The sequence below is a fragment of the Ylistrum balloti genome, unplaced genomic scaffold, assembly GCF_031769215.1.
Source record: "Ylistrum balloti isolate Yb309-2 unplaced genomic scaffold, AGI_CSIRO_Ybal_v1 Utg369682, whole genome shotgun sequence".
NCBI lineage: Eukaryota > Metazoa > Mollusca > Bivalvia > Pectinida > Pectinidae > Ylistrum > Ylistrum balloti.
Genome location: NW_026781922.1, coordinates 64,995 through 137,083, shown reverse-complemented (window position 1 = coordinate 137,083; position 72,089 = coordinate 64,995). Strand labels below are relative to the sequence as shown.

At 38.5% G+C, this 72,089-nt stretch overlaps 3 protein-coding genes and 3 non-coding genes across 6 annotated transcripts; all 6 read left to right on the top strand.

Annotated features, from left to right (window-relative positions):
• The first annotated feature begins 19,809 nt into the window (after positions 1 to 19,809).
• On the top strand, positions 19,810 to 22,531 carry LOC132564860 (uncharacterized protein K02A2.6-like). The gene is made up of 2 exons (XM_060229480.1): positions 19,810 to 20,118; positions 20,237 to 22,531. The coding sequence occupies exons 1-2, from the start codon at positions 19,810 to 19,812 to the stop codon at positions 22,529 to 22,531; spliced, it is 2,604 nt and encodes an 867-aa protein (XP_060085463.1).
• Positions 22,532 to 24,487: 1,956 nt separating this feature from the next.
• Positions 24,488 to 24,559, top strand: Trnah-gug (transfer RNA histidin (anticodon GUG)). Its single transcript has one exon. It is a non-coding gene; the product is annotated as a tRNA-His (tRNA).
• A 676-nt stretch (positions 24,560 to 25,235) lies between these two features.
• Positions 25,236 to 25,307, top strand: Trnah-gug (transfer RNA histidin (anticodon GUG)). Its single transcript has one exon. It is a non-coding gene; the product is annotated as a tRNA-His (tRNA).
• A 14,398-nt stretch (positions 25,308 to 39,705) lies between these two features.
• On the top strand, positions 39,706 to 42,823 carry LOC132564824 (uncharacterized). Its single transcript, XM_060229452.1, has 3 exons — positions 39,706 to 40,007; positions 40,687 to 40,850; positions 42,399 to 42,823. Exons 1-3 carry the CDS (start codon positions 39,706 to 39,708, stop codon positions 42,821 to 42,823), a joined length of 891 nt encoding a protein of 296 aa, XP_060085435.1.
• Positions 42,824 to 47,341: 4,518 nt separating this feature from the next.
• On the top strand, positions 47,342 to 47,413 carry Trnap-ugg (transfer RNA proline (anticodon UGG)). The gene has a single exon. It is a non-coding gene; the product is annotated as a tRNA-Pro (tRNA).
• Positions 47,414 to 63,175: 15,762 nt separating this feature from the next.
• On the top strand, positions 63,176 to 64,165 carry LOC132564851 (serine/threonine-protein phosphatase 6 regulatory ankyrin repeat subunit B-like). Its single transcript, XM_060229475.1, has one exon. The coding sequence runs from the start codon at positions 63,176 to 63,178 to the stop codon at positions 64,163 to 64,165; it is 990 nt and encodes a 329-aa protein (XP_060085458.1).
• Positions 64,166 to 72,089: the final 7,924 nt, after the last annotated feature.

Here is a 72,089-nt window from a genome sequence, read left to right as displayed (position 1 = left end):
AATTCATAGAATACAAGTTCTTATAACACAACCAGTAGAAGATTTGAGTTTGACGTTTCCATGACTACACGGTCATCTTATAGTTCTTAAAACACAACCAGTAGAAGATTAGAGTGTGACGTTTTGATGACTACATGGTCACCTTATAGATCCTATAACACATCCAGTAGAAGATTAGAGTGTGACGTTTCGGTGACTACACGGTCACCTTCATCAGACAAATGGCCAGTATTGAGCGTACCAGCAATGACGTACGTAGTGTACAAGATGGTAAGGAATCGACCAAATTTTCCCGCTGTACTGTAATCCTATGTACACTATGTTCGAAAATCAGATTACAGACAAAAATTTACTGAGAGGAAAAAGAAATGCAATTAGGAATTCCCAGGTCAACTACGGGAAATAGAAAAGGGTTTTAGAATGTAATTATGGTGTAACTGGAAGATATGTGACCACTCTGTCATCTACGCGGTCGGGCAGGTGACCCCTTACCTTTTCACGTCCGTTCCGGGAATCGAACCCCGGTCGGCTAGGTGAAAGGCGAGTGCGTTAACACTGCGCCACCCGACCACTTGTTCATTGGTAAATTAAGTAAACTGTTAAGTGGTAAATAATTGATTTGACCAATTAATTAGGTAACGGGCTCGGCGGTACTACTGTTACCTGGTAAATAATTGATTTGACCAATTAATTAGGTGACGGGCTCGGCGGTACTACTGTTACCTGGTAAATAATTGATTTGACCAATTAATTAGGTAACGGGCTCGGCGGTAATACTGTTACCTGGTAAATAATTGATTTGACCAATTAATTAGGTAACAGGCTCGGCGGTAATACTGTTACTTGGTAAATAATTGATTTGACCAATTAATTAGGTAACAGGCTCGGCGGTAATACTGTTACTTGGTAAATTGTTGATTTGACCAATTAATTAGGTAACAGGCTCGGTGGTACTACTGTTACTTGGTAAATAATTAATTTGACCAATTAATTAGGTAACAGACTCGGCGGTACTACTGTTACCTGGTAAATAATTGATTTGATCAATTAATTAGGTAACAGGCTCGGTGGTAATACTGTTACCTGGTAAATAATTGATTTGACCAATTAATTAGGTAAAAGGCTCGGTGGTAATACTGTTACTGGGTAAAGAATTGGTTTGACCAATTAATTAGGTAACGGGCTCGGCGGTAATACTATTACTTGGTAAATAATTGATTTGACCAATTAATTAGGTAACAGGCTGCTCGGTGGTAATACAGTTACCTGGTAAATAATTGATTTGACCAATTAATTAGGTAACAGGCTCGGCGGTAAAACTGTTACCTGGTAAATAATTGATTTGACCAATTAATTAGGTAACAGGCTCGGCGGTAATACTGTTACCTGGTAAATACTTGATTTGACCAATTAATTAGGTAACAGGCTCGGTGGTAATACTGTTACCTGGTAAATACTTGATTTGACCAATTAATTAGGTAACAGGCTCGGTGGTACTACTGTTACCTGGTAAATACTTGATTTGACCAATTAATTAGGTAACAGGCTTGGTGGTAATACTGATATTTGATAAATAATTGATTGGTAACATGTTGGATTTACAGGGCAGTATAGAGTCAGAATTAATTGTCAGATATTACACTAGTGAGACATGTAACAGAATAACCAATGTTTAATGGGAACTTACCTTGAACCTCGCGTCAGCGCCCATGTAGACAAGTGAATCTTGTATCTATGTAGGAAAGTATCGAGCATCGGACAGTCCAAACCCATTGGTCAATCAGCCGAGACGAAAGTATCCTCACAAAATGGACAGGTTCACATAATGTTATATCTTCTCGTCGTGATGTCATTCATAATGACGTAACAACGTTTCAAAGTGATGTTTTTTTTCCTTTATCAATGGCGGTTTCATTTAAATTTTCATTACAGGTATTCATGTTGGAACGGGCTTGTAGTGAAATTTACAGGAAACGGAAACTGTCGACTTATCTCCACATTGCGGACGCGGTGTGGTGCGCCAATTAAACGGTACCACACTGGAGGTTGTAGACGGTTCACATAATTTAAAGTAAAACGCAAATAGTTAACATAGAAACAAGACAGGTATTCATGACCTTTCAACTTTGAAACAAATTTACAGATCCGGCGGAAGACGGTATTTTATACAAAGATACTGTTGAAATCTGAAACACGAATCCATCTAGAGAACAATCTCTCCTGGATCTACTTCACGGCTACTCCGGACCGACACCGACTGGCGATGAAAGCTAACGCAGCAGAATATAATAACATTTTGTCGCACAAAGAAGATTTATTAAGCATTGAGCTCCAAAACAAGTCCATATTGTTTCGTTTATACTTTTAATTTGTGCCCACGTGAATAACGGTTCTGAAAAACCATTATATAGTTGTGTTTGTGCGGATTGTATAACGAGAAAGGCGGCTTAACCTATTGAATTTGATAAACACAGTAGAAGATCTTTATAGAACAAATTTTCATTAAATATGAAAAGGTTTTTCGAACATGAAAGCAACACAATTGTGCTCACTTACAATGCGGCTCCCACTGTACATACATATAGCGACTAGGTTTATACAGCACACTGGTAAGTCCGCGTAATCAACATAGATTAATCATTTCGAAATCCATAAACTACTCATAGAAAGTAGTGAACCGTTCTAAGGTTCATTCTGTTTGCTACAATACACTCGGAATTTTATCTTGTGTCCGTAAAGAAATGCATTGCTTGGTATAGAATCTCTGCTAAATGTCAGAGACAATACCTTAAACAAAAGCGGTCTTTGTGATAATGTTTAAATGGTTCATACAGAGAATTAGATGCAGTCGACAATTATTACCCAGTAAACCCCTCTTCACCAAAGATTGTAGTAACAACTGGCGATTTATAAAATGATGTTACACTATCAATGGACACACAAAGCTTTAAATAAATCAACTATACCCTTATTGAACTAAGTGCTGAATTTTAGAGCCTAGAACAATATCGTGCTTTAGAAAAATCAATTTTAGGCATAATTAGGTTATGTATACAAAACTGGGCAACAAAACAACACCAAAAGTGATTATCTCAATTCATCTCCAATTCTGTTTTCAGTTTCCTCATTCATATGAATTATATGGAGAGATATTGTAAAAATTAATCCATAACCAATACGTTAATTATTTCGAAAAGAATATAGTTCCTTAATAGCATCCCTGGTAGTTAGACAGTACCTGGACTATATCCCTGGTAGGTAGACAGTTCCTTAATAGCATCCCTGGTAGTTAGACAGTACCTGGACCATATATCCCTGGTAGGTAGACAGTTCCTGGACTATATATCATGTAGGTAGACAGTTCCTGGACTATATCCCTAGTAGGTAGACAGTTCCTGGACTGTATCCCTGGAAGATAGACAGTTCCTGGACTATATCCCTGGTAGGTAAACAGTACCTGGACTATATCCCTGGTAGGTAGACAGTTCCTGGACTATATCCCTGGTAGGTAGACATTTCCTAGACTATATCCGTGGTAGGTAGACAGTTCCTGGACTATATCCGTGGTAGGTAGACAGTTCCTGGACTATATCCGTGGTAGGTAGACAGTTCCTGGACTATATCCCTGGTAGGTAGACAGTTCCTGGACTATATCCCTGGTAGGTAGACAGTTCCTGGACTATATCCCTGGTAGGTAGACAGTTCCTGGACTATGTCCCTAGTAGGTAGACAGTTCCTGGACTATATCCCTAGTAGGTAGACAGTTCCTGGACTGTATCCCTGGAAGATAGACAGTTCCTGGACTATATCCCTGGTAGGTAAACAGTACCTGGACTATATCCCTGGTAGGTAGACAGTTCCTGGACTATATCCCTGGTAGGTAGACATTTCCTAGACTATATCCGTGGTAGGTAGACAGTTCCTGGACTATATCCGTGGTAGGTAGACAGTTCCTGGACTATATCCCTGGTAGGTAGACAGTTCCTGGACTATATCCCTGGTAGGTAGACAGTTCCTGGACTATATCCCTGGTAGGTAGACAGTTCCTGGACTATATCCCTGGTAGGTAGACAGTACCTGGACTATATCCCTGGTAGGTAGACAGTTCCTGGACTATATCCCTGGTAGGTAGACAGTTCCTGGACTATATCCCTGGTAGGTAGACAGTTGCTGGACTATATCCCTGGTCTGTAGACAGTTCCTGGACTATATCCCTGGTAGGTAGACAGTTCCTGGACTATATCTCATGTAGGTAGACAGTTCCTGGACTATATCCCTAGTAGGTAGACAGTTCCTGGACTGTATCCCTGGAAGATAGACAGTTCCTGGACTATATCCCTAGTAGGTAGACAGTTCCTGGACTATATATCATGTAGGTAGACAGTTCCTGGACTATATCCCTAGTAGGTAGACAGTTCCTGGAATATATCCCTGGTAGGTAGACAGTTCCTGGACTATATCCCTGGTAGGTAGACAGTTCCTGGACTATATCCCAAGTAGGTAGACAGTTCCTGGACTATATCCCTGGTAGGTAGACAGTTCCTGGACTATATCCCTGGTAGGTAGACAGTTCCTGGACTATATCCCTGGTAGGTAGACAGTTCCTGGACTATATCCCAAGTAGGTAGACAGTTCCTGGACTATATCCCTGGTAGGTAGACAGTTCCTGGACTATATCTCATGTAGGTAGACAGTTCCTGGACTATATCCCTGGTAGGTAGACAGTTCCTGGACTATATCTCATGTAGGTAGACAGTTCCTGGACTATATCCCTGGTAGGTAGACAGTTCCTGGACTATATCTCATGTAGGTAGACAGTTCCTAGACTATATCCCTAGTAGGTAGACAGTTCATGGACTATATCCCTGGAAGGTAGACAGTTCCTGGACTATATCCCTGGAAGGTAGACAGTTCATGGACTATATCCCTGGTAGTTAGACAGTTCCTGGACTATATCCCTGGAAGTTAGACAGCACCTGGACTATATCTCAAGTAGGTAGACAGTTCCTGGACTATATCCCTAGTAGGTAGACAGTTCCTGGACTATATCCATGGTAGGTAGACAGTTCCTGGACTATATCCCTGGTAGGTAAACAGTACCTGGACTATATCCCTGGTAGGTAGACAGTTCCTGGACTATATCCCTGGTAGGTAGACAGTTCCTGGACTATATCCCAAGTAGGTAGACAGTTCCTGGACTATATCCCTGGTAGGTAAACAGTACATGGACTATATCCCTGGTAGGTAGACAGTTCCTGGACTATATCCCTGGTAGGTAGACAGTTCCTGGACTATATCCCTGGTAGGTAGACAGTTCCTGGACTATATCCCTGGTAGGTAGACAGTTGCTGGACTATATCCCTGGTCTGTAGACATTCCTGGACTATATCCCTGGTAGGTAGACAGTTGCTGGACTATATCCCTGGTCTGTAGACAGTTCCTGGACTATATCCCTGGTCTGTAGACAGTACCTGGACTATATCCCTGGTCTGTAGACAGTTCCTGGACTATATCCCTGGTAGGTAGACAGTTGCTGGACTATATCCCTGGTCTGTAGACAGTTCCTGGACTATATCCCTGGTAGGTAGACAGTTGCTGGACTATATCCCTGGTCTGTAGACAGTACCTGGACTATATCCCTGGTCTGTAGACAGTTCCTGGACTATATCCCTGGTAGGTAGACAGTTGCTGGACTATATCCCTGGTCTATAGACAGTTCCTGGACTATATCCCTGGTAGGTAGACAGTTGCTGGACTATATCCCTGGTCTGTAGACAGTTCCTGGACTATATCCCTGGTAGGTAGGGAGATCCCTATTTTGCTGATGTAGAAGCTGGAATTGATGTAGATTCTTGTCCTCCTAAATATAATGGCATTTCCAGTGGCTATGTCGCTATCAGAAAGACCCCATTCACGGACGTGTATGTCAAGTTTTTCTTTTCGAATCAGGATCATGAAAAGAAAAGACGCAATTCCGCTATCTCTACTAGTTGTTTGAGCCTGAATAGACAATCTCATAATTAAACGTTGAAAATTTATTAATCCGATAAACGCAATTGTGCAGAGCGGAGAGTCTCCTGGACGACTGAACGAGTTACAATGAAGCCCGATCATCTCTCTTCAATGCTTGTATAGTTTCCGTATTAAACTCAGGCCCATAAATCACGCGCGGCCTATTATAAGTAAGACGTAAAGGTCTTTACAACAGTACAGCATGAATAGTATCATCTAGAGCTTTGCATGAAATACAATTTCGTTTCAAAAGATTCTAAGTAATATGACGGTGGTTCGGCGAATGTGATAGCGAAATTTAGAGGAAAGCTTTTGTCCATAACTACGGATGTAGAGAAAATCTTTTGTAAGCCTACACATAGATCAAAATCTCTTCCCTTTTGTACAGATTTGTAATTAAGAGTTAAATTAATACTATTAGGGAAAAGATTGTCTGATTCGGTGACTGAAAGTGACGATTATAACGGTCGCTACTCCGTTGTCACATCCAACAAACTAGATGGTTTGACACATTGATCTGGAGACTGTGGACATACCATTCGGTACGGCGTTTGTCTCTTTCACCAGCAAGTAAGAGGTTCAGTTACAGGACTTCCTCCGTCAAAATGTGGATAAAAAAACCCTAGAAAGAATAATTGTTTCAATTCCCCGTACGGATGGGAAACTTTAAAGTGGTTCTTCAAATGTAACCTGAATTTGTCGACCGTATTAAGGAAGGCCGTTCCGAGCTCTCAAGCTCATCAATAATCTAGTGTGTTTGTTCGCGTGACATGTCGGAAAATTAATTAACGTTACCTCAGAAAAAATACTGAATTCACACCAAACAAAATATTTCATGTTTATATGTGAAATGAATACGATCAACTGATATACCACTCTCTTGTCGTTTGGTACTCCATGGACATGTCGTTTGATACTCCATGGACATGTCGTTTGATACTCCACTCACTTGTCGTTTGATACTCCATGGACATGTCGTTTGGTACTCCATGTACTTGTCGTTTGGTACTCCATGGGCAGTTCGTTTGGTACTCTATGGCCATGTCGTTTGGTACTCCACTCACTTGTCGTTTGGTACTCCATGGCCATGTCGTTTGGTACTCCACTCACTTGTCGTTTGGTACTCCATGGCCATGTCGTTTGGTACTCCAATCACTTGTCGATAGGTACTCAATGGACATGTCGTTTGGTACTTCATGAATGTGTGCTTTGGTACTCCTCTCACTTGTCGTTTGGTACTCCTCTCACTTGTCGTTTGGTACTCCATGGCCATGTCGTTTGGTACTCCTCTCACTTGTCGTTTGGTACTCCAATCACTTGTCGATAGGTACTCCATGGCCATGTCGTTTGGTACTCCTCTCACTTGTCGTTTGGTACTCCAATCACTTGTCGATAGGTACTCCATGGCCATGTCGTTTGGTACTCCTCTCACTTGTCGTTTGGTACTCCAATCACTTGTCGATAGGTACTCCATGGCCATGTCGTTTGGTACTCCTCTCACTTGTCGTTTGGTACTCCAATCACTTGTCGATAGGTACTCCATGGCCATGTCGTTTGGTACTCCTCTCACTTGTCGTTTGGTACTCCAATCACTTGTCGATAGGTACTCCATGGCCATGTTTGTTACTCCACTCACTTTTGATTTCAGAATATTTTATTGTCTTGGTGGTATTGACAGTAGGAATTGGGCAACAGGTAGAGCCTATGAAAGCCCTCTCCTTACAGTACATAAACAAGTATACAGACACATCAATCAAAATTAGAGATAACAGATAATAATAATATTAGGAATAAGAATGTAGAAGATAGATTCATATGGATGATTATATAACAGAAATGCAAAATAGGCATCACCATCATTTGTATTATTGAGTTCCAGAGCAGTAACATAAACTAAAAAGTACAATTAGGTATCACAAGATATTACAAGACTGGGTCAAAAAATGTCCATTTGTGGTGGGACAGGCTGCAGGTTCAAACAGTGCATTTGCACACAATCCTGAGCTGAGTCCCTAAAATGGACAGGCGTACCCATCGCCATCATTTGTATTATTGAGTTCCAGAGCAGTAACATAAACTAAAAAGTACAATTAGGTATCACAAGATATTACAAGACTGGGTCAAAAAATGTCCATTTGTGGTGGGACAGGCTGCAGGTTCAAACAGTGCATTTGCACACAATCCTGAGCTGAGTCCCTAAAATGGACAGGCGTACCCACACTTGAGACATCAAATACAAATGAAAGATAGAAAAGATAGAAGTATAGAATGGGATGTACATTTGCTAAAACAGGCAACCAGTGTCAGTTATGAATCTCTGAACTATATCAAGAATAAATTTATTCATGTTTGCATCAAGTATAGGAGAACCTTTAAGAAATGTATCAATTGTAGGAGGTATAGAATCACTAAGGTCAGAAAGGGAATTAAAGAGGAGTTGTCTCTGGTTAGTAAAGAAGGGACAGTGGAAAAAGAAGTGAGTACAATCTTCAACTGGGTGGCCACAGCTACAGGCAGGGTTATCTTTAAGGTGGGAATTGAATAAATCAAAATTCAGATTACTTGCAGAGTTTCTTAGTTGACATAAAATTATGTTAGCTTTTCTTTGTCCTTTATATTTGAAAGTATCATTACAGTGGAAAGGAGGAATGGTAGCTTGCTGTGATAAAAAAGTTTTTTTATCGCATAAATAGAAGTTAATGAGGGATACAGACAAGATGGGCCATTCCATTCATTCATGAGTTTTGGAAAGAAGCTAGTGCTATATTGACAAGTTCTTGTATGGGGCACATCAAACAATCTATTGTGTCGAAGTGGATAAGGAGCATTATTATTGTTTATAAAAGCTTGGATAGAGTCAAATACATGAGGAGGGCATCTGTTATTTAAAATCTTAAAAAATGGATATTTTGATGTAAGTGTCTTCTTTTAGCTAAGGGTATTAATCCAGACTCATTATATAGAATTGCATGACTGGTGCCCCGTCTTAGGCCAGTAATAATGTGAATTGCCTCTAGTTGAATTGATTCTAAGATGTTGCATTCCCTTTCTGTGCAATTAGCCCAAACAATATCAGCATATTCTAAAATAGGACGAATAAATGTAATATATATCAATTCAAGTGACTTTCTGTCAATTTTATACTTTAACATTCTAAGTACATTTGTTCGTTTATAAGCTTTCTCATAGATAGAGTTTATGTGGTTTGACCAATTAGCATGACTATTAAAAGTTAGACCAAGGTGCTTATGGAAGGTAACATTTTTAATAACTGAATCATTAAAGTGCAGATTTGGATGCAACATCTCAGAATCAACTCTCCTTGAAAAAAGTAGGGATTCTGTCTTGTCAGGATTAAAAATAATACCCAATCTATTGGCCCACCTAGAATTTTTTTGAAGATCATTATTAAGTATATTAGCCGCATCTTGTTTATCGCCCTCAACTAAGCCATATAAAGATGTGTCGTAAAATAGTAAATTATCACCACTCACTTGTCGTTTGGTACTCCACTCACTTGTCGTTTGGTACTCCATGGACATGTGGTTTGGTACTCCACTCACTTGCCGTTTGGTACCCCACTCAATTGTCGTTTGGTACTCCATGGACATTTCGTTGGGTACTCCATGGACATGTCGTTTGGTATTCCACTCACTTGTCGTTTGGTACTCCACGCACTTGTCGTTTGGTACTCCATGGACATGCGGTTTGGTACTCCACTCACTTGTCGTTTGGTACTCCACGCACTTGTCGTTTGGTACCCCACTCAATTGTCGTTTGGTACCCCACTCAATTGTCGTTTGGTACTCCATGGACATGTGGTTTGGTACTCCACTCACTTGCCGTTTGGTACCCCACTCAATTGTCGTTTGGTACTCACATGTCGGTTGGTACTCCACTCACTTGTCGTTTGGTACCCCACTCACATTCACTTGCCGTTTGGTACTCCATGGACATGTCGTTTGGTACTCCACCTCCACTCACTTGTGGTTTGGTATTCCATGGATATGTCGTTTGGTACACCATGGACATGTCGGTTGGTACTCCACTCACTTGTCGTTTGGTACTCCATGAACATGCGGTTTGGTACTCCACTCACTTGTCGTTTGGTACCCCACTCAATTGTCGTTTGGTACTCCACTCACTTGTCGTTTTGTACTCCATGGACATGTCGTTTGGTACTCCACGCACTTGTCGTTTGGTACTCCATGGACATGCGGTTTGGTACTCCACTCACTTGTCGTTTGGTACTCCACGCACTTGTCGTTTGGTACCCCACTCAATTGTCGTTTGGTTCTCCATGGACATGTGGTTTGGTACTCCACTCACTTGCCGTTTGGTACTCCATGGACATGTCGTTTGGCATTCCACTCAACTGTCGTTTGGTACTCCATGGACATTTCGTTGGGTACTCCATGGACATGTCGTTTGGTATTCCACACACTTGTCGTTTGGTACTCCACTCACTTGTCGTTCCACTCACTTGGTTTGGTACTCCATGGACATGCGGTTTGGTACACTCACATGTGGTTTGGTACTCCACTCACTTGCCGTTTGGTACTCCATGGACATGTCGTTTGGCATTCCACTCACTTATCGTTTGGTACTCCATGGACATGTCGTTTGGTACTCCACTCACTTGTCGTTTTGTACTCCATGGACATGTCGTTTGGTATTCCACTCACTTGTCGTTTGGTACACCATGGACATGTCGGTTGGTACTCCACTCACTTGTCGTTTGGTACTCCATGAACATGCGGTTTGGTACTCCACTCACTTGTCGTTTGGTACTCCATGAACATGCGGTTTGGTACTCCACTCACTTGTCGTTTGGTACCCCACTCAATTGTCGTTTGGTTCTCCATGGACATGTGGTTTGGTACTCCACTCACTTGCCGTTTGGTACACCATGGACATGTCGGTTGGTATTCCACTCACTTGTCGTTTGGTACTCCACGCACTTGTCGTTTGGTACTCCATGGACATGCGGTTTGGTACTCCACTCACTTGTCGTTTGGTACCCCACTCAATTGTCGTTTGGTTCTCCATGGACATGTGGTTTGGTATTCCATGGATATGTCGTTTGGTACTCCATGGACATGTCGTTTGGTATTCCACACACTTGTCGTTTGGTACTCCACTCACTTGTCGTTTGGTACCCCACTCAATTGTCGTTTGGTTCTCCATGGACATGTGGTTTGGTATTCCATGGATATGTCGTTTGGTATTCCACTCACTTGTCGTTTGGTACACCATGGACATGTGGTTTGGTACTCCACTCACATGTCGTTTGGTACTCCACTCACTTATCGTTTGGTACTCCATGGACATGTCGATTGGTACTTCATGAACATGTCATTTGGTACTCTATGAATATGTGGTTTGATACTCCAGGGACAGTTCGTTTGATACTCCAGGGACAGTTCGTTTGGTACTCCACTCACTTGTCGTTTGGTACTCCATGGACATGTGGTATGGTACTCCATGGATATGTCGTTTGATACTCCATGGACATGTCGTTTGGTACTCCACTCACTTGTCGTTTGGTACTCCATGGACATGTGGTTTGGTACTCAACTCACTTGTCGTTTGGTACTCCATGGACATGTGGTTTGGTTCTCCATGGACATGTCGTGTGGTACTCCATGGACATGTCGTTTGATACTATAGGGACAGTTCGTTTGATACTCCACTCACTTGTCGTTTGGTACTCCATGGACATGTGGTTTTGGTACTCCACTCACTTGTCGTTTGGTACTCCATGGACATGTTGTTTGGTACCCCATAGACATGTTGTTTGGTACTCCATGGACATGTTGTTTGGTACTCCATAGACATGTGGTTTGATACTCCAGGGACAGTTCATTTGATACTCCAGGGACAGTTCGTTTTGTACTCCACTCACTTGTCGTTTGGTACTCCATGAACATGTCGTTTGGTACTCCATGGACATGTGGTTTGGTACTCCATGGATATGTAGTTTTGCACTCCATGAACAAATCGTTTGGTACTCAATGGGCTTGTCGTTTGGTACTCCATGGACATGTCGTTCGGTACTCCATGGACATGTCGTTCGGTACTCCATGGGCTTGTCGTTTGGTATTCCATGGACATGTCGTTTGGTATTCCACTCACTTGTCGTTTGGTACTCCATGGACATGTCCTTTGGTACTCTATGAACAAATCGTTTGGTACCCCATGGATATGTCGTTTGGTACTACATATACATGTCGTCTGGTACTCCATGGATATGTAATTTGGTATTCCAGATACATTTCGTTTGGTACTCTATGGACATGTCCTTTGATACTCCTTGAACATTTCGCTTGGTACTCCAGGTACATGTCTTTTAGTACTCCATGGACTTGTCGTTTGGGACTCCATGGAATTGTGAATTGGTACTACATGAGCATATCGCTTAATACTTAAGGTACATGTCTTTTAGTACTACATGAGTTTGTCGATTGGGACTCCAGGTACATGTCTTGTGGTACTCTATGGACATGTCGTTTGGTGCTCCATGGACATGTGATTTGGTGCTACAGGTACGAATCGTTTGAAACTCCATGGACATGTCGTTTGGTACTCAGTGAACATATCGTTTGGTACTCCATGGACATGTCGTTTGGTACTCCATGGACATGTCGTTTGGTACTCCATGGACAGTTTGTTTGGTACTCCATGGACAGTTCGTTTGGTACTCCACGTACATGTCTTGTGGTACTCTATGGACATGTCGTTTGGTGCTCCATGGACATGTGATTTGGTGCTACAGGTACGACATGTCGTTTGGTAACTCCATGGACATGTCGTTTGGTACTCAGTGAACATATCGTTTGGTACTCCATGGACATGTCGTTTGGTACTCCATGGACATGTCGTTTGGTACTCCATGGACAGTTTGTTTGGTACTCCATGGACAGTTCGTTTGGTACTCCACGTACATGTCGTTTGGTACTCCATGGACTTGTCGTTTGGTACTCCATGGACATGTGGTTTGGTACTCCATGGAGAGTTCGTTTGGTACTCCACGTACATGTCGTTTGGTACTCCATGAACAAATCGTTTGGTACTCCATGGACATGTCGTTTGGTACTCCATGGGCTTGTCGTTTGGTACTCCATGGACAGTTCGTTTGGTACTCCACTCACTTGTCGTTTGGTACTCCACTAAATTGTCGTTTGGTACTTCATGGGCTTGTCGTTTAGTACTCCATGGACTTGTCCTTTGGTACACCATAGACATGTCGTTTGGTACTCCATGGACAGTTCGTTTGGTACTCCATGGGCTTGTCGTTTGATACTCCATGGGCATGTGGTTTGGTACTCCATGGACATGTGGTTTGGTACTCCATGGACAGTTCGTTTGGTACTCCATGGACATGTCGTATGGTACTCCATGGACATGTGGTTTGATACTCCATGGACAGTTCGTTTGGTACTCCATGGGCATGTCCTATGGTACTCCATGGGCTTGTCGTTTTGTACTCCACTCATATGTCGTTTGGTACTCCATGGACATGTTATTTGGCACTCCATGGACAGGTGGTTTGGTACTCTATGGGCATGTCGTTTGATACTCCATGGGCTTGTCGTTTGGTACTCCATGGATATGTCGATTGGTACTCAGTGAACATATCATTTGGTACTCCATGTCGTTTGGTGCTCTTAATACATTAATGAAGTTATGAATTAAAAAGGAACTTTTGATATAGATCTTCTTGTTATTGTTAAAATCAATAATCAATTTGGAAATACCTGATTGCTGTAGGTATTCATTCCATTTTTGACAATTGTGGTGCATCAGGTTTTCATATCTTAAACCGTAAAATCAACATAAGACCTTTTGGTCGTCTAGGACTCGTTATTGATGCTTAGGGTCTAAAACCCTGAAGCCTACGAGGCGACCGAGGAAAGAAAAATCTAGTGATGTACAGTATTTCCAATATTCAATAAATTTCATAATTTTCATATAAAATAAATAATAATGATAAATTTAGAACAACGTCAAACACTCAATGTTAATCGTCCTGTGGAGTGATAACCATAGTTTTAGGTATTCGTGGCAACGTTAACACAGCTCCCACTCCACTACTTATAATTCTTGTTGATTATGTGAGAACGAAGGTGTATTAATACAGAAATCCAGAATGACTAGTATGTGGCTGACATTTAGAAATCGAGATTTATTATCGAACTCCTACTCTTCATTATTGTATAAAATGCGTTCGTAACTCGTTGGTTGTTACCGTATTCCTTTAGTCTATAGTGTAGCTGGTTTATTCGCTAGCATGAAAACAAGATAAAATGACGGAGAAAACGACAACAAATACATGAAAACCTCTGGAAAACAAATTAAAATGGATTGTTGCTTGATGTCCTCTGGCAGTGCAGTAACGCGTCGTTCGATACCCGTCCTTTTCACGTGCATGGATGTTACCAGAATCGTGTAAAATGTCCAGGAATTGCTTCTGCTGCCAGCTTCCTCTATTGTCTGTTTTCTAAAACGTTCTCTATTTACGGAAATGAAATTTTCGATGCCGAAAAAGGCGGATCTAAATATCTAGAAAAGCAAAGAAAAGCGATGAAAAGACATTGTTTACTTTCAATGACTAGAGTCCCTGGCTCAGCTGTCGATGGCGGGAAAGCAATGCTAGATGTTCGCTTAGGCGCCATATTGCAATGGCTTGAAATTAATTTGGACTTAGAGGGATAAAAGGCAGCCTAACAACTTCACTTCAAGCGAATAATGGCAAGGATCGACCTTGCCTGAACAAATCTGTTTTCAAAAGGACCCAAGTTGAAGCACGGATGGTTCTAAAGGTAGGAATCGTTCCTTACCCAATATTTGGTAGGCAGATCAATACAGGACATTGTAACTAGTCCAGGGGTTACGGTTGATATATGTATGTAAACGGGCAGTAGCTAGTCTTGATCCGGAAGTCGTTCACTGAGGAAAGGTCAGACGGTGAAGATGGATGGGGAAGATGAATATTTATAGATATATCGAAGTCCGCAGTTATGGTGGCTGCAATTACACAGATAAAATTGTCAGTTATTATACAGAAATAACTTACAGTAATTATACAGATAAAACTGACAGTAATTATACAGAAAAAAATTACAGTAATTATACAGATAAAACTGACAGTAATTATACAGATAAAACTGACAGTAATTATACAGATAAAACTGACAGTAATTATACAGATAAAACTGACAGTAATTATACAGATAAAACTGACAGTAATTATACAGATAAAACTGACAGTAATTATACAGTAATTATACAGATAAAACTGACAGTAATTATACAATTAAAACTGACAGTAATTATACAGATAAAACTGACAGTAATTATACAGATAAAACTGACAGTAATTATACAATTAAAACTGACAGTAATTATACAGATAAAACTGACAGTAATTATATAATTAAAACTGACAGTAATTATACAGATAAAATTGACAGTAATTATACAGTGACAGTAATTATACAATTAAAATACAATTAAAACTGACAGTAATTATACAGATAAAACTGACAGTAATTATATAATTAAAACTGACAGTAATTGTAGAGATAAAATTGACAGTAATTATACAGATAAACTGACAGTAATTATACAATTAAAACTGACAGTAATTATACAATTAAAACTGACAGTAATTGTACAGATAAAATTGACAGTAATTGTATAATTAAAACTGACAGTAATTGTACAGATAAAATTGACAGTAATTATACAGATAAAATTAACAGTAATTATACAATTAAAACTGACAGTAATTATACAGATAAAACTGACAGTAATTATATAATTAAAACTGACAGTAATTGTAAAACTGAGATAAAATTGACAGTAATTATACAGATAAACTGACAGTAATTATACAATTAAAACTGACAGTAATTATACAAATAACACTTACGGTAATTATACAGATAAAACTGACAGTAATTATACAGATAAAACTTTAAGTAATTATATAGATAAAACTAAAAACAGAACCCTATTTATAATTAACATTGATACATGTGCACTTTGTATTTTTGAAATCATTATGGAAATATTTCATCTAAGTAGTTGATATAATCTAACATCTCACACTGTAAATACAATATGTAGCTGTAGGTATTTCTCACACTGTAAATACAATGCGTAGCTGTAGGTATTTCTCACACTGTAAATACAATGCGTAGCTGTAGGTATTTCTCACACTGTAAATACAATGTGTAGCTGTAGGTATTTTTTATCGTTATTTGCCGACCTAACATAAGAGATACACAATGTTGTTAGTTTATCCTGATGATAAATATCATGATTTTTATGTCGAATGTTTAAAGACTACGAACCAATCAATTACTTCTCTTTGTACATATACCTTTATTGCACGAGATTGTAATGTTTTTTTCTTTATACGCTGATTGTATGTTAATTATGTGATTCTATTTATGTATTTTCAATGTTGGAGGAAATAAAGAGAATAATAACCAACAACAGTACACACCAACGTTGACGTCATCTTGTCAATATTTAAATCCTTTCCACTTATACATCTCTGTTTTGGGACCGTTACGGTACCTCGGTATATAACTTTAGAATATAAAATTCTGGCACGAAGTATATCTGGAAGACATTTCTCGTTGAAGAATAGATAAAATGATTGCGAACTAACTTTTCATATGAAATAAAGAGAAAAATAATTTTTGGTCAGTGCTCAGAAACTGTATAAAATATAATGCTACCAGTCTTTGCATGCTTCCTTTGTAGTTGTCTGTTTGCTTTCAATTAAACTTACTGACTGAAAATTCTGACATGTACCATCTACTTCATGTTACATGAAGCATTTCTGATTCCTCAAAATTAAAAAAAAACAACATGCATCTGCCATCTGACTTTTCATACCATGTCTGTTCTTGTTTTCACACATTCTTTCCGTGGTTCCTGCTACAGTCGTTGAACTTGTGACGTTATAGTCGAGAGAAAGCAAATTAGTAGAAGGAGGACAGGTGAAAATCGTACATTTAACACGTCAATATCTCGATATTGGGCCAACCGATTTTGATGCAGTTTTCAACCATTTTGATACCGATAAAATTGTCAATAATTATGTATAGATATAATTGACAGTAATTATGTACAGTTATAATTGTCAGTAATTATGTACAGATATAATTGACAGTAACTATGTACAGATATAATTGTCAGTAATTATGTACAGATATAATTGACAGTAACTATGTACAGATATAATTGTCAGTAATTATGTACAGATATAATTGACAGTAATTATGTACAGATATAATTGTCAGTAACTATGTACAGATATAGTTGTCAGTAATTATGTACAGATATAATTGACAGTAATTATGTACAGATATGATTGACAGTAATTATGTACAGATTTAATTGTCAGTAATAATGTACTGATAAAAACTGACAGTAATTATGTACAGATATAATTGAAAGTAACTATGTACAGATATAATTGTCAGTAAGTATGTACAGATATAATTGACAGTAACTATGTACAGATATAATTGTCAGTAATAATGTACTGATAAAAACTGACAGTAATTATGTACAGATATAATTGTCAGTAACTATGTATAGATATAATTGTCAGTAATTATGTAGAGATATAATTGACAGTAACTATGTACATATATAATTGTCCGTAACTATGTATAGATATAATTGACAGTAATTATGTACAGATATAATTGACAGTAACTATTTACAGATATGATTGACAGTAACTATGTACAAATAAAATAATCAGTAATTATGTACAGATAAAAATTGACAGTAACTATGTACATATATAATTGTCAGTAACTATGTATAGATATTATTGATAGTAATTATGTACAGATATAATTGACAGTAACTATTTACAGATATAATTGACAGAAACTATGTACAAATAAAATAATCAGTAATGATGTACAGATAAAAATTGACAGTAACTATGTATAGATATAATTGTCAGTAACTATGTACAGATATAATTGACAGTAACTATGTACAGATATGATTGTCAGTAATTATGTATAGATATAATTGTCAGTAATTATGCACAGATATAATTGACAGTAACTATGTACAGATATAATTGACAGTAACTATGTACAGATATAATTGACAGTAACTATGTACAGATATAATTGACAGTATCTATGTACAGATATAATTGACAGTAACTATGTACAGATATAATTGACAGTAACTATGTACAGATAAAATTATCAGTAATAATGTACTGATAAATGTAATGTTAGTACTTTTATAGTACAGACTATAGGTATTATTTACAAGCGTAAGCGTCTAACTGTTCATGATTCATGTCATGGTCAAGGGTACTCTTGAAGAGATGCGCCATGTTGCCAAACAGACTGTCAGTTGTTACTGTTGTTATTAAGCCATAAACATAATATGGTGTCAGAAGTAACGTACTTGAAAGAACCTGAACCCAACAAAGTTGTAAGTAGACCTACATAAAACTGAACAATTTGTGGTTTCACTACGATTTCGTCACTTGTGAACTCTTACTCGTTCCTCGCCAAACACGTGTTTGATTTCTCGCTGACATGGCCAGTTATCAGTTCATACCGCCGGAATCGTTTAACTTTACGGAACCTGAGGGATGGACACGCTGGATAAAACGCTTTGAGAGATTCCGTGTAGCCTCAGCCTTGATAGATAAAGACGTGGTTCAACAAATAAACACTCTCATATACAGTCTAGGTCAGGAAGTCGAGGATGTGTTATCGTCTTTCAATTTCTGTCTGCCGACGATGGCAAGAAATACGAGGTGGCCAAGAGAAAATTTGACAACTATTTCATAGTCCGACGGAACATTATATTCGAACGAGCTAAATTCAGTCAACGAAAGCAGGGAGAAATGGAAGTAGTTGATACATTTATAACTGATTTACACGCCCTGTCTGAACACTGTGGGTATGGCGACCTGAGAGATGAAATGATCAGGGACAGACTTGTAGTTGGTTTAAAAATCATAAAATTGTCTGAGAAATTACAATTAGATCTGGATCTAACGAAGGAGAAAGCCATGACGCAAGCAAGGCAAATGAGGCCGTGCACAAACAACAAGCAGTTGTCAGAAATGAACCATTACAAGAGCCAGCGAACGTAAATAGAGTTAATGTTTGTGGAAAGAAATCAGATAGACGATCGGACAGAAGACGCCCTCGTAGAATGTCGAACGCCAATCAAATGCCCACACCACGATCACAGTCATGTCAACGATGCGGAGAGAAACCTGGACACACGAGACAGGATTGTCCAGCACGAAACTCAAAATGTCATGGATGTAACAGAGTAGGTCACTGGCAAAACAAGTGTCGATCGACGGTCCGAAACCCGGGGAGATCACAAATCCGCGAGATACAAGAAACCGAATATCCTGACGATGAATATGCATCTGGATACTCTGATGATGACTATGCCTTTCTCGGATCGGTGGACACCGGAAATTCGCATACTAGCCCGTACTGGTCCGTTGAGCTAAAACTGGGGGAAAGGAAAATAACTTTCAAAATAGACACTGGTGCTGATGTGACTGTGATCCCCGAATCACTATATAATAAGATAGGAACTGACCCCCTGAGGAAAGTAGACAAAATACTGATAGGCCCAAACCAAAATGAACTCCACGTATGTGGAAAATTTCATGGGAAACTGACAGGGAAAACGTCATCGTCAACACAGGAGATCTACGTTGCAAAGGACTAAATACAGCCCCTCTTAGGCCGACCAGCTATAGAAGCAATGGGATTGGTGAAGGTAGTTGGACATGTTGTAGAAGCGCACCCTAAACTCTTCAATGGATTAGGAAAGTTGGACAACGAGTACTCAATTTCGCTCAAAGCCGACTGTACTCCATATTCGCTATCTACTCCGAGGGGAATCCCAGTACCGTACCTCAAGAAGGTCAAGGGCGAGTTGAAGCGTATGGAACATTTGGGAGTTATATCTAAAGTAGAGAAACCCACTGATTGGTGCGCCGGCATGGTCGTTGTCCCCAAACCAAGAGGGAAAATACGTATTTGTACTGACTACACCAAATTGAATGAAGCCGTAAAACGCGAAATTCATCAGATGCCCGCAGTTGATGAAACCTTAAGCCAGCTGTCGGGAGCAAAAATCTTCACAAAACTGGATGCCAACTCAGGATTCTGGCAGATCCCGCTGACAGAGGAGTCGTCGTTACTTACCACTTTCATCACGCCCGTTTGGACGATTTCGCTACCATCGACTTCCGTTTGGAATCTCGTCAGCTCCGGAGATTTTCCAGCGGCGGATGAGTATGATTCTAGAGGGTCTCGACGGTGTCATTTGTCAAATGGATGATACACTTGTATTCGGTGCCAATCATGCCCGACTGAAGGCTGTTCTAGAATGTCTAGAAAAAGTATGTCTCACCCTCAACAAGGAAAAATGCGAGTTCTCCCAGACCACTGTTACATTCTTGGGACATGTCATAGACGAGAATGGAATTCGACCCGATCCCGACAGGATACAAGCGGTTGTTGACATGAAGTCGCCTGGAAACATCAGCGAGTTAAGGAGGTTTTTAGGGATGGTCAACCAACTCGGGAAGTTCTCATCGAAAATTGCTGACCTGACTAAACCTATGAGAGACTTGCTCAGCTCAAAGAATGAGTGGATATGGGGGATACAACAAGAGCAGGCTTTCAACAACGTCAAGTCAGAATTAAGTTCTGCACCGATACTGGCCTTGTACGATCCGAGTGGCGATACCAAACTTTCTGCCGGCACGTCGTCTTATGGATTGGGAGCCGTCTTGCTCCAAAAACAAAGAAATTCGGAGTGGAGAGCAGTCGCGTTCGCGTCACGATCAATGACCGAGACCGAGCAAAGGTACGTGCAAGTAGAAAAAGAGGCACTCGCTACTACATGGGCATGTGAAAAGTTCTCGAACTATATCACCGGACTATCGTTCGAAATTGAGACTGACCTCAAACCCCTGGTCGCATTCTTAGGTTACAAATCCCTAAATGAGCTTCCGCCAAGAATCCAACGATTCAGAATGAGGCTAATGAACTATACGTACAATATATCATATACCCCCGGAACTGGATCGTCTATCCGTATCGCCGATACACTTTCGAGGGCTCCACTGCCAACAAAGGCGGACAAAAAGGTACAGGAACTTCAGGAGGAAGTTCGCGCCCATGTCAGTCAAGTGATTGCGCAACTCCCAGCAACGTCTGGAAGACTGAGTCAAATACAGGATCAACAACAGAAGGATCCGACTTGCAGCGAAATTATCAGTTATCGTCTTCATGGGTGGCCAGATAGGAGAACCCTGTCAAAGTCTGCAAATCTATTTTGGCCAATGGCAAGTGAACTAACTGTTCAACAAGGCCTTCTCATGCGCAATTCTCGCCTAGTGATTCCAATGGCATTAAGGAGGGAAATACTGTCCCAAATACACGAAGGTCACCAGGGGATCGTAAAATGTCGTCGCCGAGCTTCAGAATCAGTATGGTGGCCTGGAATGAGCAAGGATATTGGGGATCTCGTTAAAGACTGTCTGCATTGTGCTAAACACAGAACGGACAAAGCGGAACCCATGGTTTCATCAGTTACACCGGAACGCCCATGGAAGGAGGTCGGAACTGATCTATTCTACTTGAACGGTAATAACGATGTCTTGGTGGTTGATTACTTTTCGCGCTACATTGAAATTAGCAAACTCATGGGCACTACGTCACACATCGTGGTTGATCACCTGAAATCCATATTCGCTAGACATGGAATACCAGAAATTGTGCGGTCGGATAATGGCCCCCAGTATTGCTCTGATGTATTTCGTCAGTTCTCTGCGGAGTACGAATTTGAACACGTGACAAGTAGCCCTCGATACGCCCAGAGCAACGGAGAGGCGGAACGGGCAGTGCAAACTGTCAAGAGACTGTTGGACGAATCTAAAGACCAGTATCTTACATTGCTCTCGTATAGGACCACACCGCTCGAAACAGGACAATGCCCTGCCGAACTATTGATGGGAAGGAAGTTACGTTCAACACTAGTGACACACCCATCGCTCTATAAACCCCGATGGAGAAGTGATACGTTCCGGAAACGTGATACAAGTGGGAAGCAAATTCAGAAAATAAACTATGACAAACGTCACAGAGCTCATGCTCAACAGGAGCCTAAGCCTGGCGACAACGTCTGGGTTAAAGGTACAAATGTACCTGGAGATGTGAAGTCGAACCATCCAACACCCAGGTCCTACATAGTAAAAACACGCCAGGGAGAAATAAGGACGAATCGCAGATTCTTGGTAAAAACGCATAGCCCCATAACGATTGAACCAATGGAAAGTGCACATGATGAAGAGTCACCGACAACCGACTATGGAAGCCATGAGTTGCCTCGAGACGACACTTTCGATTATCCAGCAGTCATACGTACGCGATCTGGACGAATATCCAAAACACCCAATAGACTGTATTTATAAACTGTGTTCAAAATGTGTCAGGTTCCAGACAGTGTTTACTAGTAAATGAGTTAGGTTCAAGACTGCGTTACAATTTGCTAGGTCCAAGACAGACTGTGGTAAAATAATTTGGAAGATTCTGTTCTCCAGTGAAAAGTTACATTATCGTTTATTTTGATAAGGCATTATGCGTGTATAAGTAAACACTAAGCCTTCATTACTATAGTTTAGAATTCACTTAATTGAGTTTTCAAATACCCAACAAAGGGGGATGTAATGTTAGTACTTTTATAGTACAGACTATAGGTATTGTTTACAAGCGTAAGCGTCTAACTGTTCATGATTCATGTCATGGTCAAGGGTACTCTTGAATAGATACGTCATGTTGCCAAACAGACTGTCAGTTGTTACTGTTGTTATTAAGCCATAAACATAATAATAAAAACTGACAGTAACTATGTACAGATAAAATTATCAGTAACTATGTGCAGATAAAATTATTAGTAATTATGTACAGATAAAAATTGTCAGTAACTATATATATTTAGAATTAACAGTAACTAGATATTTATGTAGAATTAACAGTAACTATATATATATCTAGAAATAACAGTAAATATATATATATATATATCTAGAATTAACAGTAACATATATATATATATCTAGTAACTAACTGTATATATGTATATATATATCTAGAATTAATAGTAACTATATATATATATATATATATATATATTTATATATCTAGAATTAATAGTAACTATATATATATATATATATATAGAATTAACAGTAACTATATATATATATATATATCTAGAATTAACAGTTACTATATATATATATATATATATATATATATATATATATATCTAGAATTAATAGTAACTATATATATCTAGAATTAATAGTAACTATATATATATATATATATATATATCTAGAATTAACAGTAACTATATATATATATATCTAGAATTAATAGTAAATTTATGTATATTTCGAATTGACAGTAAGTAGATATATATTTATAATATTTAGAATTGTCAGTTACTATATAAATATTGTGAATTGACTGTCAATTCTAAAAATATATATTGTTAATGTCAGTTCTAAATATATATATAGTCACTGTTAATTCTAAATATATATATAGTCACTGTCAATTCTAAATATATATATAGTCACTGTCAATTCTAAATATATATATGGTCACTGTCAATTCTATATATATATATATATATATATATATATATATATATATAGTTACTGTCATTTCTATATATATATACTGTCAATTCTAAATATATATATAGTCACTGTTAGTTTTAAATTTATATATATATAGTCACTGTCAATTCCAAATATATATATATAGGTATTGACAGCGGTTATTGACACATGTATATGCCTACTTTATTGTCACAACAATTTCAACTGGTATCAGAAAATGGTTGTGATTAGACGGTGCAAACCCATCGCAACACGGGTGTTAGAAGGGAAAGTGAAAGTACTTCGGTACAGTAGGAAGAGCTGAGAGTTAAACGTTTCTGTGAAAGAGACTGTTGATGTACATAAACACACATACATATATCAATAATTAGACATAGCGAAAAAAAAGTTACAGTGTAGATTTCTAGAGGTCTGTAATAGAACTATTCTCGGCTCTGTTTCGTGCCGCGTGTGTACAGAGCTAGATGTCGAAGCTAAACTCACAGCAATCTCTTAGGCAATCATATGTTATGGTATCCACGACCTATAAATAGATATCCATTCGAGAAAGAGTCCTTATCTTGACATAAATTCACATATATGCAGAATTTGTAGCAACTGTAATATATAAAACAAAAACACAAATCCCTGTTAATACTTATCTAAATATAGTTATATGAACTCGTCACGTGACGTCAAAATCTTTTGGTTCACCTATTTATACATTTATTCTTGGCAACTGCAACATCCGCCAATACAGCCGTGATCGTATAGTGGTTAGTACTTCGCGTTGTGGCCGCGACAACCCAGGTTCGAATCCTGGTCACGGCAGCGAGCTGTGTCAGTCGCTGTTACGGCACGGCGGATTAATTTTTTTAAATTTTGCATTTATAATTTCACACATTAATATTCATCTCCCGGGTTGTTATTATTTTAAACACATTAACTTATATTTATAATATATCCGATGACAATAACTCCTGATATTAAAGTTCATGAATTTTACTTTTAGATACCGTTTTTATCTACATACTTCATAGATAAATAATTAGAATACAAAGAATGAATGACTCTGTAATTATAAATTTGTGCCCATTTCTAAATGATTTTTATTTCTTCAGATTTTCATTTCCAGTAACTTTGTGTTAATTATCTTCACGTTTCTGTTCATGTCATTCACTTTATTATGCTAAAGTGAGGAATTTCTAGCTTTACTACGCAACCTGTCACAAGTTCTCATATTATGCCTTAATTCAGAAGTCATCCAAGGTTTTTCTTTATGTCTAATGGTTATGTCTTTAGTAGGAATACAAACATGGACAAAATCTTTCAAAAATTCTACACATTCACACCGTGCTATTAACATTTTAAAATCTTATGTAGAAATCATGTCTTAAAAATGATTAGAATTAGTATAACAGGATCAGTCAAACGACGAAAGACATTAAATAACTAAGAGAGACGGCCTGTAGTTAGTTAGAACAATGGACTTGTATCCGCCAATACAGCCGTGATCGTATAGTGGTTAGTACTTCGCGTTGTGGCCGCGACAACCCAGGTTCGAATCCTGGTCACGGCAGCGAGCTGTGTCAGTCGCTGTTACGGCACGGCGGATTAATTTTTTTCCTCTTTTCAATTTTTTACACTTATACGGTTCGTTTTTGACATCAGTATAAATACTGGAATTTGTTGTCTTGTATAATTATACATAGATCAATGATGTATTGGAGATAAATTGTGAGAAACTTTCGTGAAATAAAAACCCCACTTGAAATGTTGATGTTGAAGAAATCCCTGGTCCGAAACAGTGTATACATCGGGGAGAACAGACAAACACAGAATAATTGTAGAATATTGTGATTGTGTGGAAATTGAGATAATTTCAATAAATGCAAAGCGTTTCTGCCAGATATCAATAAATTTGATATTTCCGATGTTTTGTGTGTAATATGACATGTCATGTATTTGGTGTGTGATGATGTTATTGAATTTATCGTATGTTTTATGTGTGTATATCAGATATAACACTTTCAATCCTTTCTAACGTCTCAAATATTTCGAGATTGATTAATTAAAATGATAAAATAATCAACAACTCTTAACATATATATCTACAGTGTTAGCTTGTGGTAACATCTATATCTACAGTGTTAGCTTGTGGTAACATCTATATCTACAGTGTTAGCTTGTGGCAACATCTATATCTACAGTGTTAGTTGTGGTATCATCTATGTCTACAGTGTTAGCATTCATATATACAGTGTTAGCTGTTGTAACATCTATATCTACAGTGTTAGTTGTGGTATCATCTATGTCTACAGTGTTAGCTGTGGTATCATCTATATCTACAGTGTTAGTTGTGGTATCATCTATGTCTACAGTGTTAGCATTCATATATACAGTGTTAGCTGTTGTAACATCTATATCTACAGTGTTAGTTGTGGTATCATCTATGTCTACAGTGTTAGCATTCATATATACAGTGTTAGCTGTTGTAACATCTATATCTACAGTGTTAGCTGTGGTAACATCTATATCTACAGTGTTAGCTGTGGTAACATCTATATCTACAGTGTTAGCTGTGGCAACATCTATATCTACAGTGTTAGCTGTGGTAACCTCTATATCTACAGTGTTAGCTGTGGTAACATCTATATCTACAGTGTTAGCTGTGGTAACCTCTATATCTACAGTGTTAGCTGTGGTAACATCTATATCTACAGTGTTAGCTGTGGTAACATCTATATCTACAGTGTTAGCTGTGGTAACATCTATATCTACAGTGTTAGCTATTGGGACATGTATATCTACAGTGTTAGCTGTGGTAACATCTATATCTACAGTGTTAGCTATTGGGACATGTATATCTACAGTGTTAGCTTTGGTAACATCTATATCTACAGTGTTAGCTGTGGCAACATCTATATCTACAGTGTTAGCTGTGGTAACCTCTATATCTACAGTGTTAGCTGTGGTAACATCTATATCTACAGTGTTAGCTGTGGCAACATCTATATCTACAGTGTTAGCTGTTAACATCTATATCTACAGCTTGTGGTAACATCTATATCTACAGTGTTAGCTGTGGTAACATCTATATCTACAGTGTTAGCTGTGGTAACATCTATATCTACAGTGTTAGCTGTGGTAACATCTATATCTACAGTGTTAGCTGTGGCAACATCTATATCTACAGTGTTAGCTGTGGTAACATCTATATCTACAGTGTTAGCTGTGGCAACATCTATATCTACAGTGTTAGCTTGTGGCAACATCTATATCTACAGTGTTAGCTGTGGTAACATCTATATCTACAGTGTTAGCTGTGGCAACATCTATATCTACAGTGTTAGCTTGTGGTAACATCTATATCTACAGTGTTAGCTGTGTTAACATATATATCTAGCTTTTTAGATGTGGGAACATCTTTATCTACAGTGTTAGCTGTGGTAACCTCTATATCTACAGTGTTAGCTGTGGTAACATCTATATCTACAGTGTTAGCTGTGGTAACATCTATATCTACAGTGTTAGCTGTGGCAACATCTATATCTACAGTGTTAGCTTGTGGTAACATCTATATCTACAGTGTTAGCTTGTGGTAACATCTATATCTACAGTGTTAGCTGTTGTAACATCTATATCTACAGTGTTAGTTGTGGTATCATCTATGTCTACAGTGTTAGCTGTGGTAACATCTATATCTACATTGTTAGCTGTGGTAACATCTATATCTACATTGTTAGCTGTGGTAACATCTATATCTACAGTGTTAGCATTCATATATACAGTGTTAGCTGTTGTAACATCTATATCTACAGTGTTAGCTGTGGTAACCTCTATATCTACAGTGTTAGCTGTGGTAACATCTATATCTACAGTGTTAGCTGTGGTAACATCTATATCTACAGTGTTAGCTGTGGTAACATCTATATCTACTGTGTTAGCATTAATATATACAGTTTTAGCTGTTGTAACTTCTATAGCTACAGTATTAGCAGTGGTTACATCTATATCTACAGTGTTAGCTGTGGTAACATCTATATCTACAGTGTTAGCTGTGGCAACATCTATATCTACAGTGTTAGCTGTTGTTACACCTATATCTACTGTGTTAGCTGTGGTAACATCTATATCTACAGTGTTAGCTGTGGTAACATCTATATCTACAGTGTTAGCTGTGGCAACATCTATATCTACAGTGTTAGCTGTGGTAACATCTATATCTACAGTGTTAGCTGTGGTAACATCTATATCTACAGTGTTAGCTGTGGTAACATCTATATCTACAGTGTTAGCTGTTGTTACACCTATATCTACTGTGTTAGCTGTGGTAACATCTATATCTACAGTGTTAGCTGTGGTAACATCTATATCTACAGTGTTAGCTACTACAGTGTTAGCTGTGGTAACATCTATATCTACAGTGTTAGCTATGGCTGTAACATCTATATCTACAGTGTTAGCTGTGGTAACATCTATATCTACAGTGTTAGCTGTGGCAACATCTATATCTACAGTGTTAGCTGTGGTAACCTCTATATCTACAGTGTTAGCTGTGGTAACATCTATATCTACAGTGTTAGCTGTGGCAACATCTATATCTACAGTGTTAGCTTGTGGCAACATCTATATCTACAGTGTTAGCTGTGGTAACATCTATATCTACAGTGTTAGCTGTGGCAACATCTATATCTACAGTGTTAGCTGTTGTTACACCTATATCTACTGTGTTAGCTGTGGTAACATCTATATCTACAGTGTTAGCTGTGGTAACATCTATATCTACAGTGTTAGCTGTGGTAACATCTATATCTACAGTGTTAGCTGTGGTAACATCTATATCTACAGTGTTAGCTGTGGTAACATCTATATCTACAGTGTTAGCTGTGGTAACATCTATATCTACAGTGTTAGCTGTGGCAACATCTATAGCTACAGTATTAGCAGTGGTTACATCTATATCTACAGTGTTAGCTGTGGTTACATCTATATCTACAGTGTTAGCTGTGGTAACATCTATATCTACAGTGTTAGCTGTGGTAACATCTATATCTACAGTGTTAGCTGTGGTAACCTCTATATCTACAGTGTTAGCTGTGGTAACATCTATATATACAGTGTTAGCTATGGCAACATCTATATCTACAGTGTTAGCTGTGGTAACCTCTATATCTACAGTGTTAGCTGTGGTAACATCTATATCTACATAATGATAATGACGTAAATCAATGAAAGCCGACACATCAATGGCGGAAGGTCGATCCTGAATCACTAACTGAATTGTGTTGTCATTAAAACTATACATTTGTGACATAAAGATATAATCTGAGGTTTGACGATAAAAATATGCAAACAACGATAGTTTGGTGACAGAAAAAACACACAGAAACCTGTAGATTTAGGGTTGAAAATATTAATACACATACAACTATAGATTTGTGACAGAAATATTTTGTGATAGTATAATTTTTTGTGATAGCTCAGTGTTTTGTGATAGCTCAGTGTTTTGTGATAGTACAATGTTTTGTGATAGTACAATGTTTTGTGATAGTTGATTGATTTTTGGTAGTTCAATGTTTTGTGATAGTACAATGTTTTGTGATAGTACAATGTTTTGTGATAGTACAATGTTTTGTGATAGCTCAGTGTTTTGTGATAGCTCAGTGTTTTGTGGTTGTACAATGTTTTGTGATAGTACAATGTTTTGTGATAGTTGATTGATTTTTGATAGTTCAATGTTTTGTGATAGTACAATGTTTTGTGATTGTTCAGTGTTTTGTGATAGCTCAGTGTTTTGTGATAGCTCAGTGTTTTGTGGTTGTACAATGTTTTGTGGTAGTATTTTGTTTTGTGGTAGTATTTTGTTTTGTGATAGCTCAGTGTTTTGTGGTAGTACAATGTTTTGTGGTAGTACAATGTTTTGTGGTAGTATTTTGTTTTGTGGTAGTACAATGTTTTGTGGTAGTATTTTGCTTTGTGGTAGTACAATGTTTTGTGGTAGTACAATGTTTTGTGATAGTACAATGTTTTGTGGTAGTACTATGTTTTGTGGTAGTATTTTGTTTTATGGTTATATTTTGTTTTGTGGTAGTACAATGTTTTGTGGTAGTACAATGTTTTGTGGTAGTATTTTGTTTTGTGGTAGTACAATGTTTTGTGGTAGTACAATGTTTTGTGGTAGTATTTTGTTTTGTGGTAGTACAATGTTTTGTTGTAGTATTTTGTTTTGTGGTAGTACAATGTTTTGTGGTAGTACAATGTTTTGTGGTAGTATTTTGTTTTGTGGTAGTACAATGTTTTGTGGTAGTACAATGTTTTGTGGTAGTATTTTGTTTTGTGGTAGTACAATGTTTTGTGGTAGTACAATGTTTTGTGGTAGTATTTTGTTTTGTGGTAGTACAATGTTTTGTGGTAGTACAATGTTTTGTGGTAGTATTTTGTTTTGTGGTAGTATTTTGTTTTGTGGTAGTACAATGTTTTGTGGTAGTACAATGTTTTGTGGTAGTATTTTGTTTTGTGGTAGTACAATGTTTTGTGGTAGTACAATGTTTTGTGGTAGTATTTTGTTTTGTGGTAGTACAATGTTTTGTTGTAGTATTTTGTTTTGTGGTAGTACAATGTTTTGTGGTAGTACAATGTTTTGTGGTAGTATTTTGTTTTGTGGTAGTACAATGTTTTGTGGTAGTACAATGTTTTGTGGTAGTATTTTGTTTTGTGGTAGTACAATGTTTTGTGGTAGTACAATGTTTTGTGGTAGTATTTTGTTTTGTGGTAGTACAATGTTTTGTGGTAGTACAATGTTTTGTGGTAGTATTTTGTTTTGTGGTAGTACAATGTTTTGTGGTAGTACAATGTTTTGTGATAGTACAATGTTTTGTGGTAGTATTTTGTTTTGTGGTAGTACAATGTTTTGTGGTAGTACAATGTTTTGTGGTAGTACAATGTTTTGTGGTAGTACAGTGTTTTGTGGTAGTATTTTGTGGTAGTACGATGTTTTGTGGTAGTACAATGTTTTGTGGTAACTCAGTGTTTTGTGATAGCTCAGTGTTTTGTGGTAGTACAATGTTTTGTGATAGTACAATGTTTTGTGGTAGTACAATGTTTTGTGGTAGTACAATGTTTTGTGGTAGTACAATGTTTTGTGGTAGTACAATGTTTTGTGGTAGTACAGTGTTTTGTGGTAGTATTTTGTGGTAGTACGATGTTTTGTGGTAGTACAATGTTTTGTGGTAACTCAGTGTTTTGTGATAGCTCAGTGTTTTGTGGTAGTATTTTATTTTGTGATAACTCATTGTACTATTGAAGTTGATTGGTTCCATGCACTTTATTTTTGAGATAGTATATTTTGTTTTGTGATAACTCATTGTACTATTGAAGTTGATTGGTTCCATGCACTTTATTTTTGAGATAGTATATTTTGTTTTGTGATAACTCATTGTACTATTGAAGTTGATTGGTTCCATGCACTTTATTTTTGAGATAGTATATTTTATTTTGTGATAACTCATTGTACTATTGAAGTTGATTGGTTCCATGCACTTTATTTTTGAGATAGTTATTTTGTGATAACTCATTGTACTATTGAAGTTGATTGGTTCCATGCACTTTATTTTTGAGATAGTATATTTTATTTTGTGATAACTCATTGTACTATTGAAGTTGATTGGTTCCATGCACTTTATTTTTGAGATAGTTATTTTGTGATAACTCATTGTATATTGAAGTTGATTGGTTCCATGCACTTTATTTTTGAGATAGTATATTTTGTGATAACTCATTGTACTATTGAAGTTGATTGGTTCCATGCACTTTATTTTTGAGATAGTATATTTTGTGATAACTCATTGTACTATTGAAGTTGATTGGTTCCATGCACTTTATTTTTGAGATAGTTATTTTGTGATAACTCATTGTACTATTGAAGTTGATTGGTTCCATGCACTTTATTTTTGAGATAGTATATTTTATTTTGTGATAACTCATTGTACTATTGAAGTTGATTGGTTCCATGCACTTTATTTTTGAGATAGTATATTTTGTTTTGTGATAACTCATTGTACTATTGAAGTTGATTGGTTCCATGCACTTTATTTTTGAGATAGTTATTTTGTGATAACTCATTGTACTATTGAAGTTGATTGGTTCCATGCACTTTATTTTTGAGATAGTATATTTTGTGATAACTCATTGTACTATTGAAGTTGATTGGTTCCATGCACTTTATTTTTGAGATAGTTATTTTGTGATAACTCATTGTACTATTGAAGTTGATTGGTTCCATGCACTTTATTTTTGAGATAGTTATTTTGTGATAACTCATTGTACTATTGAAGTTGATTGGTTCCATGCACTTTATTTTTGAGATAGTTATTTTGTGATAACTCATTGTACTATTGAAGTTGATTGGTTCCATGCACTTTATTTTTGAGATAGTATATTTTGTGATAACTCATTGTACTATTGAAGTTGATTGGTTCCATGCACTTTATTTTTGAGATAGTATATTTTGTTTTGTGATAACTCATTGTACTATTGAAGTTGATTGGTTCCATGCACTTTATTTTTGAGATAGTATATTTTGTTTTGTGATAACTCATTGTACTATTGAAGTTGATTGGTTCCATGCACTTTATTTTTGAGATAGTATATTTTGTGATAACTCATTGTACTATTGAAGTTGATTGGTTCCATGCACTTTATTTTTGAGATAGTATATTTTGTTTTGTGATAACTCATTGTACTATTGAAGTTGATTGGTTCCATGCACTTTATTTTTGAGATAGTATATTTTGTGATAACTCATTGTACTATTGAAGTTGATTGGTTCCATGCACTTTATTTTTGAGATAGTTATTTTGTTTTGTGATAACTCATTGTACTATTGAAGTTGATTGGTTCCATGCACTTTATTTTTGAGATAGTATATTTTGTGATAACTCATTGTACTATTGAAGTTGATTGGTTCCATGCACTTTATTTTTGAGATAGTATATTTTGTTTTGTGATAACTCATTGTACTATTGAAGTTGATTGGTTCCATGCACTTTATTTTTGAGATAGTATATTTTGTTTTGTGATAACTCATTGTACTATTGAAGTTGATTGGTTCCATGCACTTTATTTTTGAGATAGTTATTTTGTTTTGTGATAACTCATTGTACTATTGAAGTTGATTGGTTCCATGCACTTTATTTTTGAGATAGTATATTTTGTTTTGTGATAACTCATTGTACTATTGAAGTTGATTGGTTCCATGCACTTTATTTTTGAGATAGTTATTTTGTGATAACTCATTGTACTATTGAAGTTGATTGGTTCCATGCACTTTATTTTTGAGATAGTATATTTTGTTTTGTGATAACTCATTGTACTATTGAAGTTGATTGGTTCCATGCACTTTATTTTTGAGATAGTATATTTTATTTTAGGGATCCATTGTTTTTCGATTGATCATTGATCTTTGGTTCTTGTTTGTTTGTTTTTTTGTTGTGTTTATGATTTAAGAGAAATCCATTAGAAACAACAAAAAGCCTACCTGTAGCTGTAACTCTCTGCTTCAAATTTACACCATATTGTCGAGCTAGTGAAACACTTTTCCGAATGTCTATTTTTCAAATTATTGTCGAGTTTTGTCAACATTTGTGATTTGTCCATCATATTTTTGAAGTTTTACACCAGGATTCGCCAAATGAAATGCCGCTGTCTATTTGTACCGGACTGTGATGATATGGGGGCGAAACGTTGGTATATATTGCCATTCAGTAACGTGTGTTTACGATATAACAGTGATACAAAACTTACATAAAAAAATTGACTTGTACAATATGTTTTTGTCGTGAACATATATGGGAAGGATAACAAAATAGAATAAAGCATGTTTTATAAATAGAACAAAACCTCAATTTAATTACCTTAACAAGGTATTGGGCACGTGTTTTATCTTTGTGCGACTAACAATAGATAATTTCTCTACGCATCCGATTAATGGCTGCTTCGGGAATTTGGCATCTTTTGTTTTGTTACTGGTCTCTGAGTTTAAAAGTTGATTGGAGACTTGGGTATAAGTCTGGCTTTTCATACAGAGATATGAAGCGACAATTGCCCGTAGGCAGGTATTGAAGGATCACGCCCGCGAGCCTTTCAGCAAGGGGTTTATGGTTTGCATTGTACATATTTTATACACTTCTTGTCAGTTCTGCTGCGATGCATAAAACTACCATTGTAGCTATGATGAAAGGTTCGTAACAACAACACAAAAGATATCGACAAAAATACCCCTAATTACTTCCACTATCAAACCAGTGAAACAGAATATGGTAATCATTTATACTATAGGCCAGCAGTCCACTCCCAAACATAATCAGACTGTACCTATCAGTTCATCAGGAACAAATCGGGCTAATCATTGTAGATGGACGAACTGATGTCATAGTTACAGACAGGCGTACTGATGTCATAGTTACAGACGGGCATACTGATGTCATAGTTACAGACGGGGAGGGGGAAATGATGTCATAGTTACAGACGGGGCGTACTGATGCCATAGTTACAGACAGGCGTACTGATGTCATAGTTACAGATAGACGAACTGATGTCATAGTTACAGACGGGGCGTACTGATGCCATAGTTACAGACAGGGGTACTGATGCCATAATTACAAACAGGCGTACTGATGTCATAGTTACAAACAGGCGTACTGATGCCACAGTTACAAACAAGCGTACTGATGTCATAGTTACAGATAGACGAACTGATGTCATAGTTACAGACGGGGCATACTGATGCCATAGTTACAAACAGGCGTACTGATGTCATAGTTACAAACAGGCGTACTGATGCCACAGTTACAAACAAGCGTACTGATGTCATAGTTATAGACGGGGCGTACTGATGTCATAGTTACAAACGGGACGTACTGATGTCATAGTTACAGACAGGCGTACTAATATTATAGTTACAGACGGGGCGTAGTGATGTCATATTTACAGACGGAGCGTACTGATGTCATAGTTACAGACTGGCGTACTGTTATGATAGTTACAGATAGACGAACTGATGTCATATTTACAGGCGGGCGTATTCATGTCATAGTTATAGACGGGCGGACTGATGTCATAGTTACAGACCGGGTGTGTTGATGTCACAGTTACAGATAGGTGAACTGATGTCATAGTTACAGACGGGACGTACTGATGTCATAGTTACAGACAGGCGTACTGATGTCATAGTTACAGACAGGCGTACTGATGTCATAGTTACATATAGACGAACTGATGTCATAGTTACAGTCGGACGTACTGATATAATAGTTACATACGGGTCGTAGTGATGTAATAGTTACAGACAGGGCATACTGATGTCATAGTTACAGACGGACGTACTGATGTCTTAGTTACAGACGGGCGGATTGATGTCATAGTTACAGACAGGCGCACTGATATAATTGTTACAGACGGGGCGGACTGATGTCATAGTTACAGGCAGGCGTACTGATGTCATAGTTACAGATAGACGAACTGATGTCATAGTTATAGACGTGCGGACTAATGTCAGAGTTACAGACGGACGTACTGATGTCTTAGTTACAGACGGGCGGACTGATGTCAGAGTTACAGACGGGGCGTATTTTATGTCATGGTTACAGACGGGTTTACTGATTTCATAGTTACAGACGGACGTACTGATATCTTAGTTACAGACGGGCGGACTGGTGTCATAGTTACAGACCGGATGTATTGATGCCATAGTTACATGCGGGCGTACTGATGTAATAGTTATAGATAGACGAATTGATGTCATATTTACAGGCGGTCGTATTCATGTCATAGTTATAGACGGGCGGACTGATGGAGTTACAGGCATGCGGACTGATGTCGGAGTTACAGGCGGGTGTACTGATGTCATAGTTACAGTCGGTCTAACTGATGTCTTAGTTAGAGACCGGGTGTATTGATGTCATAGTTACAGACAGGCGTACTGATGCCATAGTTACAGACAGGCGTACTGATGTCATAGTTACAGACGGGGCGTACTGATGTCATAGTTACAGACAGGCGTACTGATGTCATAGTTACAGACAGGCGTACTGATGTCATAGTTACAGACAGGCGTACTGATGTCATAGTTACAGATAGACGAACTGATGTCATAGTTACAGACGGGGCGTACTGATGCCATAGTTACAGACAGGCGTACTGATGCCATAATTACAAACAGGCGTACTGATGTCATAGTTACAAACAGGCGTACTGATGCCACAGTTACAAACAAGCGTACTGATGTCATAGTTACAGATAGACGAACTGATGTCATAGTTACAGACGGGGCGTACTGATGCCATAGTTACAAACAGGCGTACTGATGTCATAGTTACAAACAGGCGTACTGATGCCACAGTTACAAACAAGCGTACTGATGTCATAGTTATAGAAGGGGCGTACTGATGTCATAGTTACAAACGGGACGTACTGATGTCATAGTTACAGACAGGCGTACTAATATTATAGTTACAGACGGGGCGTAGTGATGTCATATTTACAGACGGAGCGTACTGATGTCATAGTTACAGACTGGCGTACTGTTATGATAGTTACAGATAGACGAACTGATGTCATATTTACAGGCGGGCGTATTCATGTCATAGTTATAGACGGGCGGACTGATGTCATAGTTACAGACCGGGTGTATTGATGTCACAGTTACAGATAGACGAACTGATGTCATAGTTACAGACGGGACGTACTGATGTCATAGTTACAGACAGGCGTACTGATGTCATAGTTACAGACAGGCGTACTGATGTCATAGTTACATATAGACGAACTGATGTCATAGTTACAGACGGACGTACTGATATAATAGTTACATACGGGTCGTAGTGATGTAATAGTTACAGACAGGGCATACTGATGTCATAGTTACAGACGGACGTACTGATGTCTTAGTTACAGACGGGCGGATTGATGTCATAGTTACAGACAGGCGCACTGATATAATAGTTACAGACGGGGCGGACTGATGTCATAGTTACAGGCAGGCGTACTGATGTCATAGTTACAGATAGACGAACTGATGTCATAGTTATAGACGTGCGGACTAATGTCAGAGTTACAGACGGACGTACTGATATCTTAGTTACAGACGGGCGGACTGATGTCAGAGTTACAGACGGGGCGTATTTTATGTCATGGTTACAGACGGGTTTACTGATTTCATAGTTACAGACGGACGTACTGATATCTTAGTTACAGACGGGCGGACTGGTGTCATAGTTACAGACCGGATGTATTGATGCCATAGTTACATGCGGGCGTACTGATGTAATAGTTATAGATAGACGAACTGATGTCATATTTACAGGCGGTCGTATTCATGTCATAGTTATAGACGGGCGGACTGATGTCGGAGTTACAGGCATGCGGACTGATGTCGGAGTTACAGGCGGGTGTACTGATGTCATAGTTACAGTCGGTCTAACTGATGTCTTAGTTAGAGACCGGGTGTATTGATGTCATAGTTACATGCGGGCGTACTGATGTAATAGTTACAGATAGACGAACTGATGTCATCGTTATAGACGGGCGGACTGATGTCAGAGTTATAGACGGGGCGTATTGATGTCATAGTTACAGACGGGTTTACTGATGTACTAGTTACAGACGGGCGGACTGATGTCAGAGTTACAGGCGGACGTACTGATGTCCTAGTTACAGACGGACGTTATGATGTCATAGTTAGAGACGGGGCGTACTGATGTCATAGTTACAGACGGGGCGTACTGATGTCATTGTTAGAGACGAGGCGTATTTATGTCATAGTTACAGATGGGTTTACTGATGTCATAGTTAGAGACGGGGCGTACTCATTTCATAGAGACGGGCGTGCTGATGTCATAGTTAGAGACGGGTGTACTGATGTCATAGTTACAGACGGGCGGACTGATGTCAGAGTTACAGACGGGGCGTATTTATGTCATATTTACCGACGGGTTTACTGATGTCGTAGTTACAGAAGGGTGTACTGATGTCAAGGTTACAGACGGGCAGACTGATGTCAAGGTTACAGACGGGCGTATTTATTTCATAGTTACAGATGGGTGTACTGATGACATAGTGTGCTTTTGATAATAACAAAGGGGCTGCTTAGGTCAGAGTTAGAGAGGGGTGTACAGGCTATACAGATATGCTTTCATAGATCATTGTTATCGATCGAAGAAATTATGTCATTGATACAGAACAGACTGGCCTACGTATGCTAAGGGTACAAAGTAGAGTACCAATAAAGTCATTGATAAAGTGATGTCATATCTATGTCATAGATAAAGGGGTGTCATATTTATGTTTTAGTTAAAGGGGTGTCATATTTATGTCATAGATAAAGGGTGTCATATTTATGTCACAGATAAAGGGGTGTCATATTTATGCCATAAAGGGGTGTCATATTTATGTCATAGATAAAGGGGTGTCATATTTATGTCATAGATAAAGGGGTGTCACATTTATGTTTTAGATAAAGGGGTGTCATGTTTATGTCATAGATAAAGGGGTGTCACATTTATGTTTTAGATAAAGGGGTGTCATATTTATGTCATAGATAAAGGGGTGTCATAATTATGCCATAGATAAAGGGGTGACATATCTATGTTTTAGATAAAAGGGTGTCATATTTATGCCATAGATAAAGGGGTGTCATATTTATGTCATAGATAAAGGGTGTCATATTTATGTCACAAATAAAGGGGTGTCATATTTATGCCATAACGGGGTGTCATAATTATGCCATAGATAAAGGGGTGTCATATTTATGCCATAGATAAAGGGGTGTCACATTTATGTTTTAGATAAAGGGGTGTCATATTTATGTTTTAGATAAAAGGGTGTCATATTTATGTCATAGATAAAGGGGTGACATATCTATGTTTTAGATAAAAGGGTGTCATATTTATGCCATAGATAAAGGGGTGTCATATTTATGTCATAGATAAAGGGGTGTCACATTTATGTTTTAGATAAAGGGGTGTCATATTTATGTCATAGATAAAGGGGTGTCATAATGATGCCATAGATAAAGAGGTGTCATATCTATGTTTTAGATAAAGGGGTGTCATATTTATGTCATAGATAAAGGGGTGTCATATTTATGTCATAGATAAAGGGGTGTCACATTTATGTTTTAGATAAAGGGGTGTCATATCTATGTTTTAGATAAAAGGGTGTAATATTTATGTCATAGATAAAGGGGTGTCATATTTATGTCATAGATAAAGGGGTGTCATATTTATGTCATATTTACGAGTGTTAATGGGTAAAAGAGTAATGTGATATGTTCTGGTAGTTCTCGAAACCGTAATATTGGTACATAGAGTGTACAGTGTACACGTTTAAATGATTTTGAAGATTTTCTAGGATTAGTAAATATATTTAGAATTGTGATATGTTATTGGATTCAATCAATTTTGCGCGGTATTTACGTTGAATTGATGAACAATTTAGTGTATTGTAACGCCCTCCTTAACATGAATCAAATACTTCGTTTGTAATGTCCTACATTGAACATCATCTGGTGACGATTTCTTGTTTCTAAATATGTTCAAAAGAGAATCATTTCTTTAAAATAAAATTAATAAAAGAGGAGTTTGGAAGTTTCCGTGTTGAATTTAACTGTCTCTGATCATCACTCAATCGGACGCACATTTCCTTTTCTGGAAATTAGGTTTTCATGAGAGGTCCGTTTAAATGAGGGAGGGATGGATATATATATATATATATATATAACACAACACAAAATTAAACACATGTATTGAGTCCGCCGGTAAATACAAATGCATTACCTCCCCTTTCACTTGACGTTAACCATCACAGGAAGTAGCATTGTTTATGACGTCACTTGGCGTCGAGATCTGCTTGACAACGGATCAACAACGTCAGATCACTTTTGATAGAGTATTATAGAGTATGAAGTGTCAAAACGCTACATGAGGATTCAGTTGTACTTTCTCAGTGGAACAATTGCTGTAGTAGTTGTCTCCCTTGGGACGATGTCGCTCATACGAAGGATTCTTCGACGGCATTCGAACAGGGTGACCAACGGAGAGATGGCTGTTATAAACACTGACGTAGACTCGCTGACCTCGAGTGAATCAATGGACATGGTCCTCACAGTACTGTCTGACTCTACCACAGACGATTCTTGTCAGGATACGTCCTCTGGTACATCACGGAATGTTGACTGCAGACGCAAACGACGTAAGCTGGCTTCACTTATAAGACAAAAGAGGTAAAAACCTTCAATCAAAAAATATTTTTACGTGAATGATTCATACTGATGTAGCAATACATCATTTTTAAAAACGTATCAAACTGAAAACAAAGTCAGATTATCTGATGAAAAATCATATTCGCCGTTCCAAACCTTATAAAAGTTGAGAGGGGAAATTAAGATAGTTTCTGGTTTTCCTGTTACTTCCAAGCGTAACATTCTGGGCCCCCAACTGCTTGTGGATTTATCACTCTACCACCTGACAGAGTGAAGCGAAGGGCGGTAACTCTGAGAGGTCAGAAAGAAGCCTAAAGGATTCAGGCTCGTAGTGGATATCTTGCTCTGGTATTCCTGTGAATTATCGGTACAGTTGAATGAATGTTAACATTTCCAGACCGAGAGCTTTAAATGGGTACATGTTCTTTTTCTATATTAAGATAAGAATTATGGGGAAAGGGGGATGGGGGGGAACGGAGACGAATGTGAACTACAATGTAAGTACATGGACAAAATAATCAGAAACTATACCTCCTGACTTTCAAAAATATCGTAAAATTTGGTCTTTTTCCTGGTTCGGTACCATAACATTTACATACTGCCAGCAGGCCTTTGGTGTTTTCTCTATCCATTGTTTCCGAGATATGTACTTATCCATTCTGTGCAGTAAATACATTGTACATCTGCACACGTGTTTCAGCCAGAAGGAGTTGAAGCTTGACCATAAACAACAGGAGATCATACAAATTGATGCTGAAATAAGAGAAGTTATGCGCATGCTCAAACATATAGATATCAGGGACATTGCTCTGGATGAGGAAGTTCAATTCAAAAGACTGGAGTTGATGTCCATGTTTCCAAGCGGTAGGAATTTCGTCTTAGAATTTAAAAACAATGTTTCGTCCAATCAGTAAAGTTTTTTGGGGGTTTCTACTTCGAGTTTATAAACTATAACATTATATATTTATATTGTGTGTTTTATTTAACTCCATATTAATAGTATAATAGATTGTGGTATGTTAGACTACAATTTTACAGTAATTCAGTTTGTGTAAGATACAGACAGTTGTCTCTAAGATAAAGAAAATTGACAGTCTGTCACTTTCTGTAGTATTATTACAGAGTTATTGGACTTTAATGATTCAGTCTGTGTAGGATACAGACAGGTGTCTCCAAGATAAAGAAAATCGACAGTCTGTCACTTTCTGTAGTATAATTACAGAGTTATTGGACTTTAATGGTTCAGTTTGTGTAGGATACAGACAGTTGTCACTTAGATAAAGAAAATCGACAGTCTGTCACTTTCTGTAGTATAATTACAGAGTTATTGGACTTTAGTTAGAGGCCTTCAGAAACAAATTAAACTTGCATGAGTAAGTTTTAAAATAATGAAACATAACAAAGAAAGCCTTGTCAGACACGAAATTCTCCAGACATTTGTTATAATCAGTATAACATACTAGATTACCATGTTGATCTACGTCATCTTCTAGACATCGATCTGTCCATACCTAGAATCCGTTACAAACAAAATGTCCTTGTATCACTTATTGATGGGAACGAGTTCCAACTGGAACTTCCCTGGTTAGTCAGTTCTGAGAGTCACATAAGTCCGAAGAAACACCACATACATCGTTTTGTACAATCTGATTGAAAGCCGGATCACTTCACAATTACGTGTAAGTATCAACGGTCAACAAACGGCTTTTATTCCATACAATAATTTAAATAGTCATAAAAGATATGTTAAAAACGAATGGAGGAAAATATCTTTGTGACTTAGGCGGAGTATTCCTTTAAGATTCGCCCAAGCACCAACATTATACAATATAACGATAATCTTTCTTACTTTCCTCTGTTGAAGTCTGAAGATGTAAACTTTGTCTTACAGGCGTGTTTTTATAGTTGATAAGATATTCCATTTGCCGTATGATAAACACTAGAGATAATATGTTGACACCATTTATGTGAATCGACCACTATTTCAGTTCCGTTCCCCGATAAATCATACTTACAATTCAATATACACTGATGTCAAACTATTCCCCAGTAGTTCCTAACTTTTCCCATGTACAACATCTACTGAAGTCCAAATTACGATTATGACAACCTCGTTACACACTGTAATACGTTCAATCATTACAAGGTATCATGTCTGTTACACTGCAAACAAAAACACAAGATAATGACAAGAATTTCCCCTCATAATGAAACCTAGACTAATTATATTTATTTTTTATTCAATTATTTTGTTTTGTTTTGTTTCCTTAAAAAACTCCATGAAGATCTTATTTACGTTTTGAATATCGATAAATGTGTATAAAGTCTTACAAATGTAACATTTGTAGGATAACAATTTCCTTGTCATTTTCCAAATATGATTTTATACAATGGGAAGTATTTCTGTTCCAGTGACAGAGGACTCAGAGAAGGACATTCGACATAAGGAAGCAATCTACCACCGGCGATTCACAAATATCAAGTCTGCGGTCGACGCCAAGAATCTCCTGACAATGATCAGGACAAGGAAACACGCCCTTGACCAACTCGAACTTCTCACTTACCGGAAGTACGTCAGTATTCAACATGACATCGAGGCTAAAGACAATTCTACAGTTTCTCCCCTGAATCCCTGTCGGCCGAACTTCGATCATCTGTTCAGTGTTATAAGGGAGAGGATTGCCCAGCAGCAAGCTGGAGGACAGTTCGCCGACTTCGACGCCACGGCGGATGATGTCTTCCCTACAATGTCCAATTCTAGCCAAACCACCGATAATGGAACCCTCCAACTGCGGCTTGACCCGACACGTGCGCCACCGTCCGAGTCTGTGGTGTGACGTGGGCATGAGGTGGGTGTGTCATAATGTTGTTGATGTTTGAGCATCTTCTGAATGAGTGTTGAGGAGGTGTGTGTGTGTGTGTGTGTGTGTGTGTGTGTGTGTGTGTGTGTGTGTGTGTGTGTGTGTGTGTGTGTGTGTGTGTGTGTGTGTGTGTGTGTGTGTGTGTGTGTGTGTGTGTGTGTGTGTGTGTGTGTGTGTGTGTGTGTGTGTGTGTGTGTGTGTGTGTGTGTGTGTGTGTGTGTGTGTGTGTGTGTGTGTGTGTGTGTGTGTGTGTGTGTGTGTGTGTGTGTGTGTGTGTGTGTGTGTGTGTGTGTGTGTGTGTGTGTGTGTGTGTGTGTGTGTGTGTGTGTGTGTGTGTGTGTGTGTGTGTGTGTGTGTGTGTGTGTGTGTGTCAAAGTGGGTCGTGGAAGATGGGGACATAATGTTGGTAAAGGTTTCGTGTGTTGCGGAAAGTGGTCAGTTTGATCACTGCGAGAACTCATGCCATTTCTTGACTGTTTCAATAAACAAGCTTATTGAAGTACGTATTTGTTGTTGAGGTTGCTCTCATATGTTCATTAAAAGATGAAAATGATAGAAAAAATGGAGAAAATTTGGCTACACGAGGGAACACTTTAACAGGGGAAACGACGGAAAAAATTAATCCGCCGTGCCGTAACAGCAACTGACACAGCTCGCTGCCGTGACCAGGATTCGAACCTGGGTTGTTGCGGCCACAACGCGAAGTACTAACCACTATACGATCACGGCAATAGGTCCAAATAGTGGTGGGGGGAGGGAGGGGGTGAAATTGGCTTCAAAGAATGTGACGGTTTTGTTACATTGTGTTTCTTCTACACATTCGCTGCTGTTGTCGGAATACACCTACCATATATATTTTTGCTGTATTGGGCAGTTACGGAAAACATCTGTAGTTTTAGCACGTCATTTTATTTTCAGGCTTCAGTTTTATTTATGTAACCGAGAGGTAAACACCAAAACCACCCGAGCAGTTTTTTTTCCAACTTTATAGTTATATTCAGAAATAAACAAGCACGCAGTAGATACACAGATGAAACAAATAAAAAGCTAAATTTTAGCATTGTATAAATATAGGTTTACTACAAATACAAAAACTTTTGTCTTTCTTCACCCTCGCCAAACTACAGCCTACTGGTATATCTTCTAGACATCGGTTCCAGCCCGTTATATGTTTCGGTGCGGCCATACTGTTGAACTTAATTACGTGAACAATGGACCTACGTAACTTAGAACCTGACTGATATTGGTTAATGTAACATTTGACGCTTCCAAAAAGAGTCAAATGTTGTGATTTAATCCATTCGTCATAAAGTAGTAGGAGTGTTCGTTTCATTGGTAAATATGGGTACTTTTTCTCAATACACGTATTTTTCACGTCAACCCCCCCCCCCCCCCCTCCCCCCAGTTGAAGTTGAGATCGTATAAAGATGTTTTTCAGAAAAAATACTGGAGTTTTACTGATCACTTCAATGGAAAAAAATCATAGTATAAACACATTAATGTATGTATTTAGTTGGTTGCAAATACTCGACATGGCATTGCTACCTAGATGCGATTAACAAGGGGGCCGAAACTAATGCGCAAAGATATTTCAAGACAGCCATTAATATCGAGGCCGAAACTAATGCGCCAAAGATGTTTCAAGACAGCGATTAATAAGCGGGCCGAAACTAATGCGCCAAAGATGTTTCAAGACAGCGATTAATAAGCGGGCCGAAACTAATGCGCCAAGGATATTTCAAGACAGCGATTAATAAGCTTGCCGAAACTAATGCGCCAAAAATGTTTCAAGACAGCGATTACTAAGCGGGCCGAAACTAATGCGCCAAAGATATTTCAAGACAGCGATTAATATCGAGGCCGAAACTAATGCGCCAAAAATGTTTCAAGACAGCCATTAATATCGAGGCCGAAACTAATGCGCCAAAGATGTTTCAAGACAGCGATTAATAAGCGGGCCGAAACTAATGCGCCAAAGATGTTTCAAGACAGCGATTAATAAGCGAGCGGAAACTAATGCGCCAGAAATGTTTCAAGACAAGGACCATGTATTCTCTATATATGGAAGAGTTGAAAGGAAAGGCAATATCACAACAGAAGAAAAGTTTTTAAAATCCTATGCTAGCTACGGGTGTATTTAGTCTTTGGTTATATGTTTCTTGTGAATCAGTCTTTCTAAACGTACTGAAAATAAAACACGTGTTTGCTGGACATTAATCAAACTCCGTCATCAATTCTCTTCTCTCTCTCTCCAAAAGGGTCCTGACGATATTCAAAATTGATCTGTCAAATTGTTTGACATCCAGATTTATTTAAAGATGATATATTTTCAGAGTTTGACACTCGTGAAACATCTTCATTCTGTCGTTGTTGTAGTCACAGGCATATTTATGGCTGGCAGCTAAATCGGACTACTTTCGCTTCTAAATGGAAACTGCTTTGAATTAGGTTCCACATGCAGTTATACTTGGTGATATAAATGTTTGACTTTCGACCCAATTTTTATTTCTGACACATGCATTTTATAACGACAGACGTAATCGACATAGACCGAGATATATCTGACCTTCAAGCAACTGTGGACGTGACTGTAGGGACTAACATTGTGAGAAGTTTGAAAAGTGATATGACATAAGGATGCAGGTTATGAACTTTTTTATCAGTCGACTTTTAGATACGAATTAGACTGAAGGTTTTATGGACGTATATTCATCAGACGACTTGTGTGACATTTTACTGCTAGGTACTTAGAAAGTACTGATGAGTGTATTCCTTCTAAAACAGTTGCAATTAGACCTAATGATAAACCGTGGTCCAACTCCCACTTCAGACGACAAATTAGAAAAAGAAACAGATTATTAAAAAAATAGAAATCCAGTCGCACTCTTAATAATTTTAATAACTTTAGGAAACAGCGAAATTACGTAAGCAATCTGAAAAAGAGGACAAATGATTTTTTTATGCGGACATAAATGAACTTTTGGACAATTTTAGTGACCCAAAATTCTAGAATTTTTTGGAAAATTTTCCGCAGACTAATGAAAACGGCAGCATTTTAAAATTATTATAACCTCCTTTAATGAGTGCAACCGGAGTTATAGAAATGGACGATAACATTAAGACTAACATATTTAACGACTACTTTGGGTCGATATCTACTATTGAAGATGCTCACGTTGACCTACCTGTTATTGAACCTAGAACCGACACTAACATATCAGACATCCTCCTCCTTTCTCTCTCTCTCTCTCTCTCTCTCCTTTCTCTCTCTCTCTCTCTCTCTCTCTCTCTCTCTCTCTCTCTCTCTATTTCACTCACTCTGTCTGTCTCTGTCTCTGTCTCTGTCTCTCTCTCTCCCTCTATCTTTTTTTTCTTTGTATTTTGTTTTCTTAAAAAAAGGAAAACCCATTTGTCCTCTTTTTCAGATCGCTTACGTAATTTCGCTGTTTCCTAAAGTTATTAAAATTATTAAGAGTGCGACTGGATTTCTATTTTTTTAATAATCTGTTTCTTTTTCTAATTTGTAGTAAATTAAAAAAAATTTATTTATTTTTTATTACCTTATATTTTAGAAGTGGTTATCACGATTGTTCGCCATTCAAATGGTGAGACACATACAATGGCTCATTCACGAATCAAACTTTAAAAAAGAAATACATTTAAAATTTGTATATGTAATACTTTGCCATTTTTTTCATATTTATAGTATACGGGTATCATGCTACAGATTTTAACATGTAATTCCGAATAACACGGCAAATTTATTAAGATCTGACCAAAAAGTACATGTATATTTTTGCCAATTTAGTACCAAAGGTTTCAGAAATTCGATAGATTTTTCCAAGCTTGTTCGAGTTACCTCCCTTCTGCCCCCATGCATACGTGGCAAAACAGTCACGTGTAATTGAAGTAGTCCGTCGGGCTTGTTGTTTTGTAGGTCTAGGGGTATCAGGTCCCGGGTTCGAGTCCCGGACAAGCCCAGGACATGTTTTGATTTGGACTAATATTAATATTATTATTTCTGTATGTTGACAACAGTTAGCTCCAATGTGTTCCAGTCATGGCTGTGAAGTACTTTGGATTGTTGTTACGGCGCGCTAAATCATCATTTTTATTTCATTCCGAACATAAATTTCATTGCAATTTGGTTCTGTTAAAACTATTTTAATAGATAGGATTTAAATGTCTACGGAAATAAATAAACATATGGTAGAAAAATACCGAACACTCTGAACACTTGTCAGATATTTGCTGTGTTCGTTGTGAGAATGTTGATGCGTAAGCCTGTTCCAGTTATCTCCCTTCTGCTGCATTGCATACGTGGCAAAACGGCACAGTGCTACAACTATTATCAATCTACCTAAAACAGGTATCAATATGTTAAGTGTTTATATATGTCATTTGTTTCTTTTTAATAATTTACTTTTTAATATAATACATTTCATATAAGTATCTGTTTGTTCAGTATTTAATATGATTACTTCATTCGTAAGTGGCTTGTTGGTCTAGGGGTATGATTCTCGCTTTGGGTGCGAGAGGTCCCGGGTTCGAATCCCGGACAAGCCCGGTGACTTTTTTCTTCTTCTTTGTTTTTTGTCGATTAAAACAATTTCTACGTTACCGTCTCTATTATGTTTCCGTCAGGTGGTAACGCATTTGTCTTTCACCACGGCGACCGAGAATTTCTATTTCTCTATCGGGCGTGATAAGGTATGATGTCACCTTGTCGGTCTGTCTTGTCCCTGCAGTCATCGTCTGTCTTCTCCCTGCAGTCATTGTCTGTCTTGTCCATCAGACATCTTCTGTCTTCTCCTTGCAGTTATCGTCTGTCTTGTCCCTCAGACATCGTTTGTCTTCTCCCTACAAACATCGTCTGTCTTGTCCTTCAGACATTATCCGTCTTGCCCCTGCAGTCATCGTCTGTCCTGCCTCTCAGACATCGTCTGTCTTGTCCCTGCAGACATTGTCTGTCTTGTCCCTCAATTATTGTCGGTCTTGCCTCTCAGACATCGTCTGTCTTGCCTCTCAGACATCATCTGTCTTGTCCCTGCAGACATCATCTGTCATATCGGATGACGCGTGTGTCATGATCCTGTGTCAAATGCTTATCTCCGGCGACATTGTTGTCGTGTCCAAGATGATCCCTGAAGTCAAGTTCAAGGTATAATGTTTTCTCATATACCGGAAATATCAGTCTAACAGCTTCCTGTTTTCCCTCTAGTGTACATAAACAGAACAAGTGTAGAACAGCTTGGACATATCAACATGTTAAGTGTTGTTCAAACAGGTGGTATGGTAGCCTATCGATTGCGTCACTTCCGGTATGAATGTGCGTGCTGTCTTAAACAAATAAAAGAAGCGATAGAGGAATCAATATTTGAAGTCAGTGATCACAAATAAGTCTATCGAACGTCTCTTACATGGAAAATAGCACGGCTGTACGGGTATCACTACATGGATATACTACAGCGTAATGAAAGGTCGAAAGCAAAGTAAGTAGAATGAAATGTTTATATTTAAAAGTCATTCTCATTATCTACACAATTCTAGAGGAATCCTTTAGATCATCTCTGTCGTAACTATGGAATGAAATCTTTAGGTCTCTGTCGTAATTATGGAATCTTTAGGTCTCTGTCGTAACTATGGAATCTTTAGGTCTCTGTCGTAACTATGGAATCTTTATATTTAAAAGCTGTTCTCATTATCTACACAATTCTGGGGAATCCTTTAGATCTCTGTCGTAACCATGGAATCCTTTAGATCTCTGTGGTAACTATGGAATCTTTATATTTCATGTAGGTTCGTTCTTTTAACATGTATGTAACACAAAATTATAGACTGAATATGTCCAAACCTTTCTTCAATTACACTTAGTGTTGTGTACTACTGAAATATAACTTAGTTACATACGCTTTACATACGAGTTACATAAGAGTTACTTACGAGTTACATACGAGTTACATACGTGTTATATACGAGGACAATTTTAATGAGTCGTTAACCAGTTGTTGAATTCTGACTGCAATATCACAGTGATTAACAGAGGAGATCTATCCCCATCAGTAAAGCTGTACTGTTTGTTTCTATCGTCAATTGTTAGATTCTGCTGGTGAAGGTTGCTTGAAAAATACTTTACGTGATCTGCTTTAGAATTCTCACATGTACTTCAAGGATTGTTTTAAAAATCCTTTTCCTCTGGCTGCTTAAAAGACATTTTATCGAAGGCTGTTTCCAAAATGTTATTTCAAGCTCTGTCCTTGTCAGACAATAATAGTGAGTCATTATTTAGCCAGTGTCTTTACTGTTTCCCTGACTATCGACTGTACCAGTCTGACCGTTTTCTACAAACTTCATGTTCGCTGTATACGTTATCATAACCGTTGTGGTTCTGACCAGAAGCGCGAGAAACTCTATGTAAAAAGTCTATAAAACCGAACGTAGATTAAGTGAGAAACGACGCGGGAAAGTGTCAGGAAAACTTGGACACGACTAGGGAAATGTCAGGTAAACTGGGACACGACTAGGGGTAGTGTCAGGTAAACTGGGAAACGACTAGGGGAAGTGTCAGGTAAACTGAGACACGACTAGGGGTAGTGTCAGGTAAACTGGGACACGACTAGGGAAGTGTCAGGTAAACTGGGACACGACTAGGGGTAGTGTCAGGTAAACTGGGACACGACTCTGGGAAGTGTCAGGTAAACTGGGACACGACTCTGGGAAGTGTCAGGTAAACTGGGATACGACTCTTGGTAGTGTCAGGTAAACTGGGAAACGACTCTGGGTAGTGTCAGGAAAACTTGGACACTACTAGGGGTAGTGTCAGGTAAACTGGGACACGACTAGGGGTAGTGTCAGGAAAACTGGGAAACGACTAGGGGAAGTGTCAGGTAAACTGGGACACGACTTTGGGTAGTGTCAGGAAAACTGGGACACGACTCTGGGTAGTGTCAGGAAAACTGGGACACGACTCTGGGTAGTGTCAGGAAAACTGGGACACGACTCTGGGTAGTGTCAGGAAAACTGGGACACGACTCTATGACTTTTTTCCTCCGGTAAATTTTCCTACAGAGGAACAATAATATTATCTTTAATTTGTAACAAGTAGGTGATATTGTAAGTGAATCTTGAAGATGAAAAATTCGCTGGTTTCGGACAAGCCTAAACATTCTGAAGTCCATTAAATTATACGCAAGACTTTTAGAAAGTGGTGGAATGAATTCGATGTGAGCCGATGTATCTGATGCGAAATTAACCAGAAAACTGGCCTCGAAATTGAAGCACATTGTCGTTGTCCTGATTAACATTTATACGTAATCAAGATTCATCAAATACAAAAGACGAGTTTAATTTATACTCAGAATAGTTATAATTTTGTTTAATTTAGAAAAGGAGAAATAATTTATGTATGCAACACCTCAACCTGAGCAATTATTTTACTTGCTAACGGAGTAGGATATGTATTATCAACTCTCCGGATGTTCACACCAAACTCTCCGGATGTTCACACCAAACTCTCCGGATGTTCACACCAAACTCTTCGGATGTTCACACCGAACTCTCTGGATGTTCAAACCAAACTCTCCGGATGTTCACACCAAACTCTCTGGATGTTCACACAAAACTCTCTGGATGTTCACACAAAACTCTCTGGATGTTCAAACCAAACTCTCCGGATGTTCACACCAAACTCTCTGGATGTTCACACCAAACTCTCTGGACGTTCACACCAAACTCTCCGGATGTTCACACCAAACTCTCTGGATGTTCACACCAAACTCTTCGGATGTTCACACCAAAATCTCTGGATGTTCACACCAAACTCTTCGGATGTTCACACCAAACAGCCTTAAAAAGGTTTATATTTACCTATCTATATACTCATATAGGGTAGACATTTTGCTTCACTATTCGTGGGAGAATTAATGAGATTGTCAATGTCATCCCATATATAGGAATATTAATTACGGTAATTTCCAACACACTTTTTTCGAGTTGTCCGTCACAGCGCGGGACATTTGACGGAGTTGTCCGACGTAGAACGGAAAGAATGGCGAAACTTTTTAGCAAAGCACGGGACATTTTGCGGATTTGTCCGGCAAAGCACGGGACATTTAGTGGAGTTGTCCGGCAAAGCACGGGACATTTAGCGGAGTTGTCCGGCAAAGCACGGAACATTTAGTGGAGTTGTCCGGCAAAGCACGGGACATTTAGTGGAGTTGTCCAGCAAAGCACGGGACAGTTAGTGGAGTTGTCCAGCAAAGCACGGGACAGTTAGTGGAGTTGTCCAGCAAAGCACATCATATCTGAAGGAAGTTATCCACTGTAATCATGAACCATATCTGACATATAAATCTTAGGAAAAAACTTATTCCAATGTTACGACACTAGACTGGGGAGAAGCTTGAGGATAAACATATATGGATAATTACTTGGGACCAGTAGCAGTGAGTATTATGGCGTGCCAATCACAGTAGCACGATTCAGTGTGCCATTATTACTATTCTGTGTATAGACAGCGTGTGGACGTCCGCCAAAATCGAGATCAGGTTAAAATTCTAATTAGTGAACAATACCATAGGTAAAGTACAGAACACGGCTAAAAAGAAAGCAATTAAGAGGTATTGCAACAACTACAGGTAATTGTCATCCGGGTACCTGAACACGTGTATCCGTGTTACAATATATAGGCTATCTACAGTGTATCAAAGTCCATATGTTTTTTTAATATACAGTAACCTATGACATAATCCTCCTTTTATCAAGTGAATTCGACCATGTAAGATTTTGGCGTATATGTCACTAGAATAATATACCCTAGAGTGTTTTTCATTGGCTTCGATAGTCAGAGATCGATTGTGATGTCATACATGTGATATAGACAATGACGTAAGTTACGTCATTAATTGAAAATGGCTTCCTCCGTTTGATTTTGTCCTCTACATGTTTTACTTTAAAACCTGTAAAAGATTAGCTTTTTAATTATGTGATAAAGTATCTAAAATTTGTTTTCCTTTTATATGATATTTTTATGAAATTCAACACATGCGTTGTATTTAACAAAAGGAATAGATAAATAAATTAAATAAACAAAGAGAGTAAGACACGAGCGACACAAGAGAATCGCCAGCGATATCCGAACGCTAATATAAGTATCATATATACAGTGTAGATACAGGATATCAAAATTTACAGTTCAGAAAGGAGGCGTACGAAATAGCAATATTACTAACAACGTCCAATACAGCAGATACCTCGACAACACTTCTGACATATATACACAGCACACAATAATGATCTTACATCGTCCATGGTTTTTCCACATTTACTTGGAAATGCGCCAATTAAACGTAAATACATGTTAATTATATCAGTAACTGAACAGTTGGGAAATTTCCCAAGTCATCAATCCCAACACACCTACAACAAATTCATTTTTTGTCCCGATTTATACACTACTTGATCGTTGGTGTTTGTTTTATCGTTACAATCCAGACACTGATCACCTGTAGTCGTGTTGTAGTGCGCTGCCAAATTTCAGACGAATATGTTATAATTTTGTTTGGTCAAAAGTAATTACATAGATAGAATAACTTTATAAAAAGTAAAAAAGGTGATACCAACTTACATCGTTTCTTCTTGCTATTAAAAACGATACTACAGAATTACCGACCTATCAGTATTTCATACTCTTTACTGAGCTGCCATTTTGTTTGTGACGTGTTTTTCTTATGGCTTTCAGAAAAGTCACACAGATGATGAAGGTATTTGTCTTGGTGACAATAGTTGTATCTTTGTGATGCAACCTTGTTTTTATGCTTGCTTTTCGAGACTAAAATTGTCCGCCATATTTGTCTATATAGAACTCATGTTGAAGATGATATGGATGCTGTGATTCCAGACATCGCGATCATCAGACAGCACTATATGATCGGAATTCTGTATTTGTACATACAATTGTATAAATACACACAGAATATTGTACATTGTGTGACGAATTCTCTACGAATATGATTAAATATAATGATATGTAAATGACTGAAATAACCTTCGTTCATATCTGTCTTCCTTAAGTTCATTGGCTGTTGCTGGTCACTGTCAGCCAATCAGAGCATATCGTTATATAAACAATTTGTAATACATTTACGTTGAAAGAGCAAGATAATATATCTACAGTTCGTGATACTGGGTTATCTCCCTTTATTGATTAATCGGATTGTAATAAAGTTCCTAATATCAGGTTACCTCCCTTCCCTATTTGACGTGCACGTATGCTTTCTATTCTACATCAACATAAAACAAGTTCTTTGCTGCCATAAACCGTGCATCACACGCGACGTTACGCATGACTGATTTCCGACTGCGATTTTTTTTCTCTTGGGTCGGTAATTTCCGGAAATGCCCTGTATTGTGTCTTTATCAATTATGATATATTTATATATGTTAACTCAGTTTCCAAGTGTTTATTCAGACTGAAATTTCACCTTTCTGATCGGACTCATTTTGCTGTCCAAGAAGAATTTAACATATGCGATCAGTAGATATGTAGGTGGTATATTTCGTTAGACATTACCACCCGTACTTGTCTCTCACCTGTCACGACATCCCGATCACTTAAGTGTTTGTTTAAACTTTACGCCAATGTATATTTCCATAACAGCTAGCCAGGCGGTGCTAAGTATCGCTACTGAATGTATAATGAAGCTGATCTTTAATTCTTTGGCACAATACTCTTATGGCCAGATAATCTCATGTCTGTACCGATAATACTCAAACTGTACAGGTGACAATTCCGATAAATTAATTAACAATCACGTGACTTAAAATAAACATTAATTTAGTGTCGAAATGCATGACCGTGTGATATATTAATTGTCTATTTATAGAACGGTTTGAGAAAACAGTGTATTACTCAGGACAGACACAAAGTTCACTTTACGTTTTATGATTTTTTCTGCTTTAAGGGGAGACTTCTTTGTGTACAATCAGTTTCTCATTTTGTATTGACTACAGGCTGGATGTAAACAATTAGTGCCTGGAGCTAAGCCAACTTTATCAGGAATGAGGACTTAAGTCCAGGGAATGTCGGAGATGTAACATGTGTCTGAGATCGATCTCTGAATTATACTCGAAAGTTGGATATACAATCACTGTGTCAGGAGTTTTCACTTTCATGCTGTGAGACAGGTAGGTATATATTTCCTACTATCCTGTATCTAAAGGTTAGACAGAATGACTACTCTCCTATATCTACAGGTTAGACAGAATGATAATGTATAGGACTGGTGCTTTCTACTCTCCTGTATCTACAGGTAAGACAGAATGATAATGTATAGGACTGGTGCTTTCTACTCTCCTATATCTACAGGTTAGACAGAATGATAATGTATAGGACTGGTGCTTTCTACTCTCCTATATCTACAGATTAGACAGAATGATAATGTATAGGACTGGTGCTTTCTACTCTCCTATATCTACAGGTTAGACAGAATGATAATGTATAGGACTGGTGCTTTCTACTCTCCTATATCTACAGGTTAGACAGAATGATAATGTATAGGACTGGTGCTTTCTACTCTCCTATATCTACAGGTTAGACAGAATGATAATGTATAGGACTGGTGCTTTCTGCTCTCCTATATCTACAGGTTAGACAGACTGATAATGTATAGGACTGGTGCTTTCTACTCTCCTGTATCTACAGGTTAGACAGAATGATAATGTATAGGACTGGTGCTTTCTACTCTCCTGTATCTACAGGTTAGACAGAATGATAATGTATAGGACTGGTGCTTTCTACTCTCCTATATCTACAGGTTAGACAGAATGATAATGTATAGGACTGGTGCTTTCTACTCTCCTATATCTACAGGTTAGACAGAATGATAATGTATAGGACTGGTGCTTTCTACTCTCCTGTATCTACAGGTTAGACAGAATGATAATGTATAGGACTGGTGCTTTCTACTCTCCTATATCTACAGGTTAGACAGAATAATAATGTATAGGACTGGTGATTTCCACTGTGTCCGAAAGTTTGAATGAACGATCATATAATTAGATATATATTCTGTAGAAAAAGGATGAAAACTAAACAATTCATACTTTTCTTTAAAATCTAATTTCTTTTGTACTTTTCCTTGACGTATTTGGGATTTTCATTATTAGTTCAACGATTTATTTCTGACCGTCACGAACTCTGTGTGTAAACACGTGTTCATTTCTGTTCCCACTACATACGCGAATAACACGTGTCTCAAGGTTTGATCTTCCCGAACATCAAAACGATCGGGTGGTTGGAAATAACGGACATTGATATACATAAAAAAGGTATTCACAAAGATTAAGATATTTGCCGTCGTTATCAGGCAAACAATCAACAACGATTAATTAGGATTTTACCGCATCACGTGATTAATTGATAAGGTAGTGAGTGAAACTAACATTTGAAATTGATTAAAGTGATGTTCACGTCAACATTACAATCTCCCTCACGTCATTCTTCTCATTTCACTGTTTCGTAGGATTTACACTGAACTGAAGACGTACACGAATTACCTTGTGTTGGAGATACACGAGTTCCAGTGATTCACAACGCCACTAACTGACAAATAAATGTAAAGCCACTTCAAATATGAGATTAGTTAAATGATTAGTTTATCCTAATGGTTGACTTTAACCCCGGAAAACCGACAGGTGTTGGATAAACGCTTCGGAGAGATCTATGGGGAGAGGAGAACTACAATGGCAGTAGGTCTCATCTGACTCCTCATTCAACACATCCCATCCTACTCCTCAGCCCGCCCATGGGATTTAGTCTTTTGTAAAAGAATGTGAAATAGTGTATACTAAAACTGTATATATCTGTATTTATCTAGACGACCACTTGACTCTAAATCAGATTGGGACTTGTTCCAATATTCGATCGACTCTCTCGGTTTGCTTGCGGCATTGTTCTTTTGTGTTTCCAGCCACGCTCGATACCTTATTCTTTTATTTCTTTTCTCTGGTCGCGTCTCAAGTCAGGTTTGCTGCAATGTTTTAGAGTCTCTCTTCTCTAGGTACTTGGTGCAATATTGTTTTGTACCACTTCTCTAGGTACTTGATAAAATATTCTTTCGTTTCTTTTGTCCCTATCATCAAGTTTTATTAATGAAATACGTCTGTCTCATTTCTCCTGTCTTGCTCGTGGCAACATTCTGTTTTCTCATTTTTTAGTCACGTTGGTTGCAATATTCTTTTGATTTTCTTTTGTAGTCTCGCTTGTTTTTCTATAGTATGTCTGTCTGTCTGTCTCTGTGTCTCTCCCACTCCTCTCTGTCTCTCTGTGTGTATCTCTCCCTCTATCACTATCTTCTGTTACTTTTTCTAGCAATTGTCAAGATGTAGTAATAGATAACGGTGATAGCTTTTCATATTGAAAACCTTTGGATCAGACTGGCTACCCCGTGGTAATAAATGTCAGTATTCCTATCATTCAATGGTAACAGTATGTAACAGTGACGTGTCGGTTTTTCTGACGACACACTGTGATAATATCTGTCGCTTTACAATCAATTGACCAAATCAATTTGCCAATAACTGCTAATTACCTACAACAGTCTATCTATATGGGGATCTGAACTAATCTTTTTATACAGAAGGCTTGCATAACAAGCAGATATCTCTTGTCCTATATCTAACTGACAAGTGTGTCCTAGTAGATGGGGTCCTTCATTCATGTATAAGTTTCATAATTCAACGTGATTTAATTGTTGCCCTGATCAGTCATTCAGTCGTTGTTTTGTCTAACAGTAGCGCAGTAGACAGTCTATACGGTATCTAGGTATTCAGTATGTGTAGCTCTCTTACAATCCGTCTTTATCAGGGATACAATATTCCCGGAGAAGGATTCAGCTTATCTTGCCACTCCATCTTTGGTTTGATATTCAGTTTTGATTCCTTTTAATCTTCTTCTCAGAATAAGTCAGTTCCAATCTCATGAATCTTATCCCAATGTATATACAGTCAACACACGGTTTCGTACATGGAAGTGATAGATATCACGTTACAGATATCAAAATCTTTTAACAACTCCTTTTCAATAACCAAAAGGCCCTGGGTACTGATATTGGGCTTGTATGATGCTGGGGTGAAGGACTGTAAAGTTTGTTCATATAACTGATCCTGAACCACTTTCAAGGTCACAGGTGTCAAATATTTCAAAATCTTTAAACGACTTCTTTTCAATCAACGAAAGTTACAGGGTGCTGAAATTTGACCTGTAGCCAGCTGAGACATAGGGCTACCGATTTGATCAAATAACTGACCTTGACCTATATTCAAGATCTCTTGGGTGAGGTGAATTAAGATCTTATAATTTCTTTTTAAACTAGCAAGAGTAATGTTATTTGTGTTGTAGCATGTATAAAGACATTGATTTCAAGTTTGCAGAAAAGGTTCTTGTGAAACAGCAATGTCTTCTTTGTAAGCTGTAGATTAGTTGAGCAATTTATTTTCGGCCTATTTGGCCTCTTTCATATACATGTTTAGGTCATTTTGGTCAGATGACCGTGAAGGCCCGCTGGCCTCTTGTTTCAGTATTTATGACATATGATTTCTTACAGATATCTTTTTATTCAAAGCTTCCCGTGATTCGTTTTTTGAAAACCTCATATTTCCCTTTATTCAGGTTTTAAACCATTTTTTCATACCTCTCAAATTTTCCCTTTTCTCTAGACTTCTAAAATTTACAGTCGAACCTCTTTATTTCGAACTCCGTTAACTCGAAGACCCCGTTTAATTCGAAGCATTTTATATATCCCTGCCACACACAATCAATCGAACTTACTTAAATGGAATACTCGGTTATTACGAAGTTTTTCCATGGTCCCATTGAGTTCGAGATTACGAGATTCTACTGTGTATTTATATCAATTCATTTTTTTTCTTTTTTGAAGACTACCTCTTTGGAATGTGAAATAAAGTGTAACAGAACGTTTTTTTTTTATCAGGTAAATGGCTCATACCTGTACGATCTACCTATCACCAGTCACTGCATGCCGATGAAATGAACCATCTACTGTCGTGCATTTCATGATCAATTGTTCTGACTAACTTTTCAAGACATCGTGTAATGTACTTTAATTAAAGTTAATATATCTCTTTCGAATGAAGTTCAATTTTGACCTAGTTTCCCTATGACACTTGTAAACATCAATAAAGAACTTTCGGCTCTCCAAGTTAATGAAATTGATTAGACAAAAATATAATTTATAATTCAAAGAGAACTTAATTGAGTTAAAGTGAAATGTTATTATCAATTGGAAATTACAGTTTGTTTTCTGTGAAATACGGTATAATATTTTTTTAAGTCTTACTGAGCGACATTCTTGGCGACCATCGACTGTCAAGCTCTGAGAGAGTGAAACGAAGGGAGTAACTCTTGGGAGATAATAATGACTGAGAGAGTGACAACACTTCACTTCTTACTGAGCGACATTCTCGACCGCCATTAGCTGTCAAGCTCTGAGAGAGTGAAACGAAGGGAGTAACTCTTGGGAGATAATAATGACTGAGAGAGTGACAACACTTCACTTCTTACTGAGCGACATTCTCGACCGCCATTAGCTGTCAAGCTCTGAGAGAGTGAAACGAAGGGAGTAACTCTTGGGAGATAATAATGACTGAGAGAGTGACAACACTTCACTTCTTACTGAGCGACATCCTCGGCTATAGGTTAGATATCTATGTTCTTGGCCTCCATCGGCTGTCAAGCTCTGAGAGATTGAAACGAAGGGCAATAACTCTTGGGAGATAATGACTGAGAGAGTGACAACACTTCCTTTCTTACTGAGCGACATTCTCGGCCATAGATTATATATCTATGTTCTTGGCCTCCATCGGCTGTCAAGCTCTGAGAGAGTGAAACGAAGGGTAGTAACTCTTGGGATATCAGAATGACTGAGCGAGTGAAACACTTCACCATATTTTTCTCACACCAGCGTCAGCCTCCTCAGCGGTATACCTTAATTAGCCCTAATTATTCTGACGTTCTGTTGACTTTTTTTTATCGGTGCTGACTAGACTTTGGGGTCGGTTCCAGACCGGTAAAAAAAGTGGGGGCTGAAGAACGTCAGATGAAATCGACGTCTCTAACAGTGACCGAACAAAGGCGGTTGTCGAATCCCTGACCCTATCAGACAATGTACACGTTAGCTGCCCATCAAATATGCATTAGATCGGTCTTACTTTACGGCGTTACAATCGATTCTAGTCATACTGTTCTTCCCAAATATATCCTGCACTCCTTTGTCGGACCTTTCTCGATAGCCAACATAACATGTATTCTGACCAGCATAACATTCATGAGCTACCATGTATTACTTAGTTCGAAACATTTATTTATAGACATATAAATATACACTGTATGTCTGTTATCCCATATCTTATAACGAACATTGATGATACAACTACACGATAAGAAAAAGGCTTCGAGATAACCGAGTATTCCATTTCAGTGAGTTCGAATGTTTTTTTTTTTTTTTTTTGTAAAGTTTGGCAGGGACCGACGAAATGCTTCGAATTATACGGGGTCTTCGAGTTGTTCGAGATAACGAGGTTACGAGATCATCAACATATCCTGTGCTATAACCATATTTTATTTATTGTAATGTGAACATAATCGATGTTACAGTGTTAGTGTGTGTACGATAATAATGACGTTATGTTAGTAAAGAACGGAATCTTCGAAACTTTAAAAAAAAAATCGTAAATATTTCATATTTTTTGTGGAGTTTTAAAATTTTTTATTTAAAAAACAAATTATTGAACACATTTCGCAAATTAAATCGACTATCATTTGATTTTTATCTCTGCAGCGTTTGGTCATGATTGATATAAATCCAATCACATTCCTTGTGACCTTGTTGAAGTTTTGAATCTAATAGAAGTGGAGATTGACACTCAAAACGAAATCCTTCCGACAATATCATTCTGACGGTGTTCGAAAATCCAATAGAATTCGTTTTATTCCTGCAGCTCCCGGTTTCTAAAGTCCTATACAGCTTTTGTGCCGTTGTTATGCCATATCTTTGTTGTAGCGTCTTGACCTTAAAGAGTCTGGGGGCCCCATATTTGGAATCCTGTTAGCCTACTTTTATAATGACTTACACAAACAGAACGTATTGATTCTAAATCAATAACATCGGTATACATAAAATATCCCAGCTAAGTTCGGTTGTACTGAACTAAATTTAAATTATCAACATATTTAACTAAACATCAACTTCCTGTGTTGATGAAACTCCTAACACGCTTAAAATAAATCAGAACAGGTAAATTCATCTTAGTGGAGGCCCGCTGTCTATGTAAACTTAAATGTGTCCGACACTCTCCTCTGTCCTATCTCCTCCTCTGTCCTATTCTCTCATCTCTCCTATACTCTCCTCTGTCCTATACCCTCCTCTGTCATATACCCTCCTCTGTTCTATACCTTCCTCTGTCCTATAGCCTCCTCTTTCCTATACCCCCTCTGTCATATACCCTCCTGTGTCCTATACTCTCCTCTGTCATATACCCTCCTCTGTTCTATACCTTCCTCTGTCCTATAGCCTCCTCTGTCCTATACCCCCTCTGTCATATACTCTCCTGTGTCCTATACTCCCCTCTGTCATATACCCTCCTCTGTTCTATACCCCCTCTGTCCTATACCCTCCTATGTCCTATACCCCCTCTCTCCTATACCTTCCTTTGTCCTGTACTCTCCTCTGTTCTATACCCTCTTCTGTTCTATACCCCCTCTATTTGATACCCCCTCTGTACTATGCTCTCCTCTGTCCTATACCCCCTCTGTCATATACCCTCCTCTCTTCTATACCCTCCTCTGTCATATATCCTCTTCTGTTCTATGCCCTCCTCTGTTTGATACCTTCTGTCCTATGCTCTCCTCTGTCCTATACCCTCCTCTGTCATACAAACTCCTTTGTCCTATACCCCCTCTATTTGATACCCCCTCTGTCCTATGCTCTCCTCTGTCTTATACCCTCCTCTGTCCTATACTCTCCTCTTTCCTCTCTTCTGTCCTATACCCTCTTCTGTCTTATACCCTCCTCTGTCCTATACTCTCCTCTGTCCTCTCTTCTGTCCTATACTCTCTTCTGTCTTATACCCTCTTCTGTCCTATACCCTCCACTGTCCTATACCCTCCTATATCCTATACTCTCCTCTGTCCTATACCCTCCTCTGTCATATAACCTCCTTTGTCCTATAACCTCTCTATTTGATACTCCCTGTCCTCTACCCTCTTCTGTCCTATACCCTCTCTGTCCTCTACTCTCCTCTGTCCTCTACTCTCCTCTGTCCTATACCCTCCACTGTCCTATACCCTCCTATATCCTCTACTCTCCTCTGTCCTATACCCTCCTCTGTCATATAACCTCCTTTGTCCTATAACCTCTCTATTTGATACTCCCTGTCCTCTACCCTCTTCTGTCCTATAACCTCCTCTGTCCTATACTCTCCTCTGTCCTGTACCCTCCTCTGTCCTATATCCTCCTCTGTCCTGTACCCTCCTCTGTCCTATACTCTCCTCTGTCCTATACTCTCCTCTGTCCTCTACTCTCTTCTGTCCTATATCCTCCTCTGTCCTGTGCCCTCCTCTGTCCTATACTCTCCTCTGTCCTCTCTTCTGTCCTATACCCTCTCTGTCCTATACTCTTCTCTGTCCTCTACTCTCTTCTGTCCTATACTCTCCTCTGTCCTCTCTTCTGTCCTATACCCTCTCTGTCCTATACTCTCCTCTGTCCTATACTCTTCTCTGTCCTATACCCTCTTCTGTCCTATACCCTCTCTGTCCTATAATCTCCTCTGTCCTATACCCTCTTCTGTCCTATACCCTCTCTGTCCTATACTCTTCTCTGTCCTCTACTCTCTTCTGTCCTATACCCTCATCTGTCCGCTCTGTAATGACGTTAATTTGTTATTACATGAATCTTTTGGTAGGTTTCGACTACTTTCGGTTGACACCAGAACAATTCTATTTGATATGTATGGGTACTTTGTCTATCAATATTAAAACACCGCTTTATTTTCACGCGTCTTCAAATTTATAAAGTTAAGTATTATTATAAAGAGTTGAATAATTATTTATAGTAGAAGACATCGGAACATGTCAAAAATATTAAACAATTAAACTTTGGAAATATTACATTGTAGAGGTAGTATCGGTTTCAGAATCGTTATTGCTATTTGCATTGGTAGATTTTAAGAGATGCCTTTAATATGTAAATAACAACACCATAAATCAGTGACTCATTACGTTAACTATGTTATATTTCTTTTCCTTTGTCTTCTTTGACAGATCTCCAAACGTTTAGATAGAAATAGTTGTCACACTTTGAACAATGGTATTTTGCAGGTATTCCTCTTTCCCTATAACACAACAACAACGTTTATTTAACAAATACATAGCCATTTTAATACCTATATTTATACATTTTGTTGTAAATCTGTTTTTACGTAATAAATCTTTGTTAAATACACTTTTTGTTTCCGTATTAAGCTGATCAAGGTCTGCTATAATATAGGCCTACCGCCGTAACTTAACACTCCTGTGAAGGTCTGACGATCGTATGTACTGTGAACAAACGGCACGGAACAGGCAGACGTGACCTTTGGCCGGTACGGGTCAATATGGATATCAATTTTACAGAATACATAGCGGGATATATTTCAGTAGTAATTGTTTATCATACCCGTGGGTTTGTGTATTATACACGTGTATGGACTGTATGTATACTATATTCGGTGTTGTTCTTAAACATTTTAAAACATCACCATTGCGATCGGACCGCTGGCAGTTTTATCTAATAGCAGAATCAAGAAATACACGAGGTTGCTGTTGAGGAAGAATTTATAGGAATACTAAAATTGGTTTCTTTAGAGATCACGTGACTGTAGATATACATCAGAATTGTTTTTGTCTATGAATTAGTCGAATACCCGGAACCGTTACTGACAATTTTCATCGAATAAGGTGTGACATTAGAACCTACACACGGATGTGGTAAACCAGGTTTGGATTTTCGTCAAGTAAATTCTATGTGGAATTAACACAGAATGATTTAGTTAAGGTAACAATCAACTTTCAGTGTGTCTTGTCAAATGTTTTAAACTTCATCTGTTTACCTTTCAATAATATTCATAGCTAAATTCGTTACTCAATCATTATATTTTTTCAGATGTGGCTAACCAGTTCCTAATGCTAGAAGTCTGATGTCATCAGTGATGAACAGTTTTAGCTGTTTTCTTAACAATTAAGTGGGAAACGTAAACCTATATTCATTTTTCAAAATGGCACAAGACGTAGACAGCACCGGGAGTCGACTTCTAAACGCAATACTTTTAGGAAAGGCAAGACAAATCAGTTCTCTGCTTGATCAGAACGTTGACGTCGATGTGAGGGATGATGAAGGACGAACGCCTTTGATATACGCCGTCTGCTGTGACATTGATGACGTCAGAACGCACGTTGTACGGCTGTTGTTGCGTAGCAACTGTTACATCAACGCACAAGACAATACTGGGTGTACAGCACTCATGTACGCATGTATGGAGGCTGATAGGGTGGATGTTGTAAGACTGATTGCCAGGAACAAATCATGTAACCCTAATCTTCAGGACTTCGAGGGTTACACAGCAGTAATGCACGCGGTCGCCGCGTCGAATCCTCAAGGTCTGAAGACCTTAATTAGCTCGTCTGCAACAAAAACCGCAGTAGATTTAAACATAAAAAATAAAAATGGAATCACTGCTCTCGAACTGGCTGTCAAACTGCAGTTGTTTGACTGTTGTAAAGTGTTGACGACAGATGGTGCTAGTGGCCGTGGTACTAACAATGTTCGGGACAAAAAGGGGCTGAATTTAATTTTAGGACGCGAAGCATCTGTGATGTCACAAAGAGGTAACTTGTTGCTCACTCCGACACTTCATGTTCCCGGGTTTTCTCCACGTGGTGGATATGCTTCCCGAAATGCAACACCAGTCCCGAACTGGTCGCGACAAAATTCGTCTTACGATAATAACGGCGTTGAACACTGGCAAGGGTTAAGGCATGAAAGAGTCCATTCCTCAAACGATGGTCCTTGGGTTGACAGCCCTAGACGGATTAAACGAACTTTAACACCAATATCACGAGAGGACAAACTTTCTGTTGCGTTTGAACCAGAATCTCCAATGTTTGGAAACAAAATGAGATTACCTAGCATCCCCAGTGGAAAGAGATTGTGTCTAGTTTCAAATCAAAATAGTTTTGACTTTAGTAATAACGGTGAGAGTCTTTGACGTCAAACCAATGTCATTTGTGTTTCCCCTCATTCCCTTAATATTACGTCATCAGAGGTCGTAGCAATATGACGTCACTGGCAACCATGGCTTACAGATATTTCAAATTCAATAGCACTAACGGCACCAAAAACCTTTACACCCTCGTCAACGTCGCGAATCTCTACTCTGGCTTCAGTATTAACAAGTCAACGTCACGAATCTCTACTCTGGCTTCAGTATTAACCAAATCAACGTCGCGAATCTCTACTCTGGCTTCAGTATGAACAAGTCAACGTCACGAATCTCTACTCTGGCTTCAGTATTAACAAATTAACGTCGCGAATCTCTACTCTGGCTTCAGTATTAACAAATCAACGTCGCGAATCTCTACTCTGGCTTCAGTATGAACAAATCAACGTCGCGAATCTCACTCTGGCTTCAGTATGAACAAATCAACGTCACGAATCTCTACTCTGGCTTCAGTATGAACAAATCAACGTCGCGAATCTCTACTCTGACTTCAGTTTATGCATCAGATGAATTTACTACCGAAGAACAACTATATGATATCTCGTCATATGGCCACTATGTAATTGATCTAATTTTGTCGGGATGTTTTCATCGTTATGTCGTTGTTTACAACTAATTTATTTCCTCTGCTTTCACGTTTCCTCTGCGACTTTTGAGTTTGAGGAGTGTTCGTTATGGCTGTTAGCTACATGCTTTGTGTTTTCCTTATCAAACTTGTACATATACCAGGATGTATCTCTGTGTTATCTGTTAAAATCTATCTGAAATCTACACCAAACAGTCCCGCTATATATCTGTCTTCTGAAGTTCATCAATTACCGAATACATTACATTGTAATCTATTTCAATGCGTATTGCCACCATCTTGAAAAACACTTGTTGAAACTTTTCTGGTTCGACTTGTGTCACTGAACTGTGTGAGGATGTAGATGGAAAGTCATCAAAGTATTGCTATTCTGCGATAAAACATCAGCTGACTGTCACGGTGACAATTGTGTATTGAATGCCTACAATGTTGTAGCTCCATGTTTTTTTCTCATCGTATCGATGTTAAGAAACGATTGTATAGTTTTATTGGCAAAGCTAAACAAACACAATACGTGTACTGTGATTGTTGTGTAATGCTAACAATATGTAAACAAAGCTTGTGAAATGTAGAAATGTATTAATATTTAAGAAAGCAAATGTAAATGAAACTTTGTGTTCATACAATTTATTTATATGTTTAACATTGAAATACAGCTAACATTACAAAAATGAGATAATAAACAAGCTTCATTTTAGAAGATCTTCTGGTGTTTTTAGGCTGGAGTATTTGGAATCAATTCAAAACAAGGTAAAGGCTGTTCAAGGCCGTGTGGTGTTTAAATGACTTTACGTAGCGTTTTAACAAAGCGTTTTGGTCTAACGAGCTGGCTTCATAACAGCTACCAAAATACAAAGGTACATATTATACTGGCGGTTTTTAATGATGTACGTTCATGTCATTGTCGCCAAAACAATATGTGTGTACACTTGGAAATAGAGACAAAAGTACGGGTTCAAGTATTGCTTATCAATTTTTTTATTTGTTAAAGTACAAAGATAACGAACATATTTGTATGTTGAATTTAAAGTTATTAAGATTAGATGAATGAACTAATTGGAATGTTAATCGACATTGGAGGAGACATTTCAATTTTCAATATTTGGAGTTCGCTAAAAAACGTGGCCTGGTGGTGGAACTGAGCGTCCTTCTGTACAATATCACATGGATCAGATTAACCTCCTAAAACGTCCTTCTGTACAATATCACATGGATCAGATTAACCTCCTAAAGCGTCCTTCTGTACAATATCACATGGACCAGATTAACCTCCTAAAGCGTCCTTCTGTACAATATCACATGGACCAGATTAACCTCCTAAAGCGTCCTTCTGTACAATATCACATGGATCAGATTAACCTCCTAAAGCGTCCTTCTGTACAATATCATATGGATCAGATTAACCTTCTAAAGCATCCTTCTGTACAATATCACATAGATCAGATTAACCTCCTAAAGCGTCCTTCTGTACAATATCACATGGGACAGATTAACCTCCTAAAGCGTCCTTCTTTACAATATCACATGGATCAGATTAACCTCCTAAAGCGTCCTTCTGTACAATATCATATGGATCAGATTAACCTCCTAAAGCGTCCTTCTGTACAATATCACATAGATCAGATTAACCTCCTAAAGCATCCTTCTTTACAATATCACATGGGACAGATTAATCTCCTTCATCGTCCTCCTGTACAATATCACATGGGACAGATTAATCTCCTAAAGCATCCTTCTGTACAATATCACATGGGACAGATTAACCTCCTACATCGTCCTTCTGTACAATATCACATAGATCAGATTAACCTCCTAAAGCGTCCTTCTGTACAATATCACATGGGACAGATTAACCTCCTACATCGTCCTTCTGTACAATATCACATAGATCAGATTAATCTCCTAAAGCATCCTTCTGTACAATATCACATGGGACAGATTAACCTCCTACATCGTCCTTCTTTACAATATCACATGGGACAGATTAACCTCCTAAAGCGTCCTTCTTTACAATATCACATGGGACAGATTAATCTCCTTCATCGTCCTTCTGTACAATATCACATGGGACAGATTAATCTCCTAAAGCATCCTTCTGTACAATATCACATGGGACAGATTAACCTCCTACATCGTCCTTCTGTACAATATCACATGGGACAGATTAACCTCCTACATCGTCCTTCTGTACAATATCACATGGGACAGATTAACCTCCTACATCGTCCTTCTGTACAATATCACATAGACAGATTAACCTCCTACATCATCCTTCTTTACAATATCACATGGGACAGATTAACCTCCTACATCGTCCTTCTGTACAATATCACATGGGACAGATTAACCTCCTACATCGTCCTTCTGTACAATATCACATGGGACAGATTAACCTCCTACATCGTCCTTCTGTACAATATCACATAGATCAGATTAACCTCCTAAAGCATCCTTCTTTACAATATCACATGGGACAGATTAACCTCCTACATCGTCCTTCTGTACAATATCACATGGGACAGATTAACCTCCTAAAGCATCCTTCTGTACAATATCACATGGGACAGATTAATCTCCTAATATATCACATGGGACAGATTAACCTCCTACATCGTCCTTCTGTACAATATCACATGGGACAGATTAATCTCCTTCATCGTCCTTCTGTACAATATCACATGGGACAGATTAATCTCCTTCATCGTCCTTCTTTACAATATCACATGGGACAGATTAATCTCCTTCATCGTCCTTCTTTACAATATCACATGGGACAGATTAATCTCCTTCATCGTCCTTCTGTACAATATCACATGGGACAGATTAATCTCCTTCATCGTCCTTCTTTACAATATCACATGGGACAGATTAATCTCCTTCATCGTCCTTCTGTACAATATCACATGGGACAGATTAATCTCCTAAAGCATCCTTCTGTACAATATCACATGGGACAGATTAACCTCCTAAAGCGTCCTTCTGTACAATATCACATGGAGCAGATTGACCTCCTAAAGCGTCCTTCTGTACAATATCACATAGATCAGATTAACCTCCTAAAGCGTCCTTCTGTACAATATCACATGGGACAGATTAACCTCCTAAAGCGTCCTTCTGTACAATATCACATGGACCAGATTGACCTCCTAAAGATTCCTTCTGTACAATATCACATGGACCAGATTAACCTCCTAAAGCGTCCTTCTGTACAATATCACATGGAGCAGATTGACCTCCTAAAGCGTCCTTCTGTACAATATCACATAGATCAGATTAACCTCCTAAAGCGTCCTTCTGTACAATATCACATGGGACAGATTAACCTCCTAAAGCGTCCTTCTGGACAATACCACATGGACCAGATTGACCTCCTAAAGCTAAGTGTACATGGATGATCAACGATTTCAGTATTACTTTTACAGTATTGATATTTTTCTTGATCTGTTTACACTTGTTGAATTATCTTTTCATCTTTTCTTTAATTCCCGGGTAGGAGAATTACTATCACACCGGGTTTTAGATGGGCACGGATAGAAAATAACGTGATCCTTATGAAACCTGATTAAACCATAAAATTTCTTTTTAAACCATAGCTGGTGGCATCATCACAGAACAATATACGGAAGATCCGTCGCGTGTCATTTAATCTGTCAATGTGTCTTACCAAAGGATAAACCCGCAACAGATTTCTCATGTCCCGGATCTCTCACCGTATCCGATCATCACTAGGATCTCAATGTCACCGTGTGATCTGATCATCTCTGCGATCTCAATGTCATCATGTGATCCGATCATCTCTGGGATCTCAATGTCACCGTGTAATCTGATCATCTCTGAGATCTCAATGTCACCTTATGATCTGATCATCACTGGGATCTCAATGTCACCGTGTGATCCGATCATCTCTGCAATCTCAATGTCATCATGTGATCCGATCATCTCTGGGATCTCAATGTCACCATGTGATCCGATCATCTCTGCAATCTCAATGTCACCGTATGATCTGATCATCTCTGCGATCTCAATGTCACCATGTGATCCGATCATCTCTGCAATCTCAATGTCACCGTGTGATCTGACCATCTCTGCAATCTCAATGTCACCGTATGATCTGATCATCTCTGAGATCTCAATGTCACCGTGTGATCTGATCATCTCTGCGATCTCAATGTCACCGTGTGATCTGATCATCTCTGCAATCTCAATGTCATCATGTGATCCGATCATCTCTGGGATCTCAATGTCATCATGTGATCCGATCATCTCTGCAATCTCAATGTCACCGTATGATCTGACCATCAATGGGATCTCAATGTCACCGTGTGATCCGATCATCTCTGCAATCTCAATGTCACCGTATGATCTGATCATCTCTGAGATCTCAATGTCACCGTGTGATCTGATCATCTCTGCGATCTCAATGTCACCGTGTGATCTGATCATCTCTGCAATCTCAATGTCATCATGTGATCCGATCATCTCTGGGATCTCAATGTCATCATGTGATCCGATCATCTCTGCAATCTCAATGTCACCGTATGATCTGATCATCTCTGAGATCTCAATGTCACCGTGTGATCTGATCATCTCTGCGATCTCAATGTCACTGTGTGATCCGATCATCTCTGCGATCTCAATGTCACCGTGTGATCTGATCATCTCTGCGATCTCAATGTCACCGTGTGATCTGATCATCTCTGAGATCTCAATGTCACCGTGTGATCCGATCATCTCTGGGATCTCAATGTCACCGTGTGATCTGATCATCTCTGCGATCTCAATGTCACCGTGTGATCTGATCATCTCTGGGATCTCAATGTCACCGTGTGATCCGATCATCTCTGGGATCTCAATGTCACCGTATGATCTGATCATCTCTGAGATCTCAATGTCACCGTGTGATCTGATCATCTCTGGGATCTCAATGTCACCGTGTGATCCGATCATCTCTGGGATCTCAATGTCACCGTATGATCTGATCATCTCTGAGATCTCAATGTCACCGTGTGATCTGATCATCTCTGAGATCTCAATGTCACCGTGTGATCCGATCATCTCTGAGATCTCAATGTCACCGTGTGATCTGATCATCTCTGCGATCTCAATGTCACCGTGTGGTCTGATCATCAATGGGATCTCAATGTCACCCTGTGATCTGATCATCTCTGAGATCTCAATGTCACCGTGTGATCCGATCATCTCTGAGATCTCAATGTCACCGTGTGATCTGATCATCTCTGAGATCTCAATGTCACCGTATCCGATCATCTCTGCGATCTCAATGTCACCGTGTGATCTGATCATCTCTGAGATCTCAATGTCACCGTGTGATCTGATCATCTCTGAGATCTCAATGTCACCGTGTGATCTGACCATCAATGGGATCTCAATGTCACCGTGTGATCTGATCATCTCTGCGATCTCAATGTCACCGTGTGATCTGATCATCTCTGAGATCTCAATGTCACCGTGTGATCGGATCATCTCTGAGATCTCAATGTCACCGTGTGATCTGATCATCTCTGAGATCTCAATGTCACCGTGTGATCTGATCATCTCTGCGATCTCAATGTCACCGTGTGATCTGATCATCTCTGAGATCTCAATGTCACCGTGTGATCTGATCATCTCTGAGATCTCAATGTCACCGTATGATCTGATCATCTCTGAGATCTCAATGTCACCGTGTGATCTGATCATCTCTGAGATCTCAATGTCACCGTATGATCTGATCATCTCTGAGATCTCAATGTCACCGTATGATCTGATCATCTCTGAGATCTCAATGTCACCGTGTGATCTGATCATCTCTGAGATCTCAATGTCACCGTGTGGTCTGATCATCTCTGAGATCTCAATGTCCCTGTGTGATGTGGTCATCTCTGATATCTCAATGTCCCTGTGTGATGTGGTCATCTCTGAGATCTCAATGTCACCGTGTGATCTGATCATCTCTGAGATCTCAATGTCACCGTATGATCTGATCATCTCTGAGATCTCAATGTCCCTGTGTGATGTGGTCATCTCTGATATCTCAATGTCCCTGTGTGATGTGGTCATCTCTGAGATCTCAATGTCACCGTGTGATCTGACCATCAATGGGATCTCAATGTCACCGTATGATCCGATCATCTCTGAGATCTCAATGTCACCGTGTGATCTGATCATCTCTGAGATCTCAATGTCACCGTGTGATCTGATCATCTCTGAGATCTCAATGTCACCGTGTGATCTGATCATCTCTGAGATCTCAATGTCACCGTGTGATCTGATCATCTCTGCGATCTCAATGTCACCGTGTGATCTGATCATCTCTGGGATCTCAATGTCACCGTGTGATCTGATCATCTCTGGGATCTCAATGTCACCGTGTGATCCGATCATCTCTGGGATCTCAATGTCACCGTGTGATCTGATCATCTCTGGGATCTCAATGTCACCGTGTGATCCGATCATCTCTGAGATCTCAATGTCACCGTGTGATCTGATCATCTCTGCGATCTCAATGTCACTGTGTGATCTGACCATCAATGGGATCTCAATGTCACCGTGTGATCCGATCATCTCTGAGATCTCAATGTCACCGTGTGATCTGATCATCTCTGCGATCTCAATGTCACTGTGTGATCTGACCATCAATGGGATCTCAATGTCACCGTGTGGTCTGATCATCTCTGGGATCTCAATGTCACCGTGTGATCTGATCATCTCTGGGATCTCAATGTCACCGTGTGATCCGATCATCTCTGAGATCTCAATGTCACCGTGTGATCTGATCATCTCTGCGATCTCAATGTCACTGTGTGATCTGACCATCAATGGGATCTCAATGTCACCGTGTGATCCGATCATCTCTGAGATCTCAATGTCACCGTGTGATCTGATCATCTCTGAGATCTCAATGTCACCGTGTGATCGGATCACCTCTGAGATCTCAATGTCACCCTGTGATCCGAGCATCTCTAAGATGACCTCTAGGCTTGTAAAGATATATTCAATACAATATACATTTAAGGATACCGGCTTGTAAAGATATAGTTTATACAAAACATATGAAAGCATGGCGGATCATAAAGATGAAATTTAAATGATATGAAGCTTTCAGCCTCCAAATGGTGAGTGACCTTAATTGTACCCCGGTACATGGTGCGTACAACATATTTCTCGTCACCAACCCATTGCTACGAAAGCCTAGAAAGGTCAATTTCGAAGGAGAAAAAATATCAAATCGCGTTTTTAGGAGAATAAAAGAGTAATAACGCCTTTCAAAAGTCGTATTAACGAAAATATACTCGTTATAACGCCATTCAAAGGCTTTCGTTAAGA

Excerpts from the sequence above, each read along its gene's own strand:
- LOC132564860 (XM_060229480.1), top strand. The coding sequence starts at position 19,810 with ATGGGATTGGTGAAGGTAGTTGGACATGTTGTAGAAGCGCACCCTAAA. Across the intron at positions 20,119-20,236 it reads ACACCAAATTGAATGAAGCC|AGGAGTCGTCGTTACTTACC; the intron begins GTAAAACGCGAA and ends TCCCGCTGACAG.
- LOC132564824 (XM_060229452.1), top strand. The coding sequence starts at position 39,706 with ATGAGGATTCAGTTGTACTTTCTCAGTGGAACAATTGCTGTAGTAGTT. Across the intron at positions 40,008-40,686 it reads TCACTTATAAGACAAAAGAG|CCAGAAGGAGTTGAAGCTTG; the intron begins GTAAAAACCTTC and ends CACGTGTTTCAG. Across the intron at positions 40,851-42,398 it reads GATGTCCATGTTTCCAAGCG|TGACAGAGGACTCAGAGAAG; the intron begins GTAGGAATTTCG and ends TTTCTGTTCCAG.
- LOC132564851 (XM_060229475.1), top strand. The coding sequence starts at position 63,176 with ATGGCACAAGACGTAGACAGCACCGGGAGTCGACTTCTAAACGCAATA.